The sequence below is a fragment of the Pelodiscus sinensis genome, chromosome 33, assembly GCF_049634645.1.
Source record: "Pelodiscus sinensis isolate JC-2024 chromosome 33, ASM4963464v1, whole genome shotgun sequence".
In the NCBI taxonomy this organism is placed as follows: Eukaryota; Metazoa; Chordata; order Testudines; family Trionychidae; genus Pelodiscus; species Pelodiscus sinensis.
Window position 1 is genome coordinate 3,237,414 of NC_134743.1, and position 59,010 is coordinate 3,296,423.

The 59,010-nt window shown below is 53.8% G+C and overlaps 1 protein-coding gene across 4 annotated transcripts; it reads right to left on the reverse strand.

Moving 5' to 3' along the window:
• Positions 1 to 917: 917 nt before the first annotated feature.
• On the reverse strand, positions 918 to 19,268 carry LOC102461240 (uncharacterized). Of its 4 annotated transcripts, none has more exons than XM_075914255.1 (2): positions 19,022 to 19,155; positions 918 to 12,952 (listed from the first exon to the last, which is right to left on the reverse strand). In XM_075914255.1, the coding sequence occupies exons 1-2, from the start codon at positions 19,106 to 19,108 to the stop codon at positions 11,111 to 11,113; spliced, it is 1,929 nt and encodes a 642-aa protein (XP_075770370.1). In that variant the 5' UTR covers positions 19,109 to 19,155; the 3' UTR covers positions 918 to 11,110. The 4 variants fall into 4 exon arrangements, with proteins under 4 accessions (XP_075770370.1, XP_075770369.1, XP_006128190.2 ...); XM_075914254.1 differs by lacking the exon at positions 19,022 to 19,155 and adding an exon at positions 19,160 to 19,268 and having other exon boundaries at positions 919 to 12,952; XM_006128128.4 differs by lacking the exon at positions 19,022 to 19,155 and adding an exon at positions 17,513 to 17,721 and having other exon boundaries at positions 919 to 12,952.
• Between the last annotated feature and the right edge of the window lie 39,742 nt (positions 19,269 to 59,010).

A 59,010-nucleotide genomic window follows, 5' to 3' on the forward strand; every position in this document is an offset into this window, starting at 1 on the left:
CTGCCACAAATGTCAGCTCCCATTTAGTTTCTTTGTATAAAGTCTTGTTATTTTGTGTAGCTCAAAAGCTTGTCTCTGTCACTTCACCAACCTCTCGCCAATGTAAGTGGGACTGGGAGCTGCTTGAATGGGAATGGTGCAAGGAAGAAAGTGGTGCTTAAATGGGGAAGGCTTTCATCCAGCAGGGTCCTGAAAAAGGGCTGATTAAATGAAAAAGGAAGGATCAAGAACAGGCAAGGGCATTGTGCATACCCGCCAGGGGCAGAGTTAAGGGTATATTGTGCCATTTGAATATTTGCTACTTACTTTTTTTGTATGTGTAAATAAAGATATTGGGCAGATGCTACCATAGGAAATGCCAGATAGTGTCAGGGCAAAGGTCTCCAAGTGAAAGACCCTGGAGAATGACTGCTTAAGGGGTTAGATCTCTGAATCCACAAACATCAGCCAGACCTGGGGAAAGATTCCCGGCTAAACACAAGCACTAGAAGTGCATTAACCCACGAGGATGGAACTTCCATCTGCACTCCTGGGGTACGTCTAGACTACAGGCTTTTGTCGACAGAGGCTATATCGACAGATACTGTAAAAAAAACTTCTATTGACAAAGAGCATCTAGACTACATCCAGTTCTGTCGACAAAGCAAGCCGCTTTCTCGATGCGAGAGTGTAGACGCAAAGGACAGTGTAGATGCAATAACACCTTCTGTCGAAAGAACTCTGTCAAAAAAAGGTGTTATTCCTCATAGAATGAGGTTTACCGCCGTCGACAAAACTGCCGAGTTCTGTCGATGTTATGTTGACAGAATTCGGCAGTAGTGTAGACGCAGGTATAGTTTTGTCGACAAAAGTCCACTTTTGTCAACAAAACCTTGTAGTCTAGACACACCCTAGGAGTCCAATCAGTTTGCCAGTTCTCGGGATCAGTCGTCTACTTTGCCAGCCACTAGCTGATTATAGTAAACCTGCTGCTGAGGAGGCAACATAACCAGTAGATTTCCTGTCTCCCCACAGTGTGTTCTGTTACAGCGGTCACACCTTCAGTCCTCCCCCTCCGTCCATTGGCGTCCATTGGCCCCCAAAGCACCGAGACCTGTGTGTTTGTGAAAAGGAACTACAGCACTTGGGGGGTTGCAGGAGTCTTCACCTATGAATCCGACAGGTTCTCATTTGCTGCCATGTTCTCCAACCCCTTTGACAACAACCTGTATGAGCTTGAGTATGGACTGGAAATCTTTGAAGGCAAAAAGAACTTCAGGGAAAATGACCTGCGGATCATGTATGAAGCAATGTGCGGTGCGAGAGATCAATCGGAAACACACGTAAGCGAGAAACTTGGCAGAAATTCAACAGCTCTTGTGGTTGTACAAGGGCCATTTAAAATTTCTGCCACCATCTCCAACCACAGCAAAGCTGTCTTCAAGATCCTGATTGAAGAAATCGATTCCCCTCCTTACAAATTCTAAGTAGCCACAACTCTTATTTCAGAGACGGAAGCAATGAAATGCCTGCAAATGATTGAACACTGAATGCAGGAACTATTTGGGGACTTTTAATGAACAAATTCTTGAGATTTGCAAACTGTTCGAGTTTGGTCATTTTTCTCCTACCGCTTTTAATGACAATGCCTCCCCCCACGTTGTTTGTTTGATGAACTACTTTCATTCTATTTTTTTCAATTTCAAATTGCAGACAGTTATACTTGCTCCTTAGCAGTCCACAATGCTGTCTGCTTTTATTCCAAATCATAGTTTGAAAAAAATATTTTCCTACGAAATATTTTGTATTAAACCCATTTTTTTGGATGGGAAAATGTTTTCAATAACAAAGGTTTTAATTAGTTGTCATGCAGTGGTTTGACAGACTCATCAAAATTAGAGCAGGGACTAGTTAGGTTATACAGCATGACATTGATCAAGAAATTAATGGAAACAAAGGGAGATTTGCTAGGGTATGGCTGCGTCTAGATTGGCATGATTTTCCAGAAATGCTTTTAACGGAAAAGTTTTCCGTTAAAAGCATTTTCAGAACAGAGCGTCTAGATTGGCACGGACACTTTTCCGCAAAAAAGCCCTGATTGCCATTTTCGCGATCGGGGCTTTTTTGCGGAAAACAAATCTGAGCTGTCTACACTGGCCCTTTTGCGCAAAAGTTTTGCGCAAAAGGGACTTTTGCCTGACCGGGAGCAGAATAGTATTTCCGCAAGAAGCACTGATTTCTTACAATAGGAAATCAGTGCTTTTGCGGAAATTCAAGTGGCCAGTGTAGACAGCTGGCAAGTTTTTCTGGAAAAATGGCTGATTATAATAATTGTATGATCCTGGACTGGACGTTCCCCATATCAATAATGGAAACAGAAACAAATAGTCTAAGTCACCTGCATTCTTCGGTGATGCAGACTGTTCTCATTACAATGCTTTGCAGTGCAGTTCCCTTTAGTTTTGTGCTTTCCTTGGACAATGGAGACAGGTTTTATTTTTAAAAAATTGGACAAGACTCAAATCTTCCTGGGTTAAACCAAACAGGCCCTCAGAACCTTGCTAGCAATGAGGGAGAGATCAGCATGGGGGAGGCATGGAAGGGCGCGGTGAAGAAATGGATATTCGTCCTGTGGGGCTGGTGACTGTTTGTGCTGTGTTCAGTGAATGGAGCAGGGCATGTCCCAGTCTCTGGGAGTGACTGTCTGGCACTGGCAGGTGCTGGGGGATACTCCTGCAGCTGCTCACTTTGAGCAGTAAAACAAACCAGATGGGGAAGTGTCCCTCCCCCACCCCCGTGAGACTGAGAGCCCAATGCACACAGCCACCTGGGCATGCCCGTGCTGCTGCAGGGAAGGGTGGGGAGGCTTTGGAGCTCCAGGCCAGGTGCCTAGCTGGGGACACACACAGCGGAAGGCACCATGATGGGATGTGTGTGGAGGGTGGCGGGTCAGGGAAGCCTTTAATATCCTGAGGCTTCTTACATGGTGTTCCCAGGGGCTGTCTGCACAAGAGCCCCCAGCCCTTCGTGTCACATGAGTGCAGACTGAGCCCATGGAAAGCTCTGGGGGGGGGGAGGCTGCATGTCTTCATTCTCCGGGAAATGCAGTAGCAGGAGCCCTCCTCCCCGATTCCAAATTTGCAGGCACCTTGGCTGAACCGGCAGGAGGGATGAATCCTACAAACCCACATCGGCTCATGGGACACCAGCAGGTGGTGACGGGACCCTGGACATGCCCCACGGCCCTGTGCCCAGGCCTGCTGCTCATTGCTTGGCAATGGCAGAGGGACCCCCCCCCACACACACACACACTCCCCCACTGTCTGCAGGGGAACTGCCTCAGCTCCTGTCTGAATGCTTCAGCCACTGTGGGGGCAGGGAGGGTGAGACCCATGCTGAACCCTCCCAGCGTGGCCACAGTGGGAAGGGAGCAGGAAACGAAGAGTTGGCTGAAGTTGCTGGCTCCCCTCCCCGGAACTCCCAGCACACTCAGGCAAGCCGGTCACCTTTCCAAGCCCTAGAAAATGTTGTCTAATTATCACCCCGTGGTCCCAGGGGAAGGGCCCTGGCGCGTCTCTCTGTGTCATTCTCCAGTGCTGGAGAGGGCCACATTCCAAACACAGTCCCTGCACATGGGCACCCCTGTGAAAGGTGGCTGCCGTACTGCGCGTGGGTGATGCAACTGGTGGTGCTATTTCTACAGCACAGTGTGAACCAGGATTTGGACATGACTGGGCCAGGGTGAAACCACAAAGAGGGTTTGGGGGGGGGATGTGGTCTTGGAGTGAAATGAGCGTCACCCCAAATAGACGGGCAGCTCTGGGGCTCAGGCACAGGCTCTGGGGCTGCAGCTCTATGGGATGGGGCTGTGCCTAGGTCAGTGCCAAACCCTGCCAGGCAAGGTGCCCCATACAGCTCAGCCTGGGGTCTGCACAGAGCAAGGGACAAGAGGCAGGGTGTTGGTTATGTGGGCACAGGGCGCCCCCTGCTGTTGGCACAGGACAATCACACAGGCTGCCTGATCTCAGCGGAGTTAAGAAGTCAGCAGCTGAGGGGACCCCATAGCATTATGTGTGTGGGGGGACGGGGGCGGGGGACAGTGAACTCCCCAGAACCCCAGGCCACAAGGGACCACGGTGATTAAGCCTGAGCTCCTCTATAGCATAGGCCAGAGCCCTGCCCCATGCAATGGCAGCAGGTCCCCAGCTCACAGGCCCCCTGCAAATGTGCTGGGCCCAAGGGGCAAAGCAGCAGGCACAAGTCTCTGGGGCAGCAAGATCCCACTTCCCCCAACAGCACAGGGGCACCCTTCCCTCCCCAGGGCGCCCAGCTCGGAGACAGCCATGCAATGGATGGCCTTGGCTCAGAGCTAAGGAGATCCGGGCCCCAGTTCTCTCTTGGCTATCTGAGCTGTGGGCCGGGGGTTGAGAAATGCTCCACTCTCACTCAGGCCAGCGCAGCAACTAAACAACAGGCCCCAACTCCAGCTGTGGCTTCTGGTGTGACTGTAACACTAAGCGCCACCCACAGCAAACTGCTCTGTAAGCTTGTGGGGCTGGGCCAGTCCAGGCCCCCATGAAGCCTGCAGTAATGATGGGCACACTTGGTGCTTACTCCTGCGATGCCTTGGGAACCCCCTGCTTTAATGCTACAACATGGCGGGCAGTGCTTTGCACACACCTGCCTGGCTCTCATCAGCAGTTTGCTCCTCTGCTATTTCCCTTAGTCTGCAGTAAAAGTCATGTTTGGGTGTGAGAATGCAACAGCCCTTCTCAATCCCCCATTCTCAGCGCAACCTCTGCCTCCAGTAGTGACTGGCTATTTACCACCTCTAACATTAACAGCCAGGTCCACAACGAACAGCACCAACACCTCGCGCTGCCAGCCTTACATTTCAGAGTCAGCACCCCTGAGATGAACGGGGCTGGTCCGTGCTCTGCTGGAAGGTCAGGCTGGCTGTGGACTCAGGTAGGTGTCACTGCATCAGGGCACATACAAGTCAGTTCGGCCAATGCTCAGGATCTTATGGCATTTTGTTTTTCTTGCAGCCCTTGGCATCACAGGAATATGTCAGAACTCCAGCATTTTTAAAGGCAGCTGTAGCTCTCCTGGTCACACAGAAAGGCTGCGTCTAGATTGGCATGATTTTCCGGAAATGCTTTTAACAGAAAAGTTTTCTGTTAAAAGCATTTTCAGAACAGTGTGTCTAGATTGGCACGGACACTTTTCTGTAAAAGCACTTTTTGTGGAAAAGCGTCCGTACCAATCTAGATGCGATTTTCCGCAAAAAAGCCCCGTTCACCATTTTCGCGATTGGGTTTTTGCGGAAAACAAATCTGAGCTGTCAACACTGGCCCTTTTATGGAAAAGCTTTGCGCAAAAGGGACTTTTGCCTGAACAGGAGCAGCATCGTATTTCCGCAAGAAGCACTGATTTCTTACAGTAGGAAGTCAGTGCTTTTGCAGAAATTCAAGTGGCCAGTGTAGACAGCTGGCAAGTTTTTCTGGAAAAGTGGCTGATTTTCCAGAAAAACTGGCCAGTCTAGACACAGCCAAAAGCTTCAGAATGTGACCTCTAAAGGCTCAAAACCAGCATACACAAGAATTGCAGGTTTTCAACTGCATGAACTGTGAGCCAATCCTGTGATTCGGGGGACCAACCCAACCCACTACTTTCAAAGCCCTGGGATTGGCAAAGCTCCATGCAGGCTTGGAGGGCTTCCTTTGCCAAATATAAGAGGGTTAAGAAGGACACAGTTTGGCAAGGAACGCCCAGGGGTCATGGGGAGTGGCTGGGGGCATGCATCGGCCTTGCTTGTTTACACCGCATCATGGCTGGCAAGCAGGCTCAACCCCTGGGCGGCCGGCTCACTCCCATATGGGCTGCTGGCTAGCACAGAGGGCCCTACAGAAGCCAACTCTGCTGCAGAGCTGCAGTGAGTGGGTGACTCCAGCTTGACTGTGGGGGAACGGAGATCGTAAAGTGGCCCAATAGGCGCAGGCCGCATTTATTTCTATTCTGGCTCCTAAGCCCTTGACTCCCCTCCCCCACATGCAGGTGTGGAGGCTGCAGTCCCATGGGGGCTGGCAGGACTGGGCCCAGTTTGTAGCTAGCGGATTGTAGCCACTGCTGATCCAAGCAGGAGATGGGCCATGAGGGGTGACTGCCAGTCGCGAGCCCCAGGGAAAGGCACAAGGAAGGCCAGACCCCCCAGGCACAAAGGGATGCAATCCAGCCTGCATGGCATCCATAATGAGGCCACTGGTGACCTGGCTCCAGTCTGTTTGGCTATCAAAGTGGGGCAGGAGCCCACCCTCGTAGGTCTCACAGCCCCGGTACAGTGCCCTGCTCTTCAGGAACAGCCTCGACTGCAGGAGAGAAGTGTCCCATGGGCACTGACAGAGCAGGGAGTTGAGACACCACCACTGCTCCGGGAGGCGGATGAGATATCACCCCCTGCCTGTTCTCCTCCTTCCCTGCCCAACCCCCACTTCCACAGGCAGCAGGCTGGGCCCCACAAAAGCTGAGGCAGGTGACTGGCCAGCTAGGCTCAGGCCCAGCCCACGGAGCAGAGACGAGACAGACACACAATTAAATAACTGTCCTGTAATTAGTGTTGAGGGGCCGAGTGGGGGTCCCCCGCCCCACCCTACAGTAGTGATACAAAAAGGGTGCCCGGGCAGGGAACATCCACGCACAGAGTCCCATGGCTTCGGTGCTGGGAACGAAGCCAGGCACCTCCAGGCCAGTGAGTCGGGGTGCAGGATTGGAGGCGGTGGGGGTTGGAGGGAGGTTGCTGGCCTCCATGTAGCCCCCGGTTTGGCCTTCACTGGGAGCCGATCCCCACCCGGTCCCTGCTGACTGGCGGGCACAGCCATGAGTCCGTGGGAACCAGAAGGGAACTTAGCAGCAGCCAGAGCCCAGACACGCCGCCTGGCAGTGCCCCTGTGCCCCGAGAAGCAGGCAGTGATGAGGTACCTGGTTCTTCCCGAGGCTGGACGAGTCTCTGGTGTGGGCAGGGCCTATCCCTTCCGCCTCACGCCCCTTCTCAGCTGCAGGTGATACAGGACCTGCCCAGGAAATTGGAAATCTCCCATGACCACTTCAATAGTCACCTGTGCCCACAGCCTTAAGGAGGGCATGGCCCCGGGCATGCTGGGATAGTGGCACCCTGCAGGTGCTAACCAGATGTGACCAGGGAGGCCTGTGCAGCCCGGAGACAGGGCAGGGGTAGTGCTTGAAGTCCATGTGCATTGGGTGTGACTCAGCCCAAGGGCTGCCAACCCACCAGCCCTCCCCCCCCCACTGCCTACAACGGAGCAGGGTACGGCCACTGCAGCCAGCAGCCCACAGGGACAGGGTGAAGCTGAAGCCCATGGGCACCCTGCGGGTGACCTGCCTGCTTTACCCAACTCCCTAGGGCAGAGCAGTGCTGCCAATCCTCCCCCCGCCCGAGGCAGGAGGGGTGTGCCAGGAGAGCAGCCCATCGCCAGCAACAGGGCACGTCACTCCTGGCAGCAGCAGGCTCTAGGGGAGAGCAGATCACTGACTTCTACACCCAGCATCCATCCTTCTGTCCCTGGGTGCCCATTGAGCGGTGCCAGCCCCATGGACACAGTGCCCCTCGATGAGCAGTGAGGGCTCTCGCAGGCCGGGCTGGAACCGGCCAGCATGGACACTGCTTGGTCCGTGCAGTGCCTGGCACGTCAGAGCCCTCGGCTCCATCGAGCTTCCTGGCACCTGCCCCGGCTCATGGGCAGCCAGAGCGAGCAGCCAACTCCTCCCATCACAGACGCTGGAGGATGCTTCCACCAGGCATGCAAACACTGCATGGCCAAAAGCCTCTTCACCTCAGCCACAGCCACTGGAAATGGGGGGCTGATCCCCCCCATCTCCCCACACCAGCAGTGACCCTCCCCATCTGCTGGCCAGGCCCCTGGATACAATTAGCAGCCCCAGGAAAACCTGGTTCACTCCACTCCTTGCTTCTGTGGGGCCAGGCTGTTAACCTTTCCCCTGCCCCACAGGTGGCTCCACTGGGCCCATCTCACGCACCCTGGCCTTTTGTGCCAGTGTGTCCTGCAGAGTGGCCCTAGGCAGCAGCCTTCACCACAGGAACGCTCCCCCTTTGAGCAGAGGGGGCACAGCAGCATGTGTGTGGGAGGGGGAGGTTGCACCATGTCCCTGAGGGGAGCTAAGGTGGGGAAAGGGTCTGGGCTCTCAGGGCTCTCCTCTGGCCGGGAGAGGGAGAGGATGTGGGAGCTCTCACAGGGCTGGCTGCTGGGGTTAACTAGGGGGCTGCTCCCAGTGCTGGAGGCAGGAAAGGGGCAGCCTAACAGCCTGAACCATCCTGCCCCACGGGCCCTGCCAGTGCTAAGAGCCCTGCAGCTTCAGGGATGCTGCAACCCTTCAGAGGCATTTCGGGTCCCAACATCCCCTGGAATCTGCCCATTTCAGGAACTGCCCCCTCATCTCCCAACCCGTGGAAACAGGGCTGTTCAACACGAGGGCAAGCAGCCCAGAGCCCCACTGCACACCCCCCGCACTAGCCTAGGGGAGCTCATTGGAAGCTCTCACCGGACTGGGGTGCAAACAGCCAGCGTGGTCCCTCAGCAAGATTTGAACCCAGGCCCTGCTGTGCCAGCAGCACTCCCTTTGCTACAGCAGTAGTAGCCTTTTATCCTCAAATGCCAGCCCCTATGGCTCCTGGGGCGCCCACACAGTGGGTACATGGCCCACGAAGGCAGGACTGCAGCCGACCCACCTGCACAAGCAGCAGTGGTGACACGCTGGCGGGGGCTAGGTCAGCTGCCCTGGTACAACCCACTGGCTGTGCTGAGGGCCTGGTTCCCACGTCTTCACTGCTCTTATCTACGCCAGCTGGACTGACGTCGTCACGGTGACGCCACCGGCAGCGGAGAAGTCTCCACAACCAGCCTATGGCCTCCACTCCCAGCCAGGCCCGCCGGCTCCGGGCCAGCAGCTTCCAAACCTCATCTTCGCTAGCAAACTGGGTCCTGCTGGGATGGGAGCGGAAGGGGCCACCAGGTGCCCAGCAGAACTCCGTGTAGGACCCGTTACTGGAGCCCCAGCAGGGGGATGCTCCCTGGGGCCGGCGGCAGCTCGAGAGCCCCCCCCCCCAGGGCGAGGCACTGACCACAGAGCACCCCGGGTGCACCATAGCAAGAGGCAGCGCAAGAGCCCATGAGAGCCAGTGGGCATGATGGGCCCTTGCAGCCCTGTGCCAGCTGCCCCCCAGCTCCTGTGGGTCACCCGAGGGCCAGGCTAGCAGGGCTGTGAATCTCTGCAGTCAGGCACTGCAGGAATCTTTAACCCCTTCCTTCCCAGGGCAGAGGGGCCAGGAACCAGCTCAGCAAGGAGGGGGGAGCCTCCTTCGTTATCCCTTTACACTTTCTTGCATCTTGAAAGGGAAACTGAGGCGCACCCCTTGCTTGTGAGCACTGGTGCTTTGGGATGATGCTTATAGGAGTCCGTGCCCCACCTCTCCCTTTGTTACTGGGGTCGAGAAATGCAGGCCTCTTCCCCGGCCGCACCTAGAGGTGGTCAGGCAGCCATAGTGCAGGGAGCCAGGCCTGCCCTATCACAGCAGGGGGCGGGGTTTCAATCCAGATGGTTTTCTGTTGACACCTAGGGTAGTCTAGACTATACCTCTCTGTCGACAGAGAGAGGTTTACAGGATCTGTTGAAAAAGGGGTTATTTTTCGACAGATCCCCATCTCGACTGCTGGTTTTTTTCCGAAAAAGCTCCGTGTCAAAAAAAAAAAGCGGAAGCCATGATTATGCTAATGAAATGCGGGATATTTAAATCCCTGTATCATTAGCAATTTTGACGAGCCTAATCTACATCTCTCTGTCAACAGAGAGGTGTAGTCTAGACACAGCCCTAGAACCTAGAGTCCACCCCCTCTCCAGCTCTCTGGTCCTCCAGGGAGCCCTCCAGCCCAGCTGAGCAGACAGCACATGGGGTGGGCCTCACTCCAGCTAGCAGAGGAGTGGGCCTGGACTGTAATTCATGGTGTGTCTGGCAAGCGCACACTGAGCGCAAGTCCAGGGAGCCTGATCTGGATCTAGCAAAAGTTGTTTTCTTTCCGCAACACCAAGAGGGGAGAAGGTTTGAGATAGTCCCGTGACCTCCACTTCTGTCCCTGCAGCCCGGTCAGACATCCCTGCACCCAGGGCTGTGGGGGCCCAACAACAGGAGAAGCTGTAGCTCGGCACTTGCCCTGTGGGTTCTGCTCCCACCAGAAAGCAACCCAGCCCCCAACCTGGGTGGGCAGAGGCTTGGGGGAAACAAGACAGAGGTGGACGGCGAGCGCAAGCTCCGCTCAATGCGAGCCCATTGGCTGGCTGAGAAGGACCCTGTTTCCCCCACTCAGAGCGCTCTGGTTTTGGCAGGGACTGTGTTACACATGGACAGGAAATCTGGAATGCTGACAGAGCATCCCCAAGGGGCCTGCCCTGGCTGTGCCCAGCAATGTGTTGACCCCATTAGGAAGCTGCCATGGGGCAATGGCAGAGACGGGCTCCCAAACCCTCCCTGGCCAAGGGGACACACTGACCCCATGTTTAGTGTTCACCAACTGCAGGTTCCTGCCGGGAGGGAGCAGGGGCCCGTCCCACAGCCGGTTCTAGGGCTGCTCTGCTGAGTAAGGCTCAGGGGGCCTTTCCCGGCTGTCTTGACCTCTCCCGCCCGCCCCGCCGGTGACAGGCACAGAGCAAACCCCTCCCAGAGGGCATAACACTAGGAGCCATCCACTCCCTCTTCCCCCTCCAAGCTCCAGGGAGTGCCCAGAAAGACCACGGGGCCAAGTGACTTCTCGGGCCGCAGCAGCCCAGCTCTCTGCAGCCTACGGCCCACGCCCCATGCTTTCATCACCTCTAGTTGTGAGAGGGTGTGGCCTGGCTGGATGACTCCTCCCAGCATGCACTGCTTCACCCTGATGCACAAGGGGCCATGCAGTGCACTCTGGGATATGTAGTCTCCATTGGACTGAAAACGTGTCCACAAGCAGCTCTCAGCCACGAGGGCCCAGGCAGGATGGCGCCGCCTGGGAGCCGCACGTGGCCTGGGCCGCACTCCCTAGCGGAGTGTGCTGGAGCAGGCGCTGGGTCAGCCGTCGCGGTGCACGCGCTGGTGCTGCAGCAGGTTGGAGGGGTGGGCGAAGCCCTTGTCACAGACGCTGCACTTGTAGGGGGTCTCGCCCGTGTGCACCTTCTCGTGCACCGTCAGATAGGCCAGGTCCTTGAAGAACTTGTCGCAGAAGCTGCACTTGTAGGGGCGCTCCTCGCTGTGCACCCGGTGGTGCTGCAGCAGCAGGGAGGGCCGGGCGAAGGCCTTCTGGCACACCTCGCATTTGTAGGGCCGCTCGCCCGTGTGCGAGCGCTCGTGGATCACCAGGTAGGACGACTGCTTGAAGGCCTTGCCGCAGGTCTTGCAGATGAAGGGGCGCTCGCCGGTGTGCACCCGCTCGTGTGAGGAGAGGGCGTTGGACTGCTTGAAGCCCTTGCCGCAGATGGGGCAGACGAAGGGCCGGTCGCCAGTGTGCACCCGCTCGTGCACCTTGAGGCTGTGGCCGTAGGTGAACTTCTTGCCGCAGATGCCGCAGACGTGCGGCTTGTCGTCGCAGTGCTGGCGCTGGTGCAGGAGCAGCGAGTTGGAGGTGGGGAAGTCCTTGCCGCAGTCCCCACACTTGAAGGGCTTCTCGGTGCAGTGGGTGAGCATGTGGCGCTGCAGCTCGTAGGGCGTCTTGAAGCTCTTGTCGCAGCAGGCGCACTGGTAGGGGCGCTCGCCGGTGTGGATGCGCCGGTGCTCCTGGAGGTTGGACGAGCGCTTGAACTTCTTGCCGCACATCTCGCAGTGGAAGGGCCGCTCCTCGGTGTGCACCAGCCGGTGGCTCTTGAAGTCCGAGTGGCGCTTGAAGGAGGCCTCGCAGAGGTCGCAGTGGAAGGGCCGCTCCTCGTTGTGCACCACCTCGTGGCTGAACAGCTCCCAGGCCCGCTTGAAGGTCTTCTCGCACACGCCGCAGGCGAAGGGCTTGTCGTCCACAATCACCTCCCGGATCTCCAGCTGGGGCCCTGCCCGCCTCAGGTGCGGTGGCAGCACCGCCGCCTCCTCCAGCTCACCCGCCGCGCTGCCCAGCACCAGCTTGGCGGTGGAGTAGATCCCGTGCTCGTCGATCAGCTGCACGATATCCGGCTTGGGGTGGGTGGCGCCGGGCCCGGACAGCCTGGGGGAGCCGAACCTCTTCTCCTCCTCCTCCTCCCACTCCAGTGCCAGGCCCTGCTCTTCCAGCTTCGGGGCCAGGCACTGCCCCTTCTCCCCTCCCTCCCGCTTCGCGACTGGGTCCTGCCCCTCCTCCCCACTGCGCCGGGGCTGTGGGAGGGAGAGCCCCACATCACCTGGCCCCCCCTCCTGGCCGTTCTCCAAGGGGCTTTTCTTCCTCCGGAAGTTGCTGGCCTGGCCCCGTAGCAGCCGCAGCCTTTTGCCCTGGGAGGGCCCTGGCACCTCAGCAGTGGCTGGCTGCCCCCTGGCCTGCCCTGGGGGGACAGCACCTGGGCCAGAGGCCAGCTTCATGTACAGCCGGTGCTTCCGCCGGAATGGCCTGTGGGGCTGCGGCTCCCTCGGCGCCGGGGACTGAGGGGGCTCCAGGCGGAGAGGGGACACTAGGTCCTGTGCTCCCCCATTCGGGTTGTGGCCTGTCCCATCCGTGGCAATGCCCTGCCCCTCTTGGCACCGGCTGGGTGGAGAAGGAGAACTTCTGGTTCGCCCCGGGGAGCTCCCCACTGTCACTGGATCCTGCCTGCTCCCGCTCTGCTCCCAGGCCTCCTGTTCCTCATCTGGCCCGTCCGCCTCGCCCATCTGGATGCAGCTCTGTGGGGACGGGGCCTGGCTGGCAGGGGAAGCCGGGTCATCCTCCATGACTGTGGGTCCAGCCCAAGTCCCAGGCAAGACCTGCAAGAGACCAGGAGGGAGAGTTAAGAGCCTGGCACGGCCACCTTCAACCCAGCACAGCCCACTACTCCAGCCCTAGCGCTAATCCCCAGGCCTGCCTCCTGCTCTGCCCCCCTGCCCAGCCCCTCAGTACGTATCCCTGAGGAAGGGGCTTTCTACAGCCTGGCAGCAGCATTGACCCTGCTCACTAGAGGCAGAGGCAATGGGATAGTGCCCACACCCGGCTACTAGCACTCTGCCCTAGATGACTGGAGGCCTCAGCCATGGGGGCAGTCTGAGTCCAGCCTCACTCCAGAGGGATTCAGCCGGGCCCAGGAGCATAGGCAGCGAGAGGCTGGCTCACACTTGCCCCTTCTGCACGGATGGCTGAGGCTACATCTATATTACAGGGATGTGTCTACATTGGTGCGATCCAAAACTTGCTGTCTGTCTACACTGGCAGGGAGTTCTTGCGCAAGAACACTGATATTCTAATGTGTGAAATCAGTGCTTCTTGCACAAGAACTATGATGCTCCCGCTCAGGAATAAGCCCTTTTGCACAACTGTTCTTGCGCAAGAGGCCAGTGTAGACAGGCAACATGAATTTCTTGCGCAAGAAAGCCCGATGGTTGAAATGGCCATCAGAGCCTTCTTGCGCAAGACAGCGTCTACACTGGCACGGATGCTCTCACGCAAAGGCACTTGCCAGTGTAGACGCTCTCTTCTGGAAGAGTTTTTGCACAAGAACTCTTCCACAAAAGAGTACTTGCGCAAAATCATGCCAATGTAGACGTAGCCCAGGGGTTTTTGCGCAAAAACCCGCCAAGTGCCCACATCTCAAGCGCGTTTTTGCACAAGAAGATTTACAGTCAAACGGCAGACCAGAGGGCTTTTCCCGGTGTAGGAATGTCTCCTTCTACGAGGAATAACTCCTGTTAGAGTTCTTGTCCAAAAGGGCGTGCGGAGGCTCCGCAGGGGTTTCTTGCACAAAAAGAGCCTATCAGAAAAAGCAGAGGTGCTCTGATGGCCATTCTGTGAATGGCCACAGAGCGCTCTTGTGCAAGCGTGTCCATGCAGTGTGGACGCACTTTTGCACAAAAAGCTTCTTGTGCAAAAAGCCTTCAATGCAGATGTGGCCTGAGGCTCCTGCCTGAGAGGCAACACATTGCTCTGTGGCAGGGACCTTGCAGGGCCCAAACCCAAGGCTGCCAGAGACAGAGACGTCTGCATTTGGGGAGGGGCGGGGGTGAGGGAGGGAGGCAAGGCTCTGCTCCCAGAGAGAGCCTCAAGGTCCCGCCATGACTACACCCAGCCTGTGCGGAGGGGCCGGCTCTCACTGGAAAGGCCCAGCATGCACACAGCTCACCTGCCCTGAGGGACAGATCTTGCTACCCGACGCCCTGGGCAAGGTGGGATCTGACACTGCTCCTCCTGCACCTGCTGGCCCAGGGCCTTGGGGGCCTGCCCCCTTCTGGCCGGGGCACTCGCACCCTTGGAAGGTCTGGGATCCTCCACAGCTGGAAAGGATCCTGCTGAGGTATTTCGGGACCGGGTTCAGTTCACGTGACACCAGGCATGACAGAACGGATTGGATCTGTGTCACCCACGGCCACCCATCACCTCCGTGGCTTCCTCAGCACAGACAGCCAGGGCCTGTCTCCACACAGCGCTGCACCAATTGTACCTCAGAACACAGGGACAGCCAGGCTGCGTTAGACCTAGCCCTGCCGGCAGGGGCCAGAGCCAGATGCTTCAAAGGCAATGAACAGAACAGGGTCATGCATTAAGTGATCCCTTTCCCATCATTCAGTCTCAGCTTCTGGCAGTCAGAGGGTTATGGACAGGGATATAAAAGGTTAAGGAGTTCCCTGGTAAGCATTAGGCTCACCGGCATGCTTACTGGGTAATCGGTTAACTGCAGAGCCAGCCTGGCTGCAACAAGTCCCCCGCCCACAGGACTCCAGCTCTCCTCGGTTAGCCAGTTAAACATATTGTTTAACCCATTAACTTTAAATGGGTATTTACATCCCTATTTACGGACACACTGAGCATGGAGTTCCACAGGTTAACTGTGCATCGTGTGAAGGATTTCCTTATGTTTGTTTTAAGCCTGCTGCCTATTTATTTCATTGAGTGATCCCTAGTTCTTGTGTAATATGAAGAGGTAAACGACACTTGCCTATCCACTTTCTCCCCACTAGTCCTGATTTTATAGACCTTGATTGTATCTCTCTTTAGTTGCCGTGTTTCTAAGCTGAAGAGGCCCAGTCATTTTAATCTTTCCTCATATGGAAGCTGTTTCTTACCCCTAATCATTGTTGTGTTGCACTTCTCTTTACCCTTTCCAATTTTAGAATAGCTTTTTTGAGACTGGGCAAACAGCACTGCACACTGTATCCAAGGTCAAAACAACAAGGAGTTTGGAGGCATCTTAAAGCTTAACAATCGTATTATGGCACAAGTGTGCATGAGCTGCAACTCACTTCAGGAGATATATGAAGTGAAAGAAAACAGATGGTAGGGACACACAGATGGGACTGTTACAACAGAGCTAATTCAATCAGGGTGGTTGTGGATAAGGAGGTGAGAATACCTACAGTGGAAAATTACTTACTGCAATGAGAGAGCCAATCCCAGTCCCTACTCAGCCCCAGTCTGATGGTGCCAAATTTGCACATGAATTCCAGCTCAGCAGTTTCACATTGCAGTCTATTTTTGAAGCTTTTTTTTGCTTAAGGGTGGCAACCTTCAAGTCTGTAACTGCATGTTTAGGGAGGTTAAAATGTTCTCCCACTGGTTTCTGTATGTTACCATTCTTGAGGTCTGATTTGTGTCCACTTTCTTTCACTCCATGCACCTGATAAAGTGAATTGCAACTCACATAAGCTTATTCCATAATAAAATTGTTAGACTTTAAAAGGTGCCACTAGACTCTTTGCTTGAAACAGACTAACACGACTACGTCTGAAAGTGCTCAAGATGGGGAGGTAGAACCATTATAATATTTTCCTTCTTATTCTCTATCCTTTCCTAATGACTCCTAACACCGACAGCTTTTTTGACTGCCGCGATGCATTAAGTGGATGTTTTCAGAGAACTAGACAACATGAACTCTTTCTTGAGAGGCAACAGCTCATTTAGACCCCATCATTTTGTATGTATGGTCAGAATATTTACCACTGCGCGTTACAGATTAAATCTCTCTCGTCCACAACTCTTGTGTCCAGAAACATCTATTGTCCGGAATTGTGTTAGTTAGCCGGATGTCCGCTTTTCATGAGTGTGACCAACTTTCCGGTGGTCCCATAAAGTTTGTTTATAGTCACTAGTCCCTGCTCTCTGTGTTTTGTGCTGTTATTTAGCTCCAGTTTACCCCTAACCATCTTCTAAAAAGCCCAGCAAGCAGTGAAAGTGTTGGTAATGCTGCTAGACAATATGGACCTCTTGTGGTCCAGAAAATTCTCTCGTTCTGAACCTGTCAAGTCCAGAGCAGGGTTTATTAGCCAACTGAAACACAGCATGGCAGTCCTTAGTGGGCAAAGGTGGACAGTTTCAACTGGCCAGTGTCAGGGCTCCACCCACACAACCTGCTAAAATCCATTTTAGCTGCCTCTTTGTCTGCGTGTCCCAGGTGAAAGTATCTGACTCTCCCCACAGCGCTGCTCTTCATGCAACCACCTGACACCTGTTCTCTTTGCTCTCTAGCTCAGGGGTCTGTGTTCTACTTCCTTTTTATGTTGTTGGTTGCTGGGCATGAAAGTCCCAGACCCTGAAATTTCCATTGTTTTTCAGGATCTTCCACTGATCTGGGCTGACTGCAGCCAGTCCATGAACACCACATTAATACCAGCCAATACAGTAACCCGATCCAATGTCTCAGGTCTCCTGCTCTGTCCCTAAAGCAGCTTGTTAAATCTTTATATTCCACATGCAGCAACTCAAAACAGGAAGAGGAACTGAGGCGCATGCAGGAAACAGCAAAATCCCCACATTTGTCTCATCCTACAGAAGTTGGAGAGGGGATGATGAAGGACCTGCTGAAGAAGTGATTAGAGAGGTAGGAGGAGAACTAGGAGAGGACAGAGTCACAGAAGCGCAAGAAGAATTACACAGCTAGAAAAAGAGAATAGCCAACTGAATCAAAGGCAGGTTGGCTGGTGAAGGAGGATGAGGCTGGAGCAGTGGTTCTAGCCAACTCTCAAGCCAGAGCAATGGACATTTTAGCAAGAGCGGTGTCAATGTAGTACTGGGAGCAGAACCTGGATTGGAGAGGGTCTCAGAGGGAGCTGAAGGGAAGGAATTTGACAGACATTGCAGAGAGCAGAGTCAGTAGCTCACAGATGGGCAGGTAGGGTGGGAGCTGGAGAGGCATGTGGGCTTCTTTTGCTGTGTTTAAAATGGGACTCCACATGGGGAGTATTTAACAACAGGCTGGACAGCCTAGCAGAGGAAGGTCTAACACAACCCAGTGGTGGGAAGTTGGAGCTAGATAAATTCGGACAGGAAGTAAGGTGCAAGTGTATAACGGGAAGGTGATGGAATGAGGTACCCGGCGCCGTGGAAGATTCTCGGTCACTGACCAGACTGGATGTTTTTGTAAGAGCTCTGCTCCCGGGATCGGCAGGGGGTCATTCTCTGGCAGTGCCAGACAGGGTGTCGGGCCAGCTGATGGGCAGAGTCCTTCTGCCTTGGAATCGAGGGCTCCTCACAAGGTGCACACGCTGGTCTTCCCCACCCCACTCGCTCTCATGTCCTAGGGTGCACCATGTTCTCCCACATCACATCCCCCCACCCCGGGGTCTCCCCCCCAATCCCATCCTCCCTCGTGCATCATGGTTTCCCCCGCCCATCCCATCCCTCCACAGTGCACCATGGTCTCCCCCCATCCCATCCCCCCTCAGTGCACCATGGTCTCCCCCCCATCCCATCCCCCCTCAGTGCACCATGGTCTCCCCCCCATCCCATCCCCCCTCAGTGCACCATGGTCTCCCCCCCATCCCATCCCTCCACAGTGCACCAGGGTCTCCCCCCATCCCATCCCCCCTCAGTGCACCAGGGTCTCCCCCCATCCCATCCCCTCTCAGTGCACCATGGTCTCCCCCCCATCCCATCCCCCCTAAGTGCACCAGGGTCTCCCCCCCATCCCATCCCCCCTCAGTGCACCAGGGTCTCCCCCCCATCCCATCCCCCCTCAGTGCACCAGGGTCTCCCCCCATCCCATCCCCTCTCAGTGCACCATGGTCTCCCCCCCATCCCATCCCCCCTCAGTGCACCAGGGTCTCCCCCCATCCCATCCCCTCTCAGTGCACCATGGTCTCCCCCCCATCCCATCCCCCCTCAGTGCACCAGGGTCTCCCCCCATCCCATCCCCCCTCAGTGCACCAGGGTCTCCCCCCCATCCCATCCCCCCTCAGTGCACCAGGGTCTCCTCCCCATGCCATCCCCCCTCAGTGCACCAGGGTCTCCCCCCCATCCCATCCCCCCTCAGTGCACCAGGGTCTCCCCCCATCCCATCCCCTCTCAGTGCACCATGGTCTCCCCCCCATCCCATCCCCCCTCAGTGCACCAGGGTCTCCCCCCCATCCCATCCCCCCTCAGTGCACCAGGGTCTCCCCCCCATCCCATCCCCCCTCAGTGCACCAGGGTCTCCCCCCATCCCATCCCCTCTCAGTGCACCATGGTCTCCCCCCCATCCCATCCCCCCTCAGTGCACCAGGGTCTCCCCCCCATCCCATCCCCCCTCAGTGCACCAGGGTCTCCCCCCCATCCCATCCCCCCTCAGTGCACCAGGGTCTCCCCCCATCCCATCCCCCCTCAGTGCACCAGGGTCTCCCCCCATCCCATCCCCCCTCAGTGCACCAGGGTCTCCCCCCCAGAAGTCTCCTTCCTCTGCAACTGTGCAGGGTGCACAGAACGGTCTCTCCCTTCCCTGGCCCTCCCCTGCACAGTGTTCCCCTTCTGCTCCCTAATCCCTCCACAATGGTCTTCCCCATCTGCACCCCCATGCCCTCCCACTCACAGAGCACACAATGGTCTCTCCCATCCCCCCACCATACAATGGTCTCCCCCATGCACAAGCCCATTCTCACCCCTTCACAGGACACAACGCTCTCCCCCCCGGGCGCGCACATAGCCTCGCCCGCCCTGTTGTGCGCATGGGGCGCGGACGATCCCATTATCTCCCGGAGGGGGTGGAGTGTTTAGTTACAGGCGAGGGAATCACTCACCGGGCAGCTAGCTACCAGTTCGTTCCCCTTAAGCCTTTCACATCCGGCCGGTGTCCCAACAAAACGTTTCCCCCGCTCTAGTGGGTAACCTACCATCTCTTCCCCCCGGAAGTACTTCCGGGCTGAAGCCATCGCCTCCACGTGACTAGGGGCAGCTGCACTTCCGGCCCTAGCGAGGTGGGCGGAGTTTCGCTGCTTAGGCCGGCGCGAGCGCGCTGAGGGCGGCTGTGCACGTGGCTGGGCGGGGCAGCGCGGCCGAGCGAGGGACTCCCGGGGGCAGCCTCTGGAAATGACGAGAGCGACAGGGCAGCCCCGCCCCCTCGCCAGCTGTTCCCAGCTGCGCTGCACGGGGCGGGGGCTTCCTCCCAGGCTGTCACCTCACCCCTCTCGAAGGGCTTTTCCCACCATCCTCCTACCAACAGGGATTAGTCTGGCCCCCACCAACCCCCCCTCATGCAACTATCCTGCAGTTGCATTAACCCAACGTGTGACATTAACTCAGGGGCAGAGAGGCTGGGGGAAGTGTTCCCTCTGAGGCTATGTCTACACTCGCGGCTTCTTGTGCAAGTACAGCCGTTCTTGTGCAAGAACCCACAGAGCAGCCACACTGCCCGCCTGCTCTTGCGCAAGGAAATTTACAGTCTGGCGTGGTAAGAGAGGGCGTCTTGCGCAAGAGCTGTGTTCTTTTCTATCAGGTGTAAGCTCTCTTGCACGAGAGGGCAGTGTGGATGCTCGGCAGGGATTTCCTGTGCAAGAAACCTTTATGGCTAAAATGGCCATCGGAGCTTTCTTGGGCAAGAGAGTGTCCACACAGCCATGGATGCTCTTGTGCAAAAGCACAGCTCGCACATGGCAGTGTGGACGTGTTCTTGCACAAGACTTCTTACACAAGAACCCTTGTGCAAGAAACCGCCAGTGTAGATATAGCCTAAGAATTTCCCCCCATGAGCAGAATGAATTTTGTGTTGTGCACCTGTACTGAGTTCATGTGGCTTGTTTGGATGTGCCACTGTAGCACCCAAGTTATTAAATATTTTTTAAACCTTTGCCTTTTCTCTCTGCTGCCGTGTCTCCTCACCTTGTTCCATCAGCTCCCCTGGTGCCTGCTGCCCCCCTCAACCCCTCACCCTCCTTTGCTGTCCTGACTCCTGCCCTTCTCACTGCCCTCAGCCCTCCTGCAACCTGCCCCCCCTCCACCAGCCCTTCTCTCCCCCCTGTGCCCACTCCTCCAGTAGCCCCACTCTGATCAAGTGAGCTATCCCTCCTCATCCCCTCTCCTAACACCTGCCTCTAAACACCTGCACTGCCTCTCTCCTCTGGCCCTGGTCCCTCCCCTGCAGGTGTCTGCCCTTCTGCTTCACTCCCAGAATCCCCTGGCACCTGCACCTTCCCTTACCCCAGCACCTTCCTGGTGCCTCCCCCTTCCCTCAGTGCCCCTGCCTGCTTTTTCCCTGATGTCCACCCTCTCACTACCCTCTGCTCCCATTCCCCTCATGCCCCTTTGCCCTCACACATGATTTGCTCCATCCCCACCTTCCTCATGCCCACCCCTTCTTTCAAGCCTTCTCCCAGCACCTCTCCCTCCCTCCTCTAGCCCCCAGTGCCCTTACCCTCTCCTCTCCCGGCATCACCTTGTTTCCCCTCCCACTGACACCTCTCCCCTCCTGCCCTTTTCCTCATTGTCTCCACTTGGTCCCCTGGCATTTGTCTCTCCTCTACCCTGTCCCTTGGTGCCTCCCCCTTTCTTTTCCTGCCTTGCGCCTCCTCCCCTCCCCTCAGCACAAGCCCCTTCCTTCCTATTTCCTATCACACACACCTTCTGCCTTCCAGTTTGCGGGGCTGGAGTCTATGGAGCTTCTCCAGCTGCTGGCCCAGGGCCAGGCAGACGGTCTCCAAGAGACACATGAGACCGTAGTAACCACAGAGCCCCAACGCTCTGAGCAGGACCCACACGCAAAGGCACCGGAAGCCACATTTATCCTCCAGGTTCAACATCCCACCTGCCCGGGAAATGTAGCTCCCCAGAGCAAGCTTTGTGGGGCCGAATTGGTGATTCCTGGTTGAGTCTGATGCCTTGGGGTGGAGGAGAAACCTTGTCCCATCCCCTGAGCGAGTTGTGGAGCCGCAACTGGATTCACTTGCACTTCGCCAGGACTATGCACAGGACTGACAGTGTCCCAGGATCAGCATGTGCCGGGGTCAGTCCCGCTCCCCGCTGGCCGATTTGCTCCCCGACCCTTCCCAACCGGCACTGCTGCCCCCGACACCCTCCCAGCCACCCCTGCTTCCTGCCTCCCAGTTCTCCTCCTCCCAGTCTCCCCTGGCCAGCCACACTGCCCCTCCCCCCATTTCCTCCAGCCAGCCACACTGCCCCTCCCCCCATCTCCCCAGGCTAGCTACACTGCCCCTGTCTGCCAGCCCCGCCCCCCTCCTGGCCAGCCCTGCCCCCCTCCCGGCCGGTATTTTTTCCCTGGGTGGGCTCTGAGCAGCGGGCCCCCACCATGTGGGCAGCTCCGGAGCCCGGCCCCCAGCAGCCCAGCGCGCGGCTGAGCCCAGTGTGCAAGGAGCGGCTGCTGCAGCCCTGCCCAGCCAGGCACTCCTTCCGGCACGGCCCGGCCAGTGGCGAGACTCTGGGGCCCCAGCACCAAGAGGGTGGCTCTCAGGCTCGAAGGGCACGATCGGCCGCTGGGGCGCAGGCGGGCGAGTGGCGCTGGTGAGGCAGGGAGCCCGGCCGCCTCCCTCCCCCTGTGAGCGGCTCCTCCGCCATTGCCAGAGCCACACCGGAGACAGCGGCTGGCAGTAGGGGTACAAAGGTGGGGGGGCCCCCTCACAGGCGGGGAGGGGGAGTTGTGGGGATGTGCACAGGAGGGGGTGGCTGGCTGCGGGGGGCACACGGGCGGTGGGGAAGGGCAGCACTCACCCGAAGGCCTCCCGCATCCTCCACCGGCTTCATGGTGTGCGGCCCCGGCTTTTGAAGTGCCCGGGGCCGCTGGAGCATGCACAGCAGTGCTGAGGCACACCAGACTGCGCAGATTTTGATGCTGCGGCCGCCGGCGTCTTCTTGCAGGGGCGGGGGGAAGGGCAATATTCAGAGCTGGGGTAGAGACCCAGCTCCAAATATTGGTGGAGCAGGACCGCCGGCTCTAAATATTGCTGGAGCCTGGGCACCATGAGCCCATATAACTCGCCGCCCGTGGTCCATGTGGGGGGCTCGCATCGCTCCAGGGAGGCGAGGAGGGTCAGGTCAGAGGGGCCAGGGCTGGGCTGAGTTTGGGAAGGGCAGAGGGGAGCTCTCTGTGCCTGTAGCCCGCCGGTTCCTTTCCCACCAAGGCCCCAGCCTGCAGCTGCTCTGGCTTCTGCAGTTTATCCTAGACCACTAGAACTGGAAGGGCCCTCCAGAGGTCGTGGAGTCCCGTCCCCTGCCCTCACGGCGGGGCCTAGTATGGTCTGACCATCCCGATAGATGTCTGTACAACCTGCTCTTAGTTTAGATGCTTTCCCCAAAGTAAACCTTTTACCTCCACAAATTCAACAGAAAGTCTTATAAGAATGAGGGGTTTTCCTTCTGTTTTACTCTCGAGTTTTGGTTATACTCAACTACAGACGAGCCATGGGAATGAGCATTTACTGGAGCCCTGGGCTGGCTGCTGCTCAGACAAACAGGGCCTGTTGCTCTGAGCTCAGGAGCCACTAGGCACAGACAGACAGAGGGGGCCTGACCCCTCGCACTCTGAGGCATTGGGCACAGACAAGCACCCAGAGGCCATCTCTCCCCATAGCTAGTCTGCGTGTGAGGTGGTTGCTGGGTGGAGAGGAGCCGGCTGGTCCTCTGCACTTGCCAATGGTTCTGTGCAGTGCACAGACACTGTCGGCACAGGCTGCTCAGGGCTTGGCAGGAGCTCGTTCCCACTTCCTTGGGCCAAGCTCCTCTACTCCCTTTCGGTCGCTTCGTCCATCTCTCTGTGTTCACCAAGCTTAACATTCTTGGCAAAGTTTTCACACTTCAGGCTTCTTCAGTTCCCATTTGTCTAGCAACAAGCTCGCCTCCTATTTTTGCCAAACCCCGTAGCCTGGGTCATGTTATCATAGAACCATAGAGCTGGAAAAGACCTCAGAAGGTCATCGGCTGCATCTAGGCTGGCATGATTTAACGGAAAAGTTTTTCCGTTAAAAATATTTCCGCAAAAGCGCATCTAGATTGGCATGGATGCTTTTGCGCAAAAAGTGCTTTTGCGCAAAAGCATCCGTGGCCAGTCTAGTCGCGATATTGCACAAGAAAGCCCCGATAGCCATTTTAGCCATCGGGGCTTTTTTTGCGGAAAACAGTTCTTCCCTGTCTACGCTGGCCCTCTTGTGCAAGTATTTTTGTGCAAGAGGGCTTTTTCCCGAGTGAGAGCGTGAAAGTATTTGCGCAAAAAGCACTAATTTTGTACATTACAAAGTCAGTGCTCTTGCGCAAATTCAAACGGCCAGTGTAGACAGCTGGCAAGTTTTTGCACAAAATCTTGCCAGTCTAGACGCACCCATCATGTCCAGCCCCCCGCTCTAGGCAGGAGCAATCCCAGCTAAATCAACCCAGCCAGGGATTTTTCAAGTTGAGACTTAAACACCGCTAGGGATGGAGACTCCACTACTTCCCTAGGTAACCCATTCCAGTGCTTCACCACTCTCCTAGTGAAATAGTTTTTCCTAATACCCAACCTGGACCTCTCCCACCACGATCTGAGACCATTGCTCCTTGTTCTGCCATCCATCACAACTGTGAACAGCCTCTCTCCATCCTCTTTGGAACCTCCCTTCAGGAAGTTGAAGGCTGCTTTCTAATCCCCCCTCACTCTTCTCTTCTGCAGACTAAACAGACCCAACTCCCTCAGCCTCTCCATATTCTCCAGCCCCCTAATCATTTTGGTTGCCCTCCGCTGGACCCTCTTCAATGCGTCCACATCCTTTCTGTAGTGGGGAGCCCAGAACTGAACATAATACTTCAGATGTGGCCTCACCAGAGCTGAATAAAGGGGAATAATCACTTCTCTAGATCTGCTGGCAATGCTCCTCCGAATGCATCCTAATATCCCATTCATCTTCTTGGCTACAAGGGCACACTGTTGACTCATATCCAGCTTCTCTACTTAACTGGTTGGTCCCCAGTTTGTAACTATGCCTGGGATTCTTCCGTCCCAAGTGCAGGACTCTACACTTGTCCTTGTTGAACTTCATCAGATTTCTTGTGGCCCAATCCTCCAATTTGTCTGTCACTCTGGACCCTATCTCTGCCCTCAAGTGTATCTACCTCTCCCCCTGCCTTCGTGTCATCTGCAAACTTGCTGAGGGTGCAATTCATCCCCTCATCCAGGTCATTAATAAAGATATTGAACAAAACTGGTCCTATAATCGAACCTTGGGGCACTCCGCTAGAAACCGACCGCCATCCTGACATCAAGCCGTTGATCACTACCCGCTGGGCCTGACCTTCTAGCCAGCTTTCTAGCCATGTATCCACATTCCCAACATATGTTTTTGCCACTCCTCCCCACAGATATTAAAGGTCTATCTTACATGTCAGCTTGGAGAGGCACAACTCTCAGATTGATGGGAAAGGGCACTGCCCAGAACACTGTCTAGAACTCGGTGGTTGTTGGCTGTGTACACCACATTCCCAAGGCATGCGGTCCTACAACCCTGAAGGACAGAAACTGCTATGAATGCATTGCTCCGAGCCACATCTCCTCTTACCAAGGGAAGGAACGTGTATTCGTGGTTACTACATGAGGGTGGCTAACAACTCTCGAGAACTGAGGGGAGGACAAGGGTTGGCTGTATTGTGGGTGAAAGCCGGGGTGGGGAGAGGGAACAATGCTATTGGTTCCATGCTTACAGTCGATGAACACCAGCAGGACTGGGACACGAAGACACCTTTTGTTACTGTGGCACAGCCACCAATCAACTCTCCTTTGTGTTGGCAGTGAGCTCTAAGAACTATTTAGAAAAGTTGGATATACACAAATCCATGGATCTGGATTTAATACATCCGAGGGTACTGAGGGAGTTGTGCGATGTGATTGGCCGTTATCTTTGAAACTTGTGGCGATCAGGAGAGGTCCCGAGTGACCGGGCAAATTAGTCGAAACAATAGTAAAGAATAAAATTGTGAAGCATGTAGAAGAACATAATTTGTTGGACAAAAGTCAACATGGTTTCTGTAAAGGGAAATCCTGTCTTACTAATCTATTAGGGTATGTCTACATATGAGGCGTACAGATAGTTCGGAATGGCTAGCTAGTTCGAACTAGCTAGCCCGTGCCGCGTGTAGCCGCGCAGCACAGGGTTCGCACTAGCCGGCTTTTAAAAATGGCGGCGCCGGCTTTATGCTAATGAAGCCCGGGAAATTCATTAGGAAATTCATTCAGAGGAAATTCATTCCTCTGGTCTTGGCCAATTGCCTCAGCGCCGCCTGCAGCCTCAGGTACTGACCCCTCCGACCCTCCCCCCCAAGAGCAGATCCCCTGACCAGGGAGTGGGAAAGTCTCCTGCTGCTGAATTAACAGTCTCTGCCCCTCTCTCCTGCCAGCACCCTGAAGCCTCCCCTGCCGGCCCAGCTCCTGAGCCCCCTGCTGAGGGCGGCCGTGGGACAGACAGTGTCTGGGGACTGGCAGCAGGAGCCCACCCACAATCAGGTACATCCCCTCCCTCGCCCCCCCCCCTCCAGCCAGGAGCAGGAGCAGGAGCAGGAGCAGGAGCAGCCTCTGGCGGCCTGGATCCCCCAACCCCAGCCCCCCCTCTGACCCAGGGCTCCCCCTTGTCTTGCAGGAGTTCAGCCGGGGCCTTGCTGACATCCTCGATGTCCTATTGGGCAATCTCCTCGCCGAGTCCCCAGACACCGCCCGGCTCCAGCTGATTCTGGAGGTGAGCCCCGTGGGGGGGACGGGGCCATTGGCCCTGCTTCCCCGGGGGGTCGAGAGAGGAGCTGTGTCAGTGGCTGGGGGGGGGGGGCACAGTCTGAGAGGAGCCCCAGGCTCTGCCCAGAACTGGCGCCTCCCTACGGGTCCTGACTTGCCTCTTTCCCCCCCAGCACCTGAGCCCCTGGCTGGAGTCCCGCCTGCCCCAGGAGCGAGCCAGGGCCCTTGGCAGCACCACGGCCCTGCTGGGAGTCGCCACCACCCTCCCGGGGTTTGACGTAAGTGACCTCGGAGCCGGGGGGTCTGGGGCTGCAGGGCGCGGGGCTGGGACCGTCCCCGGGAGGCAGAGGCAGGGTCGGGAATGGGCCGGGAGTGATCCGCGTTCCCCTTTCCCTGGGGAGGGGCGACCCTGGGCCTTTCAGGGAGTGGCCGTTTGCGTGGGACAGGATGCTGAGGGACCCCCCCTCTTCTCTCTCCCCTCAGAACTCCGCCGACTGGCCGAGGATGGGTCACCACGTGGCCCAGCTGGGCCTTTTCATTTCGGACCCTTCCGAGGACGTCAGCCGGCTGGCCCGGGAGGGGGTGCACCGCCTCTTCCAACTAGTCCTGCACCACAGGGGTAAGTAACCCAGCTGGGAAGTGGGCCCCAGGGTCACCCTGAGGGTGCCGGTGGCGGGGGGAGGGGACCCAGCCCTTTTCCCCAGACTGGTCCAAGGGGGGATGCGTCCCTCTGTGTTCCCGTCCTTCTGCCCCCTGTGCCCCTCCATTTGCCCAGGGATGCCTGCAGGGGCCCGTGGGAGGGGAAGGGCTCAGACCTGCCAGCAGAATGACCCTGTTGTGTCTCTTGCAGGCCTCAACATCCACCAGGCAGAGGACCTGTGGTGCAGGCACTGGTACAAGGAGAGGTGGGTCCTGGCTCACAGCAACAGCGTGCGGGTGGGAGAGGTAAGGACGCGCTGCCAGGGCAGGGCAGGGCTCGGGGGTGGGGCTGGCTGGGGCCCTCGTGGGGGTAGGACGCGGGGGGGGGGAAGTGGGGAGTGAGTCACTGATCGAATGGTCGATGCATTTTCCCTCGACTATTCGAGCCGTGGACAGGGCGGCGCTGCCCCTTTGTGACGCTGTCCCGGCGTTTCAAAGGGGCGGCGCTTCCTAGGGGCAGTGACGCACGGAGCCCGGATCTCCCGTAGGAGGGGAACCAGGGCGGGACGGGGGGGTAACACTTTTCTATGGAGGTCGCTCCAAGATGTTGGCCAGTGGCCTAGGGCTGCTCTGTTGTGCGGAGGGGGGTGAGGTCTGGGAGGGTCTTGGGGGCAGGAGGAAGGTGTGACCCGAGGCAGGGGTTTGGGGTGCAGGGTGAGGAGAGCGTCTGGGTGCAGGGTCTGGAAGGGAGTTTGGGGGAGGAGGAAGCTGTTTTAGCCCCAGGAGTTGGGGCCGGGCTCTGGGCCGTCAGCTGAAACCTCCTGTGCTCTTGATTTCAGGTCTTTGGGCAGCTCTTCACACCAGAGCAGGAGAATGCCTTTCTGGAGACTGCTCTGCACGCTGCCCGCTCCCCCCTGCGGCGCCACAGCAAGGCCGGGCTGGTCCTGGCCCACGCCCTGCAGGGGCAGGCCCATCAGCTCCTGGGATACATGGTGAGCAGCAGGAGCAAATGCAGGAGAATGGGGCAGGGGCAGGGTCTCCTTCTCTTCCCCTCAGTGAGTCCCCCCCACCCCTTTCCTCAGGCTGCCCCCCCCCCCATGTCCTACCCGCATGGTTGGGGGAGAAACCGTGTCCTAGGAGGCGGGAGGGGGCAGAGGTGTCAGGAGCCCTGGGGGGGTCAGGAGCTCACCCTACGGGCTGCAGGCCTGACAGGCGTGACCAGAGAGCAGAACAAGTCTCAGCGCAGGGGGGAGGCGGGTGGAAATCCCGGGGGGCCCAGTACCCCTGAGTCCTTGGGGGATGAACCGCTGACGGATTCTGCTTCCCTTGCAGCAGGAAGACAGCCAGTGAGGGAGCTGAGGAGCCAGCAGCTGCGTCCCCCTCTCCCCAACCCTCCTAATTGTATAGAACTGGATTTAAACTCTGATTAAACAACATTTGAAAAAACATTTGTATCAGGCTTGGTCAATAATTTTTAATGGGGGGGGGGCATTTTGGTAACTGATCAAGGGCCACATTTCTACCGAGGGGTTTGGGGTCTGGGACGGGGTGGTTGGGTGCAGAAGGGAGTTTAGGGTAGGAGCCTGGGTGCAGGGAGGGGGTGGAAGTCTGCCCTGGCTGGGGGGCAGGGCTGGAGGAGAGTTAGTTAGTTTCTTTCTGGGAGCATGGAGGAAGCAGCCTCAGCTACAGGCTGGGGGGTTTAGAAGCCGAGACCCCCTTCCCTATATCAAGGGGGGCTGAGGCATCCTAGACCTGCCCTGCAGCCTGATGACATCTGTGCTGTGCTGTATCCTGAAGAAGCAATAAACCATCTCTATTCCACCGGCTGGTGGAGTCTGTTCGTGCCATTACGGGGGTGCAGGAGGCGGGGGACCCCAACGCGCCGTCACAGGGTGCCAGAGAGGAGCCTGCCCTGGGGGAGGGGTGTCGGGGGGGTGCAGGGTCAGGGAGGGAGCTGTGACCTGGGGAAAGGGGGACACAGGTTCAGGTGGTCGCCTGGGACGGGCAGTGGGGGAGGGGATGTGGGTGCCGGGGCAGGCTCTGGCTGGGGGGCGCTTACCTAGGCAGCTGCATATGGGGGAGCCCAACTGTCACCTGAGGGGATGGAGGAGCCCGACTGTCACCTGAGGGCACGGGGGAACTCAATTTTCAACTGTGGGGAATGGAGGAAACAATGTGGAGGGGAGGGAGCGAGATGGGGGGGTGAATTGTTCCCGGAGGGGAGATCTCCCTGGCTGGGGGGGGAAGGGACATTTCCAGCAAAGCCCCTCACATAAGAGGGGGACAGATGGGGAGGAGGGAGAGGATGGGGATGGGCAGAGGGCTGGGCAGGTAGAAATGGGGAGGGGAAGGAGAAGGGAAGGGGGAGGAGATGGAGGAGAACAGGGGATGGGAAAAGCGGAGGGTGGGGGTGAGGAGCAGGACAGAAGTAGGGCAGTGGTGAGGATGGCTGGGCGATGAGAGCCCAGTCAGGGCCCAGGGGAGCTGCCCTTTCTGTGCCCAGGTGTCTGGGGGTCTCCCCCACACGCACATAACCCTGCTCCTCAGAGACTCTTTACAGTTTTTTTTCCAGCTCCCACTTTTGGGGGCAGGGACGTGCTGTCAGGAAGGGGCGATACCTCAAGTCACATCAGAAACACAGAGACACCCCCCCCCCCCGCACCACGTACAGAGGCCAGGGCCAGCTTTAGGGAGCCCTACAGCAGAAACCTCTTCCCTCTCCCCCCAACCCAGCTTCAGAGGAGGTGACCTCCCCTCCCCCAGGAGGCTGCAGGGCACATCCCAGAGCAGCGGCTCTCAAGCTTTTTGGCCCCAAACCACCTGGCTCAACATAAACCTTTGCGTTCTAACCATTTTGAGTTGCACCCAGTGTTTCTGGGCAGGGCTATCAACAAAAGGATTAGTAAGAATGATGGAATATGCAGGAAATAAATAACACAAGGCAAGAGAAAAGTGATGACTTTACAATTGAGCGTGTAGCTCTCTATTTTACTGGCATCTTTCTGGGCATGTTACCGTGCATGCGATGCCACCTCAGTGCCATACAGCTGGTAAGTTCTCATTTCTTTTATCATATCAGCATTCATTGAGAACGGTTTTTAAACTATTTAACAATTAAACAAAAGGGCAGAATTTCTACGGCAGAATTTCATTGCCGTAGAGAGCAAGAAAACCGGCCTTACTGCTACTTTAACTGCAGTAGTCGACAAGAAATGTTCCAAGTACTTGTGATGCTCCTTTTACAATCTGGATAAAACCTCTTCCCAGACGTTTCAAGTCCAGCACAAGACACGATTCTCAAGGGCACAGCGCCTTCGGCATCACGGCTCGTCACACGGCAAACAGCTGCTGCGGGTGGCTGACCGGCCTTCGCTAAGGAGCGAGCAACACGGACCGAGCTGTGTGACTGGCCAGCACTGGGCTACTGAAACCAACTGAGCTGCCAGTCAGCAGACCTCGGCGTGGCTCTTTTCAAACTGTGCCCGGCCACGTTTTAACTGGATTGACGTACCCCACTGTGCTCCTCTAGGTGCTATAAGCAGCTCAGCTTCTGACATGGCCACGTGGCGCTGTTTGACAGGTACAATGTTTGACACTTTGTTCAGAGGAGATCACACACGTGAAGATATTTTAAATACAGACAAAATCTCTTCTGTTTAATTTGGTGGCCCAGGAAGCCTGGCTCCCAAGGCAACGTCTAATTCGCCTGTATGGTCGAGCTGGCCCTGCTAGCACAACACTTTGTACCCAGCCCAGCCCGGCTCTGTCGCTGTGGGGAACACGGGCTGCCGGGGGCTGCTCTGAGGTACGATGGTCACCGTGGGGTGTCAGCGCAGCACGGCCAGGGCCTGGCACGTGTGAGAAACAGATTGTGAACTTCCTTTCCCTTGCCAAGATGGCTCTTTGTGGTGTCCCTGTACCCACAGGACGGTCACTTGTTTCCTTTCACCTTCCCCTCTTTCCTCTATTTTTTAATTAATTGCTGTTTAATAAATTGTGTTTGCCCTGAGCTCTATGTAACGAGCTGTGGTCGGGAAGCATCCGGAGCACAGAGACCACCCCAGGCTGGGGACTCCCTGCCCCTGTGCTAAGTGCCCAGGACAAGACTGGGGGGTCGCGCCTCCAGGGATCCTGGCCCAGCCTTGCTGGGGTTACGAGGGCCTTTCCCCCGCTTACACTGGGAGCAGGGTCAGCCACAGCCCTTGCTGTCCACACAGAGAGTGAAAAGCACCGGAGCCACCAGCGTTCCCCATTCATGAGTGTGTCAGTGTGTATCTGCCCCATGCCCATGGGGGGTGTCGCCTGCCCCTTGTTCCCCCCCTCCCCACCGGACAGAGTTGCCCCAGCTCAGCTGGAGTTTTGGAGGGAAAACAAATCCCCACACCCCATCCGCTGACCCTGACTCGGTGAGGGGGGAACCGTTCCCATCCCCCCTCTCGCCACCCCCTTCCAACAATGTCTGGGGCCCCCGCTGGACCTTCCTCCATCTCCCCCCAAACCTCCGCCCTGCTGCCCCTTCCCATGTCCCCTCAAATCTCCGTCCTTTCTGCCCCATCCTGTCTGCTCTCAAACCCCTTCCCCCATCTCTCAGCACTGTCCTCGGCTCATCTCCCTCCCAACCCTTATTGCCCTGCAGCTCCCGTCCCATTTCTCTCAACCCCCTCTTCTGCCCTACAGCGACCTCTGCTGGCAACACTCAGGAGTCCTGCCTGCCAGGCCCTCGACTCTAACCACTAGTCCCCACTCGCCTCCCAGAGCCAGGATCAGAATCAAACCTTCCCGGCCCCCAGCTTTCTCCTGCTCTCTAGCCAGCGGCAGCACAAACACAGCCCGTGTCCCATCCCTTGCTAGGGACCTGGCCACTCACCCACTGGCCACTTGGGGGCAGGGTATCTGTGGGGCATGAGTAAGTCCCTGGGTCTCTCCTCATTGGTAACCTACTGGGGGCACAGGATCGAATTTATCTTGTTTCCGTTTCCTTTTGAACTTGGTTGATTTAATTCACACACAGAGAAAACACGCTTAGCTCCAGGCATTAAGCCATCATCACCGCTGAACTATGGCATAAGAGTCAGCAAACCCAGGTGCCCCCCATTGCGTCCTCTCCATGCATGGCACCAGGGCAGGCTAGGAGGGGAGGCTGCAGAATCAAACTTTCCAGCAACTGGAAATGACACAGTGACTGTCCCCCAAATGCCCTTAACTCTGCCCCCTCAGTCACGTGGCTTGTGATGCCTTCCTTTGGATCATTTGTAAAAAAAGGGGTGTGTGTAATCTGCAGGAAATAGTCGTCGATTAAAGATGGAAGATGAGACTGCGGCTTCCTAGATCTCGCTCAGATGCACATTAGCCCAGGACACAGAGTACTTTGATGGTGACCAGTTTCCCCCTCCCCAAAACAAACAGGCCAGCTGCGAGCTACGTGACACTTGGCTGCAGGGTTTCCTGATTTGTGCAGGGACCTTTGCTGCTAACTGTGACCGCACTAGATTTCACCTGAAGATCAGAGACAAGGTGTGACGGACGCAGGAAGTGACAAGACATCGACATCTTCCTGTAGCTGCAGCTAGCATCTGAGCTCCTTATATGGGACTGGGTAGAACTGGGCACCGGGGCGTTGGTGGTGGTGCTAAGGGGCCCCTCACAGCCCCATCATGGCATCTGCTATCACCGTCCTCTTCCTCGGTGAGTATCAGAGACAGCTGGGGCACGTGCCTATGGCAGGTGTGTGTGTGGGAGATCCGAGACCAGGGTGTGGGATCAAATCACTCTGAGTTCTGGTCCCTAATGAGCTGTCTCCTCTCCAGGATGCTGGCTGGCGGAGCAATTCAGGGTGTTGGGACATGAGTATCTCTCTTTGGGACAGGTGGGGACAGAGAAGAGCTGTTGATACCTGAATGTTCACCCCAAAGCTGAGTTCCACCTCCTTGTTTTGACACTGGGGGGCTTAGATCAGAATCCGGACGGGTCCTCAGGGCAGTTGGGGGGTGACTGCGGATCGACACTGGGGGCCTTAGATCTGAACCAGGCCCTACTCCCAGGGCAGTCGGGGGTGACTCCAGATTGTTCTAAGGGGGACAGAGATCAGTCCCCAGCCCGCAGGGACCCTGTGGGTGCAGAGAGGTGTCTGTGAGCCCCGGCGCTGTCCCTGGGGGTGGGTTCTAACACACGGGGAGGAGTTTGTGCCTCCCCAGCTCACTCCTGTCTGTGTGTAAATGCAGAGCTCCCTGCGCCCGGACCCTCCATCTCCATCAGCCCCGGCGGGGTGGTTGCCATGGGGGAAGCCATCACCATCCGCTGTCAATGTTGGTGCCGGGGCAGGAGGCTGTGGCTGTATAAAGGTGCAGTCAGAATCCGGGATACCAGCCCAATTCTCCAGTTTCTCAAGATCTGTTTGAATTGTAATCCCATTCTACAATGTGTTTGCAACCCATCCCAGTTTGGAGTCATCTACAAAATGTAGAAGCCGTTGTTCACTCACTTTATACTAATTTCATCTAGACCACATTTCCCCAGTCTTCCGGTGTGAATGCCATGAGGGACAATGCCAAAAGCCAGACGAAAATCAACATATATCAGATCATGGTGCTATGTGAAGTGACAGGAAAGGTTGCAACTCAAGTGCTGTGTAGCTCTTCAGAGAGGGATGTCTGTGCAGGGGAACCAGTGAGGAGCTGAGACCAGAGGACCAAACAACCACAGAGCAACCTTCTCACCTTTCCCAGAGGGGGCATCATGTGGACGATAAACTTGGGCAGCCAGCGTGCTGTGTGTTCTCCAGCAGAGTCCTGCACGGATGGAAGCTGCAACTGTCTGGGGTGAAGGGCTTTTAAAAAAAGGAAATAACTGAACACAAAAAGCCTCTTGCAGTGCATGACAAGGCCGTTTTATTCGTTCTAGTACACTCTTGAGCTATGCTACATATTCTTGAGAGCCATTGGTTGGTGTATTACCTATTTCCTAGAGCTGGCTGGAATTTTTCCAGCGCAATGCTTTTCCACTGGAAAATGCAGTTTCATCAAAATTGAAACACCTCAAAGAAACTTGTCAATTTTCACAAAAATCTGGGTAATGAAAAAAAAAAGGTAAATGAGTTGTTGCCAGCAGATTGAAAGGGAACCTCTCGATTTTCCTTTTTAAAGTGACTTTCCAGCTAATGTTTTAATGTTGCATTCCAGAATATAAAACTGCTGTCCACTGTTGGCTGCGTATGGAGAGACTGAAGGATTAACAATGATTGACCAAGCCTGCTCCAAAAGTTCTTTCAAATGTTGTTTAATCATAATTAAAATACAATTATATACATTTTGCAGGGTTGGAAGTGGGGACGCAGCTGCTGCCTCCTCAGCTCCTGGTGCGCTCACTGGCTGTCTTCCTGCTGCAAGGGAAGCAGAATCTGTCAGACAAAGATCCATCCCCAGGGAGTCAGGGGTACTGGGCCCCCCCCAGCATTTCCACCCTCCTGCCCCCAGTGCTGAGACTTGTTCTGCTCCCTGCTCACCCCCCTGTCAGGCCAGCAGCCCGTAGGGTGAGCTCCTGACCCCCCTCCCAGGGCTCTTGACACCTCTCCCCCCTCCCATCTCCCAGGACACGGCTTGTGTGTGCAGAGCCTCCCCCAACCCCAAGGACGCTCGCAGGGGCAGGAGGGATTCTGTCAGCCTGAGGAAAGGGGCGGGGGACTCCCTGAGGGGATGGGAAGGAGACCCTGACCCTTCCCACTCTCCTGCATCCGCTCTGGCTGCTCACCATGTAGCCGAGGACGTGCTGGGCCTGCCCCTGCAGGGCGTGGGCCAGGACCAGCCCGGCCTTGCTAGGGCGCTGCAGAGGGGAGCGGGCAGCGAGCAGAGCCGTCTCCAAAAAGGAGTTTTCCTGCTCCTGGGAGAAGAGCTGCCCAAAGACCTGAAATCAAGAGGACACGAGGCTTCAGTTAATGGCCCAGAGCCCAGCCCCAACTCCTGAGGCTAAAACAGCTTCCTCCTTCCCCAAACTCCCTTCCAGACCCTGCACCTGGATGCTCTCCTGACCCTGCACCCCAAGCCCTGCCCCAGGTCACACCTTCCTCCTGCCCCCAAGATCCTCCCAGACCTCACCCCCCTTCACAGAACAGAGCAGCCCTAGGCCACTGGCCAACATCAGAAAGTGTTACCTCCCCCCCCGCCCTGGCTCCCTCTCTACGGGAGATCCAGGGCTCCGTGCGTCACTGCCCCTAGGAAGAGCCGCCCCCTTGAAACGCCGGGACAGCGTCACAAAGGGGCAGCCCACCCCTGAGCCCTGCCCTGCCCTGGCAGCGCGTCCTTACCTCTCCCACCCTGACTGTGTTGCTGTGAGCCAGGACCCACCTCTCCTTATACCAGTGCCTGCACCACAGGTCCTCTGTCTCGTGGATGTTGAGGCCTGCAAGAGACACAACAGGGTCATTCTGCTGGCAGGTCTGAGCCCTTCCCCTCCCACGGGTCCCTGCAGGCATCCCTGGGCAAATGGAGGGGCACAGGGGGCAGAAGGGGAACACAGAGGGACGCATCCCCCCTTGGGCCAGTCTGGGGGAAAAGGCCTGGGACCCCTCCCCCCGCTGCTGGCACCCTCAGGGTGTCCCTGGGGCCCAGGTCCCGGCTGGGTTCCTTACCCCTGTGATGCAGGAGGAGTTGGCAGAGGCAGTGCACCCCCTCCCGGGCCAGCCGGCTGACGTCCTCGGAAGGGTCCAAAATGAAAAGGCCCAGCTGGGCCACGTGGTGACCCATCCTCGGCCAGTCGGCTGAGTTCTGAGGGGAGAGAAGAGGGAGGGGGTGGTCCCTGAGCATCCTGGGGCTGCACGTCCCATGCAAACGGCTGCCGAGGCGGTTTTAAGCTAAGTGGACGGACAGAGACAGCTCCTGGGGCGGGGGCGGGGGCGGGGGCGGGGGCGGGGGTGGGGGCGGGGGCAGGGCCGGTCTTGTGAGGAGACAACCCTGAGCAATGGCCCCGACTGAAGGGTCACTCCGGAGGATGGAACAAGGGGATCCACTAACGGCCACTCCCCAGTCTGGGGCCCAGGTGCAGTCACACAAGAGCACCCCTGAAAGGCCCAGGGTCACCCCTCCCCGGGGAAAGGAGAACACGGATCAGTCCCGGCCCATTCCCGGCCTGCCTCTGCCTCCTATCAAAGAAAGCTATCAGATTGATTTGACATGATTTGTTCTTTACAAATCCATGCTGGCTGTTCCCTATCACCTTGCCACCTTCCAAGTGTCTACAGATGATTTCCTTAATTACTTGCTCCACTATCTTCCATGGCACAGAAGTTAAGCTAACTGGTCTGTAGTTTCCTGGGTTGTTCTTATTTCCCTTTTTATAAATGGACACTATATTTGCCCGTTTCCAGTCTTCTGGAATCTCTGCTGTCTCCCATGATTTTCCAAAGATGATAGCTAGAGGCTCAGCTCTATCAGCTCCTTGAGTATTCTAGGATGCATTTCATCAGGCCCTGGTGACTTGCAGTCAATTAACTTTTCTAGGTGATTTTTAACTTGTTCTTTTTTTATTTTATCTTCTAAATACCTTCCCACTAGCATTCACTATGTTAGGCATTCCTTCAGACTTCTCAGTGAAGACCGAAAGAAAGCAGTCATTAAGCATCTCTGCCATTCCTGTTATGTTTCTCCTCACTGACCAGTGGGCCTACCCTGTCCTTAGGCTTCCTCTTCATCCTAATGTATTCATAAAAAGTCATCTTGTTCCCTTTATTCCCATAGCTAGTTTGAGCTCATTTTGTGCCTTTGCCTTTCTAATCTTGCCCTTGCATTCCTGTGTTGTTTGCCTATATTAATCGTTTGTAATTTGTCCTACTTTCCATTTTTATATGACTCCTTTTTTATTTTTAGATCATGCAAGATCTCGTGGTTAAGCCAAGGTGGTCTCATTCTACAGGGAATAACACCTTTTGTCAACAGAGTTCTGTCAATAAAAGGCGTTATTGCAGCCTGCTTTGTCAACAGAACTGTAAGTAGTCTGGACGCTCTTTGTTGACAGAAGCTTTGTCCACAGTACAGGCAGTCCCCGACTTACGTGGATCCGACTTACGTCGGATCCCTAGATACGAACGGGGTGAGGCAACTCCCGCACATGCGCAGCAGCATTCCCGGGGCTCGCTCACCTGGGTCCTAGGATCCTCCTCCTCCTCGGGCCGGCTCCGACTGGGGTCCCGCAGAGCTGCCGGGCAGAGGAAAAGTGCCTCCCCACGCCCGCTGCCCCCCCCCCCAGCCCCCTGCCAGCAACAGGCTGCCCCCTCCCCTGAGCAACAGGCTGCCGAACAGACAAAAGCAGCCTCTCTGCCCCTCCTCCCCTCTATACATGCCGGGCTCCCGGAGCGCAGCAGCGTCCCCGGGGCTCGCTCACCTGGGTCCTAGAATCCACCTCCTCCTCCTCTTCGGCCGGCTCCAACTGGCCTCTGCCTGCAGCAGCTGGCCACAGGGACAGGGATCCTGCAGAGCTGCCGGGCAGAGGAAAAGTGCCTCCCCACGCCCGCTGCCGCCCCCCCCCCCCCCCCCGCGGCCTCGCATCCTGCACGCCTCCCTCCTCCCCCCCTGCCAGCAACAGGCTGCCCCCTCCCCTGAGCAACAGGCTGCCGAACAGCAGACAAAAGCAGCCTCTCCGCCCCTCCTCCCCCTATACATTCTGGGCTCCCTGGGCAAACAAAGACTCCACCAAAACAAACAAAGTGCTGGCCTCATTGTGTTAGCAAAAAAAGGACCCTCCTCCTAGAACCCTGTGTGGTGTGTGGAAATAAAGCTATTAGTTCAAAGCATGGTGCAGAGCTGTTTGGTATTTGATGAGTTACTCCTTTAGTCCTGAGTTTGTCACAGGGACAGAAATAGATGTGAAATCTTCTGAACAGGGGAACAGACAGCAAAACAAACATTAGAGGGGAGTTAACCTTTCCCTATGCTATCCAAAACTAAAAAAAATGTTTGGCTAGAATTTCCCCTACAATATGTACCAGTTCCGACTTACATACAAATTCAACTTAAGAACAAACCTACAGTCCCTATCTTGTACGTAACCCGGGGACTGCCTGTATCTGTTGGCAAAACTTCTGTCGACAAAAGCCTGTAGTCTAGACATACCCCCAGTGTCCTGTAGTTACTCTTGATCCGCTCAGTGTCACACCTCTCAGTATCATTTGTGCCCACATGGATGAGTAGCATGGGGTAGTAGTCAGAGGGCCGGATAATCCTCGACAATGCCTCCGTAAAATCTTGGATACGGCCCCCGGCAGACAGCATACCTCCTGGGATGAAATGTCAGGGCGACAGATGGGCACCTCCGTCCCCCTTAGAAGAGAGTCTCCGACCACCGCTACCCTTCATTTACATGCAGCCCAGCTGAGGAGCACAGTGCCCATAGCCGGGAATAGGTGTTGCCACTGGTGATGCATATCCACACATACCTCAGTGCACATAACAATATTTATGGCGCACACAAATGAAAATAATTAGAGGGAACATTGCTTAGAGGTGTAAAAAATCACCCGGTGCGCTCAGTGTATTAATGCTGAATGTATAGACAAAGACTTGACTTCTATTCTTGGCTCTGTCCTGCTGGGTGACTTCAGGACACTCCCATTCCCACCTTCCCGTGCCTCAGTTTCCCCACCTGTTTCCCTGATACAGCACTTTGAGCTCTATGTATGAGTTCAGTGTAGTTCATGTTAAACCTTCCAGCGAGGCCAGGACTACATCTAACATGGTAGGTTTCGCTGAGTCCTGTAACTACACGTGTTTGATTCTCAGGCTTCCGGCGCTAAATAAAGATGTGGGTGGTGGTGGGGTATGTAGAGGACAGGAAATGAAGAACAGTGACGATCAGACACGAGGAGAGGACGGGGCAGAGCAGAAGGGCCGCGGCATCTCTGCTCCCTCACCGTACGCCCTGACGAGGATCAGAGCAGCGACAGCATCTGGGTTCCCAGCCCAGCCCTGAGGGGCTGGCAGAGACTCTGCACGGGGAGGGGGGCTTTCTGCTGTGAGCCCAGAGGGGCAGCGGGGGGCAGGTCGGAGCAGACAGCGACTGCAGATTGTCCCTTCCTGGTCTCGTCAGAAGCCGACGTCGTTTGGCCATTTCCACCCTCTCGGTTCCTGCCACAGCCCCGATGCTCCTGTCTCTGTTCCTCTTGCTGCTCGGTGAGTGTGTGAGAGCCTGGGCTAACTCGCAGGGGGTGGGAGAAAATGGAACCAAGGAAGCCCAGGGAGTCGGCAAATCCCCTCTAGCAGCAGAGGGTCCTGCCCTGCCCCCGCTGCACTTTGCCAGCAGCCTTTGAAACGGGGCCAGAGCCGGGCTCAGGATCCAGGATCGGCCTCCCCAAGGCCTCAGGCTGGGGAAATCCCCCCCCCCCCCCGGTGCGATGAGCCCAGTGGTGTGATGTGCCCAGTGTGGGTACTCCGGGCAATCCAAGCCAGGACTGGTTTTCAAGCAGGGCACCCCTTAGAACTGTCTGTCCGGGGTGGGGGTCGGGACCCTTTAAGCGCAGCCCTCGGCTAGCCTGAGACAGCATCTCTACGCTCTAAGTCCTCTTCTGATGCCCTGCCGGCACTGCTTCCGGCCATCCTTAAGCCCTGTTCAGAGTCCACTCAATGTGGACTTGCTAGTTCGAATTAGCAAAACGCTAATTCGAACTAGTTTTTAGTTCTAGACGCGTTAGTTCGAATTAGCTTAGTTCGAATTAACTAATTCGAACTAAGTTAGTTCGAACTAGCGTTGTAGTGTAGACATACCCAGATATACTAATAAAGACTACTTGATTGCTAGATGTTACAGAGCAACTGAGAAAAACAAAATATAACATAGAGAATAATAATATCTCTGGGTGCAGCTTAGATATAGCGTGTGTGTGTGTGTGTGTGTGTGTCAGGGGGAGGGGGAGGAGGGAGGCACATGGGCTTAGCACAGAGTTTAACCAAACAACAAAACAAAGAAAAATAACCTAATCGCAACTGAATATACATTTTTCAATCTACTCATGATCTGTGGTGATCCATACTTCGAAGCCCAGTCCATTTCCATGCCCAGTACTCTTTGTAGGTTCAATTCATCTTGCTTCCCCCAGCTCCTACCTTAGGGTATGTCTACACTGCAAGGCTATTTTGGGATACTGGAGAGAGCCCAAAACAGCTACCCTGTGTCTACACAAGCTGCCAGTCATTTCAAAATATTTTTTTAAATAACGGGCGCGCTATTTTGCCATCTTGGTAAACCTCATTGCGCGAGGGATCAGGGATGGCTCAAAATAGCACTTCATTTAAAAAAATTTGGCACCATGTAGGTGCGCCAAATTTCAAAATAAGCTATTTCAAAATAACATTGAAATAAGAAATGCATTTCTTATTTCTAGTTTAGGGTGTAGTGTAGACGCAGCCTTAAACTCACACAAAGAGAACAGCAGGCAGGTAGATCTATTCAATTCAAATTTCAACACCCTCTGTTGTTGGCTCTTCTGGCTCCCTGCCAACACCCCCATAGCTATCTGACTTTCACCCTTTAGTCACCAAATGCTGGCCAGAACTCCTCCTATTCACCACAGGGGGTTATCAGCATCTGGCTCCAGAGTTCCCTGTTACTGACAGGCCAGAGACACTGAGATGGGTTCGAGGCTGGGCTCCAGTTATGAGTTCACCCAGAATTCAGGGGTTCTGGGTCTTGGGGTCAGACTCATTATAGGGCTGGGCCCAAGTCACTTCAGCTCTTTTCAGGAGGGAACCTGGGGGTCAGGGCTCTGCACGGTGCCTGGCACAGCCTCATGGAACAGGCAGGGGTGCTCCTGGTGGGACAGGCAGGGCATAAAATGGAGCCTGTAATCAGTGTGGGGAACAGAGGCCCCAGAAGCTGTCCCTGGTATCTCTCCGCAGGGGAGATTCCAGACTGGCACTGACCCCACGTCCCCTTTCTGTTCCCAGCGCTGAGCCGCAGCAGCCAGGAGATCTGCTCAGCTCCCGGTGAGTCCGTCTGTCTGTCTGTCCTCAATGCACCCAGGGCCTTTACCTCTCCCCCACCGGGCACTCCAGCCACCACCCCTTTGGCTGCTCGCTGCTGAATGCGGTGCCAACAGCAATGGGTTGGGAAGAGGGGCAGGCCTGGGTGAGGGCCTGAGCAGGGTACAGATGCCTCCCAACTGACCTCTCCCTGCCCTGCTGCCTCCCAGCTCTGACCCAAGGATTTACCTTCCCTCAGCACCAGCTCCCAGCCCTTGGCCTCACTCCCAGCCGTCCTGCCCCAGCTGCATCCGTCAGTGACCTCAGCAGGGCCTGCTCTAGCACAGTGCACAGCACCAGGCATTGGCACCCAGCCCGACCGAGCCCTGAGGCCTGTACACAGCCCATTAGCCCCTGGGGTAAAGCCTCCGGTCAGGTCAGAGCCTCCATCTGAGACACGGCCCAGACCCTCTTCTACTTACCTCCTGCCCCACTAACAGCACCAGGCACCAGCAACACCCCACTGACAGCTCTGCCCCCTTCCCCTCCCCAGGTGCTCTCCCTGCCCCCACCCTCTACCTGAACCAGACATTGGCCCGGCCAGGGGACTCCGTGCAGGTCAGGTGCTTCATGTCCTCCTGGCACCTGGCCACCCGCATCGTCTTCTGCAAGGACGGGGAGGAGGTTTCAGTCCAGACGGGCTCAAAGGAGAAGGCCACCTACGACTATGAGCATGTGGTGTCCGGGGGCAGTTCTGGGAATTTCTCCTGCGGGTACGAGATCAAGGACAGCGACAATCAGGTGACGAGATCCCAGCTCAGCCACACACAACACATCAGTGTAATTGGTAAGGTGTGAGCTGTGCGTCCGTGCGTGTCTGTGGGTGACATATCCTATTGTAGCCCTGCCCAGCAGAAACTCAGCATCCTGGGAATGGGGTTAATGACAGTGTGAGAACAGCAATTAAATGACACCCCCCCCCAATCCAAACTTACATTCATCAATTTCCAAAATCTGAAACAAAATATCTCATAAAACGTCTTTGTGCAAAGTGTGTCCCAGGCAACCCCCCCCCCTTCCTGTGTGTTTCACCCCATCCCGTGTTTCACCCTCACCCCTTCCTGTGTGTTTCACCCTGTCCCGTATTTCACCCTTACCCCTGCTCTGTGTTTCACCCCGTCCCATGTTTCACACAGCTCAGCTCGGCTGGCCCAGCCCTGGCACCAGGGTGACGGGATCATCATAGAAATGTCAGGCTGGAAGGGACCTTGAGATGCCGCCAAGGCCTGCAGGACAGAGTGAACCTAGACCAGCCCTGACACGGGGCTTGTGCAGCCTGTTACTAAGCTCTGACAACGGGGACTCCAGACCCTGCCCTGGAGGCTGGTTCCAGAGCTTCTCCTCCCTGCTACTGAACCGAACCCTCCCTTGCTGCAGATTAGCCCCATCGCCTCTAGCCCTGCCCTCCGTGGGCCCTTAGAACCACTGATCCCCGGCCCCTGTGTAACAGCCCTGAGCAGATTTAGAGACTGTTACCATGTTCCCCGGCTTCTTCTCTCAAGACTAAACCTGCTAAGGATGTAAAATCCTGTTTAATTAGTTACCTGCTGAAACATTAAGTTTAACCAGTTAACGAAGGCCGGGCTGCAGCACCTCCCTCCCCTTTCTCTCCATGGCTGGCTTGGAGCGGCCCCCACACCATGGGCTGCTTCTGATGCTGCACTGGGCTGTCAGCTGACACCTCCCCTGTCTTACACACACTCCCATTGCTGACTCAGATCCAATTTGTGACTCACCCTGAGCCCAGCAGCCCTACCCCCAGCCAGTGGCTGCCAGTGGCTAGCTGTGCTAGAGCAGCGTAGGGGCCTGGACTGGGCCTGCTCTGATCTCTGCTGTGTTTATTGCCTAGAGGGGATGGACCCAGCGGTGGGGATGCTGGGAGATCTTCTCTCCCCCTCCCACTCCTGGTAAATGCTTCTGGAGCATTTTTCCTTCTGGGTCCTTATGTAGGGAAAGGTGGGTCCTCAGCTGATAACCCCCCAGTCTGAGTGTAATTGCCATGACAATGGCTCTTGTGTGTTTATTGATCAGGTGATGGCTCCAGCAGTGGCAGTGATGGTGATTCATTCCCCCCAGGTAAATGCTTCCGAAGTGTTTCTGTGTTGTGGGGTCTTTATTTAGGGCAAAGTAGGTCCTGGCCTGGGCAGCCCGAGTCTTAGTGTGACCACCATGACGATGGATGTAGGAAATACGCCACATGTAACAGGGTGACGGGATCTTCCAACACAGAACATTCTCCCTGCCCCTTTCCTAGACTTTACCCAGCATGTCTGAGCCGGGCAACATCTTCACAGGGAAGGAAAATGGCTCTTCTAGAGAGGGAATCTAAATTCATAGGATGGGCAAGTTTCCTCTGGAGTTCCCTGCCCCCTCTGCTAACCCAGCAACCAGTGAGTTATTGCCCCTCTCTGCACTCATTGGGTGGGGGGTTGCTCTGGCAGGAGGCACCAGACGCATCATCCCACCTGGGCTCCCAGGTTCTGTCTCCGTGTCATTAGCTAGTTACGCTCTGTGCTCCATGCCTGACCCAGAGTGTCACACCCGGCGTGTGGGCAAACCCCTCTGCCAGGAACCTCAGCCCAGCACCAGTGTCTGGTTCCCAGGGAGCAACCGAGCCCCAGGAACTGAACTGATCAGAGCCCAAACCTGGCTGTTTGCCCCAACTACCTGCAAAGTGTCCACATCAGCAAACAAATTCTGACCTTCCTCGATTGTATTTTCATCCTGAATCAGGAGAAATGGTCAAACATTCAGATTTTTCCATGGAACAGAAATTTAGCAACACTGAAGTGACCTCGTTGAAAAGTTTTTATTTTGAAGAAACAGCGTTTTCCACAGAAAACTGCTCCGCTGGGTATGTAGCGCCGACAGGTGGAACCAAACCTGAGAGCGCTGGAGCTTAGTGCATGAGACTCTACAGCGGGGCTGGGGAACCTTTTTTGGGTTGCAGCCACTGACCCGCAGGAAAATCAGTTGGGGGCCACACACAAGTGGCAAGCAAAAAAAAAAAACAACAACATTCCTCATAGATTCATAGAATTTAAGATCAGAAGGGACCATTTTGATCATCTAGTCTGACCCCTGCACAGTGCAGGCCACAGAATCTCACCCACCCACTGCTAGAATAATCCTCTCACCTATATCTCAGATATTGAAGTCCTTGAAACGATGGTTCAAAGACCCCAAAATGAAGAGAATCCTCCAGCAAGTGATCCATGCCCCATGCTACAGAGGAGGGCAAAAAACCTCCAGGGCCTCTGCCAATCTACCCCAGAGGAAAATTCCTACCTGACCCCAAATATGGAGATCAGCTGAACCCGGAGCATGTGGGCAAGACTCACCAGCCAGACACCCAGACAAAAGTTCCTGGCCCCCAAATGAGGAGACAGACACTGCCCATTTACTCTTCATACTCCAGAGTCTGGGGGGAGGAGCAGCCTAGTAGATTTTGTGTGCTCCTTGCAGTAGGACAGCAGGGGCTGTGGGGCAGGGCTGTGTGGAGCCTGAGCCTTGGGGCCGGATTCAATCAAACCAGTAGCTGGATGTGGCCCCCGGGTCTGAGGTTCCCCACCCCAGCTCTACAGCTTGAACTAAAAGTCAGTTGTAGAGCAGACTCATGGTATCTCTGTAAGTGTCTAAGTGCCACTACATGGGACAGGGACCCACACCCAGTAGGTGTGTGGCTTTCAGGTAGATCAGCCCCACACGTGTCTGCTGGATGCCCAGAAAGCTCTCAAGTATGAGTTCAAGTCCAGCCCTATCCAGGACAGCACCTAGGTATGTGCTTCATTTTAAGCACCTGTGGAAAGTTATTTGTGCTGCGCTGAATCGTGATGCTTCCTGGAAGCAGGGCAGTTTCCTCAGGAATGTTTCCGGCTTGAGGAACTTGCCCTGGCGGGATGGTAGAACCAGATTTATTTCTAAAAAAAATTATGAACAAAACTTGCCATGGATAATGTCAGTGTTTTGATGGAGAAAAAAAACATGAAACTGAACAAACGTTTTCCTTTGGTCTTACTTTGACTTGGCAGTTTCCTTGTTCAGAACATGACCTAAAATGTCAGCTGGAAACACAGAGGGATTTGCTTTGTTTCCTTTCCAAGGGACGTTTGTCTTCCGCTTCTGCATTTGGAAATCTAAAATGGAACAAACCTGTCAGTTTTAAACCAAGCAAAACGGTGTCTTCCGTATCCAAATTATTGTAGGAAAGACTAAGAAGGTCCTAGCACATGAACTGCTCGGGGGAAAATTTTGTTTTCCTGTAATCTATGTTTGGATAAAAACAAACTTTGGGAAGAAAAATTGGTTGAAAAGCTTCAGTGAACTTTTACTCCCAAAGAACAGCAGATAATGTTGACCTGCAGGTAACCATGAGGTGAGCTTCCAGGTTTACTCATGGAAACGTCAGGGGTCACTTACCACAGGACTCAGCCAGGTCCAGCCAGTGGGAACTGGCTGGTGGCTGCTTGGAGGAGCCATTCACAGCGAGGTTCTTTCCTAGGGCTGGATCTAAAGCTCCTGTTGGGAATTGCAGTCCCTGCTGTCCTGGTGCTGGCTGTGGCGCTTTGTTTGCTGAGGAAGAAAGGTGGGTGTGAGAGTGAGGCCGAGCCGTGTTAGCAAATGTACAGTCAGACATGGCAGAGACACCCCTGAGATCCCCTGTCCCCAGTGTGCCTGGGATGGGGGGAGAGAGATGAGATAGACCCAGTGAAATGATCATTTGGTTTGGGGAGGCTGGGTGGATGCACAGATCAAAGAGACGATGAAAGAGATTGTCCTTGTGATTAGTAATTTGTGTTGCAGTAGCACCCTGGAGCCCCAATTAGGGGTCAGAGCCCCACTGTGCTAGGTGCTGTACAATATTTATTAGGTACGTTACTGTCGTGCCCGGGAGCCCCAGTCTGGAATCAGGACGCCCCTGTATCCAGAGCTGCACAGATCAGCAATGAAGGGGAGAGTCTCTGCCCCATAGATGGTCACAAACTACGACTCAGCCAGGTGGATGGACTATCAACACGCAGGTCACTAAGGCTTTCCTGCATCAGACCCTAACAACTCTGCGCACAGCTCTGCCCTGCAGCCTTTCCTCACAGGGCCCCAGCCCCCAGCTCTCACAGCCTCCAGTCACCCTGACCAGCTCAAGATTGAAGTAGTTGTGCAAAAGAGCATCTACACGGGCATGTGCTTTTGCGCAAGAAATGTGGTTTTGCGCAAAAGCATTCGTGCCAATGTAGACATTCTCTCGCGCAAGAAAGCTCTGAGGGCCATTTTAGCCATCGAGCTTTCTTGCGCAAGAAATTAATGTTGCTGTCTACACTGGCCTCTTGTGCAAGAATACTTGCACTAGAAGGCTTATCCCTGAGCTGGAGCATCAGAGTATTTGCGCAAGAAGCACTGATTTTGTACATTACAACGTCAGTGTTCTTGCGCAAAAACTCGCGGCCAGTGTAGATAGGCCACAAGATTTTGCCCAATAGCGACCGCTTTTGCACGAAATCTTGCCAATGTAGACACAGCTGAGGTTACACGTCTACTCTTTTTAAATAAAAGCCGAGTTTCTGACTGACTTCCCGACTCTCAGACCTGGGGCTTTGTGTAGAATACGAAACACTGGGAGGGTGGAAGTAACACGGTGAGACTTGGGGACGCTGTTCCCAGGGCCAGTCAGTGGGGCTGGTGCGGGAGAGTGCTTGGCCACGCCGTGGGGCTGGAGCACTGTGTCAGTACAATGAGGGGCTGGAGCTGTATCACTCATCTCTGTCTCCCTCTGCCCACGAGGAAATGTGGCCCCGTCTCTGATCACTGTCTCGCTGCTTCCAGCTGGGTCTCTGCGAAGGGATCACAGGTAGGAGATTGTTCCCTCTCCCATCTCCTTTCCAGTCAGGGTCCCTTCTCTCTGCCCCGCAGAAGGGCTGTCTGTCTGTCTCCAGCTCTCCTGCTGTGTGTGTGTGGGGAGAGGAGGAGGGCGAGGTGAGGGGAGGGGTGTGTGTTTTTGTTCTGGAGCAGTTTTCAAAAAGCCCAGGGCAGCTGGAAGTCTCCGGTGGAAGTGGGGTCTGGGGGTTACAAGGAGACGCTTTCAGGAAGGGGTTTGCCAGAGACATGTTCCCGTCCCATTCGCCGGCAGCAGCGGGCGCAGGTCGTAGTTGCCCCAGGGGTGTGAAGGAAGGAAAGTGACTGTTCTATGCTCAGGGTTTGGGGCTGGTCGGCCGGGCTGCAGACAGAATTGCCAGGCCGCTGGGCGAGGTGTGCCCGGCCCGCACCACCCAGCACTTCAGCAGTGATTTAAGGGGTGTGGGGCTCAACTGCAGCAACAGGGGCCAAATCACCAGGCCCCAGAGTGGCTGCCCCGTTTGCCCTCCCCCCCCACCATTGACGGCACTTGGTTGGCCACAAAATGGCACCAAACGACCTAGCCTGGGAGACCAGCTCATTGGGCCCCAGCTGCCCCCAGTGCCAGGGGAGCTGCTAATTGCTACTGGCTCGCTATCTGCCCCACCCAGTCAGAGGGCTCTGAGGGGCCCCTCCCCACCCTCCCATCACAGAGACCTGCCGGGGACCCCCTCAGACCTTGCCTAAGGGCCACTCCCCATTGCTCTGCAGCCAACGTCCTCCACTCAGGGCTCCCCCAGACTCCTGCTCCCTCCCCCACTTTGACCCTTTGCCGCCTGGGAGGCCAGCCGCAGCTCCTCTGAGGGCCACGGGGCCCGAGCCAATTAATCAATTGCATGATGCCCCAAGAGAGAGACCAGGAAATCTACAGGCCCCGGCCTAGATGGACGTGATGCGGGGAACAGCCAGGGAGTCCATGGGGTGACCAGCTCTGAACACAGAGAGAACCGGGCGCATGGGGAGGCAAGAGGCAGTTTCCAGGTTCTGCCAGGTTCTGACACAGAGCCCCTCGGTCCTGGGACCCTCTCCCTGACTCTCGGCTGTACAGCTCGGCCTCAGGGATCAATGTTCAGCTTCCAGCCCTGACAGTGTGAGCAGGCCTGCGCCAGAAATCCAGTGTCATTTGGGTGAAAAATATGCAAAGAAACTGTGTATGAGCTAAAGGGAGCTGTACGGTCCTGGCAGGAGAACCAGCCTTGGGAAGAAAGCTTCTCACAGCTTCTCACCAATGTGTGTCACTTACTCTCCACAGGGAGCGAGTCCAGCGTGACCCCTGCAGAGCTCCTGAAGACGAGTATGAATGTAAGAGCCTTTGTAGAGCATTGGGGTCACCAGGGGCACCAGCACGTGGCAGCGAAATATGGGGGTTGGCGGTAAATTTGGTAACTGGTGGGGGATGGGCAGATCCCAAATCAGTGTGAATGGCTGAGAGTTACAACAACAAACTGCCTGTGATCAAAGTGAATAAGGATAAAGAGTCCTCAGGGGTCCCATGTCTTGCGCATCTGAGTCCCTGAGGTTCCTTTGTCCCATCCTTTGCCTGTGATCCCCACCCTCCATTGCCAGAGGTGTTATCACTTCTCCTTCTTGGAAAGGTCACATCCCGGGGAAAGCTCCCATGGAAAGTGTCCATCCCTGTCACTGGGAGCTGGAGCTGCCTGGGGGCTGTCCAGTCCATGTGCCCTGTCCTAATGGACTAGGATATGACAGTACTGCTATAAGTCCTAACAGACTGGGCCTTGTCAAGGAATTGGTGCCCATCCATTTGCTCAATTGTGAGGCCCAAGGTTGAAGGCTGAGATACGCATGTGGGGTATATGGTCGTCTTAGAGTGTGAGAGGCTGGCAATATACCTTGTTCAATACCCCCTAAAATGTCTATGGTTTTTGGAAGCCCGGAGGAATTAGTGTCACATCCCAGAGAGAAATTTTGTCCTTAGGAAGCAAAGTCACACACAACTGGCTGGGCTCTGTTCCACTGAATTATAAATTAACTCAACGAATTATTCAATGCTCAACCTGGTAGGAAAACAGGGCTACGTCTACACTGGCCCCTTCTTCGGAAGGGGCATGCTAATTTTGAAAGTGGGAATAGGTAAATCCGCGGGGGATTTAAATATCCCCCGCGGGATTTAAATAAACATTTCCGCCACTTTTTTTCCGGCTTGGGGAAAAGCCGGACAAAAGCGTCTAGACTGGCCCGATCCTCCGGAATAAAGCCCTTTTCCGGAGGATCTCTTCTTCCTACCTGAAAGGATAAACCGTTATATATAATCTATCTATCTATCTATATTAATTTTTCTCAAAAATTCCTGTGGGAAATTTCAACTTTTCCATGGAATATCAAAAATTGAAATATTTCAACAGTAAAATAAAATATTTAGATTTGAATTGGGTGCAAAAGGGCTGTCATTCAGCTACAATGGGAGCTGTCATTCAGCTACCTCCTGCTCCTGGTCTTCTCTTTGAGCTGGGCTCTCTGGCTCTCCCAGGACGCATCCCACTCGGTCTCAGTAGCCAGTATAAGCTGTTCTGGGTTGCAGTGCATCCTGGGAATTGAAGTCCAGACAGCCTATTGAAGTCCAGACAGACTATCAACACAAGGCCATTAAACTACAAGTCTCATGAGACACCATGTTGGTATTATTGGTCAGAATATTTTTGGGGCCTGTCCAAAATATTTCATTTTTGGGCTGCTCATTTTTTGAATAAAACATTGACCTTTTCTGCCAAAAGTCGACTCTGCCCGTGACAAAATAGCTCTGTTGAAAACTCAGACAGGCAGTTTCCATTGGGAATCTTCAAAAGTTGAATTAAATCCTTCTGTAAAGTATCCTCGAGTGTCCCTGATCATCAGCAGGGAGCCTTGCCCTGGCTAGGGGAGGCAGGAGCTGTAGGGTTTTTCAGGAGGTGCCTTCCTTTAAGGGCATTTACAGCCACGTGATGATGTGTACCTGTTATTCTCTCCTCAGATGCCTTAGTGGTTTGGCCGGGAAGAGCCACGGTGAGTCTCAGCTTTTATTAAGGACAAAGTCATGAGAGAAAAAAGAACGATTGGTTTCCCTGTTCCAGATCGGCAGGGACCTGTGGACTTGGAACGTGGATTTATTCAGGGTTCCCAGGCTTCAGGTCAAAACAACAAGGGGTCCAGTGGCATTTTAAAAACTACCAAATTATTAGGACAGAAGCGTTTGTGAGGTACAGATCACTTCCTCAGATGCTTGAAGAGAAAGAAAGGCAGGGATACAGAGACGGGAGTGTCACATCAGTGCAAATTCAGTCAGGTTGGAGGAGGCTCACTTCCAACAGGGATGAGAAGCTGAGAGTGATGAAAGAGTGTGAGGGATCTTGGTGGATTCACTTACAAAGTCGAAACAGTCGTGTTTCCTTGGACACAACAAGAGCCACACAACAACAACAAAATACTTAGTCATAGAACCATAGAGCTTCATGTGTTTCTGGCTCCAAATCTCTTCCCAAAAGCTTTTGCTCAGAGTCCTGCTCCAAGTGCTCCTCTCACTCTGTCTTTCTAGTTGTGTCTGAGGTGTATCTGCTGCTTTTGTCGCACATCCCTCCCCACGCCTGTGTTTCTGTCCAGACCCTGAGGAACCCCTTTGGATAGCCTGGCCCTGCCATTCCCAGACATGCCTGCGGTCTAGTTCCTGGTTGGTAGTTTCCCATTGCTTCAGCTGGAATTGAATAAAAGGGCATTTCATGGTTCCCTTATTTAGCTTGAATGGAAGGTGCTTCTCACAGCCACCAAATTCAACAAGGTGCTGGGATTGTCCATAGATCAAAGACACACTTGCTGGGCTTTACCCACTCTCCCTGATAACAATAGGATACTAAAAATGGCCCAGAACTGTTATAAATATTGGCCTTAACCACATCATTGATTAAAATATGAAACAGGACAGAAAAAAACAGAATTGCCTGCAGCACAGAAGAGTCCTTATTTTACATAATAATGCCCCATCCCAGGGAGAACTGGGCATCACCACCACATCAGGGGTGACTGGCGTGGAGAGAGGGAGAAGGGCTCTTTTGCCTAGCCGGCGGGTGTCAAGGCAAACCCCAAAGTGACCTAATCAGGGGCAGAAAAGGGCCAGATGGAGAGAGGTTATGTAGGAAGTGGGGATATTGGTGTTTCCTGGCCTAGACGTGCAGTAGAACTGCTCGGGCTGTTTCTACAGCAGTTAGGCATGTACAATCCTGTGTAATCAATTAACAGATTACATTTTATGTTTAACTGGTTAACCCATTAAGTGGGGTCCTGTGGGCGGGGAGCTACTCCAGCCTGGCTGGAATAGTCCCCTTGTCCACAGGTCTCCTGGCTACCCTCTCTCGTTGCTGGTCCCATTGGGCTGTAAGCTGCTGCTCCCTGCTCCGTGAGGCTGCCAGCTGCTGGCCCCACATGGCTGCTGGATCTTGGCTGCCGTCATCCAGTCCATGGTGCGGTGGGCTCAGCAGGGCCAGAGCAGCTCTGCGCCCATTCACACCCCTAACAGCCGTGTTGTCAAAAGGGCTTTTTTTGGTTTTTAGGTTGGCTCAGCAGAAAAGTAACATCTCCATGTTTGAAAGTAAAGCATCCACAGCGCTAGAGAGAACAGACACCGACGTACATGGCCACACTCTGCAATGGGACAAGATGTCACTGATACTTCACTTGCTGAAATGCAGGGCTCGTCGGTGCGCAGTCACATCACACAACCTCCCCAAATCACAGGCTGCCTTAAGGCCAGAACGTGGGAAACCATTTTGGTGCCACAGCTGGATAATACACAGCACCCTGAAGCTCTCTTGGAGAGATGGGATGTTCTTAGGGCAAGTGCTGCCTGTCTGCCTTTTAGAAAAAAATGTTTCCTATGAATAAAATTGGGGAAGATGCCCAAACTCTGTATTCCCATGCCCTGACTCTATATATCGACAGCTCAGATCTCAAGTCCTGTCCTCTCTATGCAGAGATTCCACTGCCAACCCAAAGTGACCTTCTCCCCAGATCCCAATTTTGCCTTAAGAATTCATGAGGGTTTTTTTTAAATATGTTTTTTCCATCCTTTGATTTGCCTTCTGGTGTTTGAGCCTTTTCCAAGATTTTGCCACAATCAAGAGGGCTAGAAATGTAACTTTTGAAACAAAACGCTCACCTAATCTGAATCCCCCAAGAGCTGGGTCTCTAAGAAACACAGAAATGATCTTGTGAGTTGCTGCTAAATCAGCAACACTGACCACAGTGTTAGGGTCACCTTGGAATTTGCAGTGTCTGTGTCCCTGTCTTGTGCCTTGTTGGCTTGTGGGGAAGTTACAAAATAGGGTAATATGAAAATATGGAATTTAAATATCAAACAAAAGCTATTTGTCATCAACCATGCCTTGGTGAAACCACATTTGTTTTCATCAGCCTGATATTGCAACCGTGTGGCTGCAAGAGAACCTGATGAGAGCATTTAGCTCTCTGGAAAGCAGTTTTGCATGAAGCAATTGCATTACTTTGGGGTATGTGATGCATGAACCTCTGGAGGCCAAATAGCAGAGGATCCAGGGGTGCATAAAGGTTACAAGAATCCCCAAAGCTGGGATTTACATTAAGAATATAAGAATGAACATTGTGGGTCAGACCAAAGTTTCACCTACCCCAGTAACCAGTCTTCCAGAAATGGCCAATGCCAGGAGGTTTCTACTGAAAGTCTGGGTCCACACTGGCCTTCATAATTTTTGGCTTATAGCTAGTGGCATGAGGTAACAGAAACAATGGATTTTACAAAGTCCCTTCTTAGCGGGTGGGAAGGTGCCTTCTTCTGGCTAACATTGCAGAGGTCAAAGATGAAATATTTCCAGGAATTTCATATTATCTCTTATGTCCTATTTTAAGACTTACACATTGTCTATAAAACCCACAATGGAGCCCTGGCACATTGCCAGATATGAAATGCAGCTAAAGTGTGTCTCACTGAAGGCCTTGTGTAGATGTGAAATATCCAAGGGGACCTTTCCAGTGGTGGGGAACTTCCTAGCGCTTCACACAGGTCAGTCCCAGTCTCTGTTCTCTGACTAGCTGTCCATTGATTGATCTGATCTGAGCCTTACACTCACTGATGAGTAAGTAAAATCCGGGGAAACTAACAGGAGAAACCCAACTAATTGAAATAGTCAGGGCCTTTCACCCAGACTCTCTGTATTGTGGTGCAGTAACATTTCTATTGTGGTAGCACATAGGGTACGTCTAGACTACATGGCTCCATCGATGGAGCCATGTAAACTAATTTACATGACATAGTCAATGAAGCAGGGATTTAAATAATCCCCGCTTCATTAAAATATAAATGGCCTCCGTGCTGTGCCGAAAATCAGCTAATCTAGCACAGTGCGGCAGTCTATACGCAGATCGGTCAGCATGGGAAGGAAGTGGCCCTGTCCCCAGCTGGCCACTTCCTTGATGGTGCAGTTGGACCCAGTGGTCACTGTGCATTATCGCTGTCGCACTGCCCCTAGTGGTGACTGTGAGTATCGCATCCCTCCACTCAGCCCCCTCCCATTCCATGTTATGAAAACAATCGAATTCCAGGCACATTCCATTTTCCGGCACAATCAAATTAGGGTAAGAGGAAGCTGAATACCAAATTTGGTGGACTTAGCTCTTAGCATTTTGTAGGAGTTCTTGAACAAACAGATGTGCAGACAGAAAGAAAAGTCTCTAAGGGTATGTCTACACTACCCCGCTAGTTTGAACTAGTGGGGTAATGTAGGCATACCGCAATTGCAAATGAAGCCCGGGATTTGAATTTCCTGGGCTTCATTTGCATAAGCGGGGCGCCGCCATTTTTAAATCCCCGCTCGTTCGAACCCCGTGCCGCGCGGCTACACGCGGCACGAACTAGGTAGTTCGAAGTAGGCTTCCTAGTTCGAACTACCGTTAATCCTCGACATCTAACAGAAATAACAATGTAGACATGAAATGAGCTAGTCTTTGTTATTTTTTTCAGATTTCTCTTTGAAAACACTTTGGTTTTCAAGTATTGTATTTAAAATAAGCTTTTGGTTGCCAAACATTGGGTAGGGAAATTGGCTTTTTGATTTTGTTTTATTTTCTTTTTTTGAAGGCACCACAAAGTGACAAAGACACTGCTGGATCATATGAAAGTTTAAAAGCCGTCACCATAGAGAATACCCCTTACTCTACACTTCCTGAGAGAGTCACGCCTTCCTCTGTAACCTCTGAGCTCTGTGAGTGATCCACTCCCCCTGGACTTTGCATTCATAGAAATCTCAGGCTGGAAGGGAACTCGAGAGGTCATCAAGTCCAGCCCCCTGGACTGAGGCAGAACCAAGTAAACCTGGACCATCCCTGACAGCTGTTTTTCCAACTTGTTTTTTAAATCTTCCAGTGACTGGAATTTCACAACCTTCCTTGGAAGCCTGATCCACAGTTTAATTATTCTTACAGTTTGCATTTTTTCTTCACATCTAGCCTAAATCACTTTTCTTGCAGATTAACTCCAATAGTTCGTGTCCTACCTTCAGTGAGACTGAGAACAATTGATCCCCATCCTTTCACAACAGCCCTGAACATATCTGAAGGTTGCGATCAGGTCCCCTCTCAGTTTTCTTTTCTCGAGAATAAACATGCCCCATATTATTAAGCTGAGACCAGAGGACAAAACAGCCACAGAGCAACCTTCTCACCTTTCCCAGAGGGGGCATCATGTGGACGATAAACTTAGGCAGCCAGCATGCTGTGTGTTCTCCAGCAGAGTCCCGCATGGACGGACGCAGCAACTGTCTGGGGTGAAGGGCTTTTTAAAAAAGGTAATATGAGCTGCACACAAAAAGCCTCTTGCAATGTATGACAAGGCCGTTTTATTAGTCCTAGTACACTCATGAGCCATGTTACATATTCCTGAGATCCATTTATTGGTGTATTACCTATTTCCTAGAGAGGGCTGGAATTTTCCCAGTGGAATGTTTTTCCACTGGAAAATGCAGTTTCATCAAAATTGAAACACCTCAAAGAAACTTGTCAATTTTCACAAAATTCTGGGTAACAAAAAAAAAAAAAAAAAAAAAAAAGGTAAATGGTGCTATGTGAAGTGACAGAAAAGGTTGCAACTCAAGTGCTGTGTAGCTCTTCAGAGAGGGATGTCTGTGCAGGGGAACCAGTGAGGAGCTGCGACCAGAGGACCAAACAACCACAGAGCAACCTTCTCACCTTTCCCATAGGGGGCATCATGTGGACGATAAACTTGGGCAGCCAGCGTGCTGTGTGTTCTCCAGCAGAGTCCTGCACGGATGGAAGCTGCAACTGTCTGGGGTGAAGGGCTTTTAAAAAAAGGAAATAACTGAACACAAAAAGCCTCTTGCAGTGCATGACAAGGCCGTTTTATTCGTTCTAGTACACTCTTGAGCTATGCTACATATTCCTGAGAGCCATTGGTTGGTGTATTACCTATTTCCTAGAGCTGGCTGGAATTTTTCCAGCGCAATGCTTTTCCACTGGAAAATGCAGTTTCATCAAAATTGAAACACCTCAAAGAAACTTGTCAATTTTCACAAAATTCTGGGTAACAAAAAAAAAAAAAAAAAAAAAAAAAGGTAAATGGGTTGTCGCCATCAGGTTGAAAGGGAACCTTTCTATTTTCCCTCCTAAAGTGGCTTTCTGTCTAATGTTTTAATGTTGCATTCCAGAATATAAAACTGCTGTCAGTTGTTGTCTGCGTATGTGTTCTCTCTCTCTGTGTGTCGTGCTCACATTGGCCATGTAGCCCATACAGTCCCGGGTCCACCGGGGTTGGGTCGGGAGGCACCGGGGCAGGAGGGATAAAGGGCCTACCCACGGTAAGGTGGAGGGGTGGGTTCAAGCTGCCCAGTAAACCATTTTTGCCCATTTAATCACCTAATAAACCATCTTGTTAGTCTTTAAAGCGCTGCATAGTCCTGTCTTTTGTTTCCCAATGAAGGTTTTCACAGGATCAGAGTGATGCAACTGTGAAGTTCAGCTTGATCCATGATATTGTAAATTCAAATGTACATTTCCCACTGACTCTTGTTTAAAAACTCCTGAGATGGGGTGGACATTCCATAGGCCTCCTGGAAAAGTTTGTGTGTTAAGGAGCAACTTTAAAGAAAAAAGAGACCAGATTTCTCTAGCAAATGGAAGAAACACAGAATGTACCATCAAGTCCGTACAGTACGTGAACATACTGCCCTATAGCTACACATGCTACGAGGGGGAGGGTGGCTGGAGGCAGGAGATGGCTGGACAAAGTCTCTTCACGGTCTATTTTAGTGTTCCTCTCACCATATCCTGTGGCTGGGTCTCTGAGCGGGGTTAATATGAGGTCAAAGACAGGGTTCTACATCAGTTCTACAAAACCACTGTACAGCTCAGATCTATTTATAGGCACTACATCTGTATGGGGCCTTTACAGGCTACAGCAGGCCGGCGCTGGCCATTACACAGTGATGGGCACACAAGAAGACAGGCCTTTCTGGGTGCAGCTACTCATGCTTTCTAAAGGAGTCACACCATAGCCAGGCCCAGATTGGGCTCTGACCAGTTTACTGCTAGTTGCACGAGCGAAAGGAGCCAACCTGCTGGCTCTGCTGAAGCAATCAAGCATGTTCCTTTCTGCCTGGTCTGCACAGACTGAGCTCTGCTCATTTAGCTAAGACCTGATGAACTCTGTGGCCAGGTGGTGACCTCAGAAAAGGCCTGGCTTCCAGTCCCGGTAGCTAAATTGACTGAGCCTGACTCAGTGGACAAACCCTCGTAATGCTTGTGAAAATGCAGGCTGACACCTGCAGGGGAACCTTTTAACTTGCCTGGTCACTCAATCATGGATTTAAAAGTAGCCATTCGTTGACAAAGGAATTACACTAACCAATTACAGAGACACTCTGCAGAACTTGGAATTCATCTACAGATCTGACACTGGTACTTTAGTCTTGAACAACAACATTATCTGATTGGCACATTAGAAAGCCAATTTCTCCCACCTTTAACATCTGTATTTTCATATGAAGTGAGTATTAAGGATGTTAAATATTGACTAATTGACTAATCGAATAGTGAATGCATTTTGCATTGACTATTCAATTACTTGGTAGGGCACCTCTGCCTTTGAAGTGTAGCAACAGTCCTAGGGCTGATGCTACACTTGAAAGGTGAAAGTGCCGCATGGAACCTGCAGTCAGCGGGGGAGATTACCCTGCCGACCCCGGGCACCGTGCAGCGCTCCTGCTTTGAACCACCGAAGGGATCAGCTGGGGAGTCCTGGGCTCCACACAGCAGTGCCACTTTGAAATGCTGCAAGGAGCTTGACTCCAGGCTCCCTGTGGAGTTCCAAAGTGTCAGCACTGTATGGAGCCTGGGGTCAGTGGAGGAGTCCCCAGCTGATCCTGGGCTCCACACGGCACTTTCACCTTTGAAGGGCTATTGCTAAGCTTCAAAGGCAGAGTGGGTCCGTGGACCACTTTGAGAAACACTGCTCTATTGTATACCCAATAAAACTGGGTATGTATTTTTGAGGTTCAGGATTTCCCCCTCCCATTCTGTTCATGAGGCATCAAAACTCTGATTATCACAGGCTCCAGACAACTTTTCTGAAGCTGATGAGCTAGTCCTGCTTTCTCAGACAGAAGCCTAGAAGTGAAGAAATACATTTCTGCTCCTACCCTAAAAGGGTTCATTAGCTATATACATTCTCATCTGGGTAGTTGATATTTGGGATACATAGTTTTCAGCTCGTCACCAGTATTACATATTGGACAAAACTGTCAAAGCACCAAAGTGACTCTTTTTACCCAGCAACTGGTTAGAAAAATGAATTTCCATCCCATGGAAAATGGCATTATTTTGACATTTTCTTCCATCCCCAATCAAGCCAATGGGTCAAAATACCAACATTTTTCAACAATGACAAGTTTTAAAAAAAGACTTGAGGAAATGAAAGTAAATTCAGACTTGAGGAAATGAAAAAAAAAAGATTTTTTAAATCCAAATGAAATTGTTACCAAAACCACAAATTACATAAGCATGAATGGGAGTCGATATATACATTTTATAAGCAGAAGTCCAATAAACTAAATATGCCAAATGGATCCCTGTTATAGCCAATATTTAAATGGGATTTAACAAAGAGAACCCCTTTTACTGAATGCAGGGAACATTAGCTTATTGATTCTAACTGTGTGTTCTCTTCTCTGAATGCCTACTTTTACTTCTTGGACAATATTTCTTGGATCAGAATATGTAGTTACTATGAATCAATCCGCTATTTCATTACTTCACCAAGAATGTCCCCTTCATATGCTCAACCCTTCTCTGAACCCCGCTCTCCGTTGCTGCCCTCAGTCAGGGCAGACCCATCTGCAGACTTCACCTCCCACTCTGAACTTGGAGGGATGTAAAGAGGCATCTTACTCGTTCTGACTGGTCCACTATGCCTTGATGGGTATCAGACATCATCTGCTGCCATCTACCTCTTGGCTGGGACTTTTCTTCCCATCAGTCTCAAGTGATTTCAACTCTTAGCAAGCAGGACAGAAGAAACACATTTAACCTAAAAAGATTCCTAAAGATGCCTATCTAGCTCTTCTCTTTGAACAGTGGGGGAGAACACATCTAACCCATGCAGGCTGGAGAAAACATAAATATGATTTAGATTAGAATAACCTTCCCTCACCCCTTTTTTCCCATACGCTATGTCTACACTGCAGGGGGGGCTTTTTGGAAAAAGGTACGCAAATTGCGAATCACAATTTGTGTACCTTTTTCTGATTCTTTTTTCGGAAGAGACTTTTCCAACATTTGGCCTTTTTACATTGGGCGAAATGCAGGAAAAACCTCCTCTTTCAGAAGAGCCCTTATTCCTCATAAAATGAGGAATAAAGGGCTTCCCAGTGCATGTGCCCGCTTTTTTGGAAATTGGTCCAAAAAAAGCGGATGCTTTCCCTGGATGTGGCAATATTATTTCAGGGTATCCAAGAAAAATTCTGTAGTGTAGCCATAGCCATAGCGCTCTGAAAGTCAGGTCCCTGCTTAGCAAGGTTCTTTTTGATAATTATGAGCCCTTCCCTTTGGAACAAATTTAGCAAGATCCTGCTTTTCTGTATTCCCACAAAATTACAAACATTGGTAACCATATTTTAGCTCTCCCTGCATTTAATAAAACAATAGCTGGGGTAGAGTCACAAATTAAGTTAATTACAATAAACAAAGTAACACTCAAATCTGCAAACTATCTAACAAATCTAAGCAAAGCAGGAGCAAACTGTATTTACACACCAACACACTCAGACTACGTCTACACTGGCATGATTTTCCGGAAATGCTTTTAACGGAAAAGATTTCTGTTAAAAGCATTTTGGGAAAAGCACGTCTAGATTGGCAGGACGCTTTTCCGCAAAAGCACTTTTTGCAGAAAAGTGCC

Bases quoted from the DNA above. Each gene is read 5' to 3' on its own strand.
- LOC102461240 (XM_075914254.1), bottom strand. From the start codon at position 19,255: ATGGTAGGTTACCCACTAGAGCGGGGGAAACGTTTTGTTGGGACACCG. The intron at 12,953-19,159 runs GTGAGTGATTCC...GGTCTCTTGCAG, and splicing joins AACTGGTAGCTAGCTGCCCG to GTCTTGCCTGGGACTTGGGC.